This window comes from Nerophis ophidion, unplaced genomic scaffold (assembly GCF_033978795.1).
Source record: "Nerophis ophidion isolate RoL-2023_Sa unplaced genomic scaffold, RoL_Noph_v1.0 HiC_scaffold_117, whole genome shotgun sequence".
Classification (NCBI taxonomy): domain Eukaryota; kingdom Metazoa; phylum Chordata; class Actinopteri; order Syngnathiformes; family Syngnathidae; genus Nerophis; species Nerophis ophidion.
In genome coordinates, this window is record NW_026907039.1 from 169274 (window position 1) to 241362 (window position 72089).

The following is a 72089-nucleotide window of genomic DNA, read 5'->3' on the forward strand; positions in this document are numbered from 1 at the left end:
AATATTCATACACTAAACATGTATTTAATATTAATACACTAAACATGTATTTAATATTTATACACTAAACATGTATTTAATATTAATACAAAACATGTATTTAATTTTAATAAACTAAATATATATTTAATATTAATACACTAAACATGTATTTAATATTAATACTCTAAACATGTATTTGATATTTATACACTAAACATGTATTTAATATTCACAAACTAAACATGTAGTTATCATTTATACACTAAACATGTATTTAATATTAATACACTAAACATGTAGTTATTATTCATACACTAAACATGTATTTAATATTAATACACTAAACATGTATTTAATATTAATACAAAAACATGTATTTAATTTTAATAAAGTAAACACATATTTAATATTAATACACTAAACATGTATTTAATATTTATACACTAAACATGTATTTAATATTTATACACTAAACATGTATTTAATATTAATACACTAAATATTTATTTATTATTTATCCACTAAACATGTATTTAATATTCATAAACTAAACATGTATTTAATATTCATACACTAAACGTGTATTTAATATTCATACACTAAACATGTATTTAATATTAATACAAAAACATATATTTAAGTTTAATAAACTAAACATATATTTAATATTAATGCACTAAACATGTATTTAATATTTATACACTAAACATGTTTTTAATATTAATACAATAAACATGTATTTAATATTAATACAAAAACATGTATTTAATTTTAATAAACTAAACATATTTTTAATATTAATACACTAAACACGTATTTAATATTCATACACTAAACATGTATTTAATATTAATACACTTAACATGTATTTAATATTTATACAATAAACATGTATTTAATATTCATACACTAAACATGTATTTAATATTCATACACTAAACATGTATTTAATATTCATACATTAAACATGTATTTAATATTCATACACTAAACATGTATTTAATATTTATACACTAAACATGTATTTAATATTCATACACTAAACATGTATTTAATATTCATACACTAATCTTGTATTTAATATTAATACACTAAAAATGTATTTAATATTCATAAACTTAACATGTATTTAATATTTATACAATAAACATGTATTTAATATTCATACACGAAACATGTATTTAATATTAATACACTAAACATGTATTTAATGTTTATACACTAAACATGTAGTTATTATTGATACACTAAACATGTATTTAATATTAATACAGTAAACATGTATTAAATATTCATACACTAAACATGTATTTAATAATCATATATTAAATGTATATTTAATTATATACTAATCATGTATTTAATATTCATACACTAAACATATATTTAATATTTATACAAAAACATGTATTTAATATTTATACAAAAACATGTATTTAATATTAATAAAAAAACATGTATTTAATTTTAATAAACCAAACACATATTTAATATTAATACACTAAACATATATTTAATATTTATACACTAAACATATGTTTAATATTTACACAAAAACATGTATTTAATATTAATACACTAAACATGTATTTATTATTTATACACTAAACATGTATTTAATATTAATACAAAAAACATGTATTTAATTTTAATAAACCAAACACATATTTAATATTAATACACTAAACATGTATTTAATATTTATACACTAAACATGTCTTTAATATTTATACAGTAAACATTTATTTAATATTAATTCACTAAACATGTATTTAATATTCCTACACTGAACATGTATTTAATAATCATATATTAAACGTATATTTAATTATATACTAATCATATATTTAATATTCATACAGTAAACATGTATTTAATAATCATATACTAAACACATTTAATATTCATATAATAATCATGTATTTAATATTCTCTAAATAAGGCACACTCGGAAATAATTAATTTATTTGTGTGCAGTTGCGGCAGAAGTCCACAGGAGGGCGCACGTTCCCGCTTCATAAGTCTGGTCATTCATACACTAAACATAGTTTTTAATATTAATACACTAAACATATTTTTACTATTTGTACACTAAACATATATTATATATTTATACACTAAACATATGTTTAATATTTATACAAAAAACATGTATTTAATATTAATACACTAAACATGTATTTAATATTAATACAAAAACATGTATTTAATATTAATACAAAAAACATGTATTTAATATTAATACAAAAACACGTATTTAATTTTAATACACTAAACATATATTTAATATTAATACACTAAACATGTCTTTAATATTTATACAGTAAACATTTATTTAATATTAATACACTAAACATGTATTTATTATTAATACACTAAACATGTATTTAATATTCATACACTAAACATGCATTTAATATTCATACACTAAATATGTATTTATTATTCATACACTAAACTTGTATTTATTATTATACACTAAACATGTATTTAATATTCATACACTAAACTTGTATTTAATATTTATACACTAAACATGTATTTAATATTTATACACTAAACATGTATTTAATATTCATACACTAAACATGTATTTAATATTCATACACTAAACTTGTATTTAATATTTATACACTAAACATGTATTTAATATTAATACACTAAACATGTATTTAATATTAATACACTAAACATGTATTTAATATTTACACACTAAACATGTATTTAATATTTATACAGTAAACATTTATTTAATATTAATACACTAAACATGTATGTAACTGTTGCGACTAATAATTATAATTTGTTTTATTTCTCTAAAAACAGAATAAGTTAAGTTCACAAAAGGGAATTTAAATCAAAATGTATAAAAGCTCATAAGAAGGCTTTATTTAAGTTACTATGGTTAAACATGTAATTTCATTTCTTTTTGTTGGGTTTGTGGGCATGTGTTTGTTTTGAAGTGTCTCGATCGGTCTGTGAACGGATATAAGGAAGCTACTTCCGGGTATGAGGAACATCTGTTTGATGCAATGAGAAGGAAGAAAGAGAGCGACTGATGGTAACAAGGACTAAAAAGTGTCACAAGGACTTTCAGCGTTTGGGCCACGACAGCCAGAAGATCACAATTTCCTCCTAAAAGAAGCATGCAGGCCAACGAGGTATTTGTCATTTCTGTTTGTATTTTACTTCGGTAAATGTTTGAGCCACATGCTGTGCATGTTATTTTTACATTTGTAACGTGCTTTATTTTATTAACAGTTTTCACGGTGAATTGAAGGGAAAGAAAGCCTTCAATAAATCAGTTCAAGAAAGCCATTGTGTCAGTGCTATGTGGAGGGAGTTACAATGTATTTAATATTCATACACTAAACATGCATTTAATATTCGTACACTAAATATGTATTTATTATTTATACACTAAACTTGTATTTATTATTTATACACTAAACATGTATTTAATATTCATACACTAAACATGTATTTAATATTCATACACTAAACTTGTATTTAATATTTATACACTAAACATGTTTTTAATATTAATACACTAAACATGTATTTAATATTCATACACTAAACATGTATTTAATATTCATACACTAAACTTGTATTTAATATTTATACACTAAACATGTATTTAATATTTACACACTGAAATATTCGTACACTAAACATGTATTTAATATTCATACACTGAACATGTATTTAATAATCATATACTAAACACATTTAATATTCATATAATAATCATATATTTAATATTCATACAGTAAACATGTATTTATTATTCTCTAAATAAGGCACACTCGGAAATAATTAATTTATTTGTGTGCAGTTGCGGCAAAAGTCCACTGGATGGCGCACATTCCCTCTTAATAAGTCTGGTCATTCATACACTAAACATAGTTTTTAATATTAATACACTAAACATATTTTTACTATTTGTACACTAAACATGTGTATATTAAATACATTAAAAAACATGTATTTAATTTTAATAAACCAAACACATATTTAATATATTTAATATTAATACACCAAACATGTATTTAATATTTATACAGCAAACATGTATTTAATATTAATACAAAAACATTTATTTAATTTTAATAAACTAAACATGTATTTAATATTCATACACTAAACATGTATTTAATATTCATACACTAAACATGTATTTAATATTTATACACTAAACATGTCTTTAATATTTATACAGTAAACATTTATTTAATATTAATACACTAAACTTGTATTTAATATTTATACACTAAACATGTATTTAATAATCATATACTAAACACATTTAATATTCATATAATAATCATGTATTTAATATTCTCTAAATAAGGCACACTCGGAAATAATTTATTTATTTGTGTGCAGTTGCGGCAGAAGTCCACTGGAGGGCGCACATTCCCGCTTCATAAGTCTGGTCATTCATACGCTAAACATAGTTTTTAATATTAATACACTAAACATATTTTTACTATTTGTACACTAAACATATATTTAATATTCATACACTAAACATCTATTTAATATTCATACACTAAACATATATTTAATATTCATACACTAAACATGTATTTAATATTTATACACTAAACATGTATTTAATATTTATACACTAAACATGTATTTAATATTAATACAAAAAACATGTATTTAATTTTAATAAACTAAACATATATTTACTATAAATACACTAAACATGAATGAATGAATGAATGAATGAATGAATGGGTTTATTTTGAGCCATGCAAACAAAACAAGAGAATGACATAAAATACAAAAGAAATATATAGATACATTATTTGTACACCTACATTGAAAACATTACATGTGACTAATCTTTTGTAGATGTCAAGATTGGCTCAAAAGGGAGTGGGAAGAAGTAAACTTATTAGGTCCCACCCCTATACATATACAATATATATATATATATATACAATATATAATACAATAATATATATAATATAATTCAATTCAGTGGTTGCTGCTATATATTGTCTATATAAAATACATTTAAATTCACACACACTTACATAGATACACACACATATACACACACACATATATACAATTTATATATATATATACATATATATATACATATATATATATCTATATATATCTATATCTATATATATATATATATATATATATATATATACAATCTATATATATACATATACACATACACACACAATCACATACATACACACATGCATATACCCAAAATACATACATATCCATCACACACACACACACACACACACACACACACACACACACACACACACACACACACACACACACACACACACACACACACACACACACACACACACACACACACACACACACACACATACACACACACACACACACACACACACACACAATTCAATGTATTCCTCTCGTTGATACTAATTCATATAGTTTAACTAGTTGGGTGATGTCATAGAAGTAATAATAATAATGGTAATATCAACAATGACTAAACAATAATAATATCGATAATGATAACAATAATAATAACAATATGAACAATAGCAATAGCAATGACAATAAATGATGACAATAATACATATAAAATAATGAAGATGATGATGATGATGATGATAATAACAACAATAATAATAATAAGAACAATAATCCTTATTAGCCAGTGATGGAGTTGAACACTTAGGCCTCCATGTTCACATTCATATACATTGCACATACCATTTTTTTGTATCTTGTTTTGAACTGATGGACATTTGAACATTGCTTGAGCTCCACATCCAATCCCTTCCAAAGTTTCACTCCACACACGGACACACACAAACTTTCCCTGGTAGTTCTTACTGTTGGAATAATAAAGATACTACACCCCCTTAGATTATCAACTCCTTCTCTGTGTTTGAAATGTATTTGAATATTGGCAAGTAGAACCTTTTTGTTGGCTTTAAATAGTAATTGAGCTGTATTAAAATCAACTAGATCAGGCAGTTTTAATCATTTAGATTGTAAAAATAAAATATTTGTGTGGTCACAATATCCCACCTTGTGTAGAATTCTTATTGCAGGTTTTTGGAGTGTAACCAGGGGATGTAGTGAAGTTTTGTAGTTGTTTTGGAGTGTAACCAGGGGATGTAGTGAAGTTTTGTAGTTGTTTTGGAGTGTAACCAGGGGATGTAGTGAAGTTTTGTAGTTGTTTTGGAGTGTAACCAGGGGATGTAGTGAAGTTTTGGAGTGTAACCAGGAGATGTAGTAAAGTTTTGTAGTTGTTTTGGAGTGTAACCAGGGGATGTAGTGAATCAATCAATCAATCAATGTTTATTTATATAGCCCCAAATCACAAATGTCTCAAAGGACTGCACAAATCATTACGACTACAACATCCTCGGAAGAAGTTTTGTAGTTGTTTTGGACTGTAACCAGGGGATGTGGTGAAGTTTTGTAGTTTTTTTGGAGTGTAACCAGGGGATGTAGTGAAGTTTTGTAGTTGTTTTGGAGTGTAACCAGGGGATGTAGTGAAGTTTTGTAGTTGTTTTGGAGTGTAACCAGGGGATGTAGTGAAGTTTTGTAGTTGTTTTGGAGTGTAACCAGGGGATGTAGTGAAGTTTTGTAGTTGTTTTGGAGTGTAACCAGGGGATGTAGTGAAGTTTTGTAGTTGTTTTGGAGTGTAACCAGGGGATGTAGTGAAGTTTTGTAGTTGTTTTGGAGTGTAACCAGGGGATGTAGTGAAGTTTTGTAGTTGTTTTGGAGTGTAACCAGGGGATGTAGTGAAGTTTTGTAGTTGTTTTGGAGTGTAACCAGGGGATGTAGTGAAGTTTTGTAGTTGTTTTGGAGTGTAACCAGGGGATGTAGTGAAGTTTTGTAGTTGTTTTGGAGTGTAACCAGGGGATGTAGTGAAGTTTTGTAGTTGTTTTGGAGTGTAACCAGGGGATGTAGTGAAGTTTTGTAGTTGTTGCCCTAGATTTCTATGCAGTAATTTAGATATGGCAAGACCAATGAACAATATAATAAATGCAGAGCTGTGTCATTTAAGAAGAATTTGGATTTATTGATAATAGAGATGGTTTTGGAGATTTTGCTTTGTATATGTCTTCTTATGTGTGGTTTCCAGCTTCCTTTATTATCAATAGTGACTCCTAAGAATTTAATTTCTGACACCGTTTCTAGAATCACGCCATCTATATTTATTGCTGGTCCTGGATTGGAATAGCCGAATAACATAACTTTTGTTTTCTTTAAATTAAGGGATCATTTGTTTATATCTAACCATGTTTTTAATTTTGCAAGTTCATTATTTAGGGTGGGTACAAAATTTGTATAATTATCGTTAGATTAGAAAATATTAGTGTCGTCTGCGAATATGACTAATTTTAATACATTTGATACTGTAAATATGTCATTAATATATAAGTTAAATAACTTGGGACCAAGAACGGCTCCCTGTGGAACCCCACAAGCAATGTCCAAATGCCCAGATGTAAATATGTCATTAATATATAAGTTAAATAACAAGAACGGCTCCCTGTGGAACCCCACAAGCAATGTCCAAATGCCCAGATGTAAATATGTCATGAATATATAAGTTAAATAACTTGGGACCAAGAACGGCTCCCTGTGGAACCCCACAAGCAATGTCCAAATGCCCAGATGTAAATATGTCATTGATATATAAGTTAAATAACTTGGGACCAAGAACGGCTCCCTGTGGAACCCCACAAGCAATGTCCAAATGCCCAGATGTAAATATGTCATTGATATATAAGTTAAATAACTTGGGACCAAGAACGGCTCCCTGTGGAACCCCACAAGCAATGTCCAAATGCCCAGATGTAAATATGTCATTGATATATAAGTTAAATAACTTGGGACCAAGAACGGCTCCCTGTGGAACCCCACAAGCAATGTCCAAATGCCCAGATGTAAATATGTCATTGATATATAAGTTAAATAACTTGGGACCAAGAACGGCTCCCTGTGGAACCCCACAAGCAATGTCCAAATGCCCAGATGTAAATATGTCATTGATATATAAGTTAAATAACTTGGGACCAGGAACGGCTCCCTGTGGAACACCACAAGCAATGTCCAAATGCCCAGATGTAAATATGTCATTAATATATAATTTAAATAACAAGAACGGCTCCCTGTGGAACCCCACAAGCAATGTCCAATTGCCCAGATGTAAATATGTCATTAATATATAAGTTAAATAACTTGGGACCAAGAACGGCTCCCTGTGGAACCCCACAAGCAATGTCCAAATGCCCAGATGTATATATGTCATTAATATATAAGTTAAATAACTTGGGACCAAGAACGGCTCCCTGTGGAACCCCATAAACAATGTCCAAATGCCCAGATGTAAATATGTCATTAATATATAAGTTAAATAACTTGGGACCAAGAACGGCTCCCTGTGGAACCCCACAAGCAATGTCCAAATGCCCAGATGTAAATATGTCATTAATATATAAGTTAAATAACTTGGGACCAAGAACGGCTCCCTGTGGAACCCCACAAGCAATGTCCAAATGCCCAGATGTAAATATGTCATTAATATATAAGTTAAATAACTTGGGACCAAGAACGGCTCCCTGTGGAACCCCACAAGCAAGGTCCAAATGCCCAGATGTAAATATGTCATTGATATATAAGTTAAATAACTTGGGACCAAGAACGGCTCCCTGTGGAACCCCACAAGCAATGTCCAAATGCCCAGATGTAAATATGTCATGAATATATAAGTTAAATAACTTGGGACCAAGAACGGCTCCCTGTGGAACCCCACAAGCAATGTCCAAATGCCCAGATGTAAATATGTCATTGATATATAAGTTAAATAACTTGGGACCAAGAACGGCTCCCTGTGGAACCCCACAAGCAATGTCCAAATGCCCAGATGTAAATATGTCATTGATATATAAGTTAAATAACTTGGGACCAAGAACGGCTCCCTGTGGAACCCCACAAGCAATGTCCAAATGCCCAGATGTAAATATGTCATTGATATATAATTTAAATAACAAGAACGGCTCCCTGTGGAACCCCACAAGCAATGTCCAATTGCCCAGATGTAAATATGTCATTAATATATAAGTTAAATAACTTGGGACCAAGAACGGCTCCCTGTGGAACCCCACAAGCAATGTCCAAATGCCCAGATGTAAATATGTCATTAATATATAAGTTAAATAACTTGGGACCAAGAACGGCTCCCTGTGGAACCCCACAAGCAATGTCCAAATGCCCAGATGTAAATATGTCATTAATATATAAGTTAAATAACTTGGGACCAAGAACGGCTCCCTGTGGAACCCCACAAGCAAGGTCCAAATGCCCAGATGTAAATATGTCATTGATATATAAGTTAAATAACTTGGGACCAAGAACGGCTCCCTGTGGAACCCCACAAGCAATGTCCAAATGCCCAGATGTAAATATGTCATTAATATATAAGTTAAATAACTTGGGACCAAGAACGGCTCCCTGTGGAACCCCACAAGCAATGTCCAAATGCCCAGATGTAAATATGTCATTAATATATAAGTTAAATAACTTGGGACCAAGAACGGCTCCCTGTGGAACCCCACAAGCAAGGTCCAAATGCCCAGATGTAAATATGTCATTGATATATAAGTTAAATAACTTGGGACCAAGAACGGCTCCCTGTGGAACCCCACAAGCAATGTCCAAATGCCCAGATGTAAATATGTCATGAATATATAAGTTAAATAACTTGGGACCAAGAACGGCTCCCTGTGGAACCCCACAAGCAATGTCCAAATGCCCAGATGTAAATATGTCATTGATATATAAGTTAAATAACTTGGGACCAAGAACGGCTCCCTGTGGAACCCCACAAGCAATGTCCAAATGCCCAGATGTAAATATGTCATTGATATATAAGTTAAATAACTTGGGACCAAGAACGGCTCCCTGTGGAACCCCACAAGCAATGTCCAAATGCCCAGATGTAAATATGTCATTGATATATAATTTAAATAACAAGAACGGCTCCCTGTGGAACCCCACAAGCAATGTCCAATTGCCCAGATGTAAATATGTCATTAATATATAAGTTAAATAACTTGGGACCAAGAACGGCTCCCTGTGGAACCCCACAAGCAATGTCCAAATGCCCAGATGTAAATATGTCATTAATATATAAGTTAAATAACTTGGGACCAAGAACGGCTCCCTGTGGAACCCCACAAGCAATGTCCAAATGCCCAGATGTAAATATGTCATTAATATATAAGTTAAATAACTTGGGACCAAGAACGGCTCCCTGTGGAACCCCACAAGCAAGGTCCAAATGCCCAGATGTAAATATGTCATTGATATATAAGTTAAATAACTTGGGACCAAGAACGGCTCCCTGTGGAACCCCACAAGCAATGTCCAAATGCCCAGATGTAAATATGTCATTAATATATACTTTAAATAACAAGAACGGCTCCCTGTGGAACCCCACAAGCAATGTCCAATTGCCCAGATGTAAATATGTCATTAATATATAAGTTAAATAACTTGGGACCAAGAACGGCTCCCTGTGGAACCCCACAAGCAATGTCCAAATGCCCAGATGTATATATGTCATTAATATATAAGTTAAATAACTTGGGACCAAGAACGGCTCCCTGTGGAACCCCATAAACAATGTCCAAATGCCCAGATGTAAATATGTCATTAATATATAAGTTAAATAACTTGGGACCAAGAACGGCTCCCTGTGGAACCCCACAAGCAATGTCCAAATGCCCAGATGTAAATATGTCATTAATATATAAGTTAAATAACTTGGGACCAAGAACGGCTCCCTGTGGAACCCCACAAGCAATGTCCAAATGCCCAGATGTAAATATGTCATTAATATATAAGTTAAATAACTTGGGACCAAGAACGGCTCCCTGTGGAACTCCACAAGCAATGTCCAAATGCCCAGATGTAAATATGTCATTAATATATAAGTTAAATAACTTGGGACCAAGAACGGCTCCCTGTGGAACCCCACAAGCAATGTCCAAATGCCCAGATGTATATATGTCATTAATATATAAGTTAAATAACTTGGGACCAAGAACGGCTCCCTGTGGAACCCCATAAACAATGTCCAAATGCCCAGATGTAAATATGTCATTAATATATAAGTTAAATAACTTGGGACCAAGAACGGCTCCCTGTGGAACCCCACAAGCAATGTCCAAATGCCCAGATGTAAATATGTCATTGATATATAAGTTAAATAACTTGGGACCAAGAACGGCTCCCTGTGGAACCCCACAAGCAATGTCCAAATGCCCAGATGTAAATATGTCATTAATATATAAGTTAAATAACGAGAACGGCTCCCTGTGGAACCCCACAAGCAATGTCCAAATGCCCAGATGTAAATATGTCATTGATATATAAGTTAAAAAACTTGGGACCAAGAACGGCTCCCTGTGGAACCCCACAAGCAATGTCCGAATGCCCAGATGTAAATATGTCATTAATATATAAGTTAAATAACAAGAACGGCTCCCTGTGGAACCCCACAAGCAATGTCCAAATGCCCAGATGTAAATATGTCATTAATATATAAGTTAAATAACTTGGGACCAAGAAGGGATCCCTGTGGAACCCCACAAGCAATGTCCAAATGCCCAGATGTAAATATGTCATTGATATATAAGTTAAATAACTTGGGACCAAGAACGGCTCCCTGTGGAACCCCACAAGCAATGTCCAAATGCCCAGATGTAAATATGTCATTAATATATAAGTTAAATAACAAGAACGGCTCCCTGTGGAACCCCACAAGCAATGTCCAAATGCCCAGATGTAAATATGTCATTAATATATAAGTTAAATAACAAGAACGGCTCCCTGTGGAACCCCACAAGCAATGTCCAAATGCCCAGATGTAAATATGTCATTAATATATAAGTTAAATAACTTGGGACCAAGAAGGGATCCCTGTGGAACCCCACAAGCAATGTCCAAATGCCCAGATGTAAATATGTCATTGATATATAAGTTAAATAACTTGGGACCAAGAACGGCTCCCTGTGGAACCCCACAAGCAATGTCCAAATGCCCAGATGTAAATATGTCATTAATATATAAGTTAAATAACAAGAAAGGCTCCCTGTGGATCCCCACAAGCAATGTCCAAATGCCCAGATGTAAATATGTCATTAATATATAAGTTAAATAACTTGGGACCAAGAACGGCTCCCTGTGGAACCCCACAAGCAATGTCCAAATGCCCAGATGTAAATATGTCATTAATATATAAGTTAAATAACTTGGGACCAAGAACGGCTCCCTGTGGAACCCCACAAGCAATGTCCAAATGCCCAGATGTAAATATGTCATTAATATATAATTTAAATAACAAGAACGGCTCCCTGTGGAACCCCACAAGCAATGTCCAATTGCCCAGATGTAAATATGTCATTAATATATAAGTTAAATAACAAGAACAGCTCCCTGTGGAACCCCACAAGCAATGTCCAAATGCCCAGATGTAAATATGTCATTAATATATAAGTTAAATAACTTGGGACCAAGAACGGCTCCCTGTGGAACCCCACAAGCAATGTCCAAATGCCCAGATGTATATATGTCATTAATATATAAGTTAAATAACTTGGGACCAAGAACGGCTCCCTGTGGAACCCCATAAACAATGTCCAAATGCCCAGATGTAAATATGTCATTAATATATAAGTTAAATAACTTGGGACCAAGAACGGCTCCCTGTGGAACCCCACAAGCAATGTCCAAATGCCCAGATGTAAATATGTCATTAATATATAAGTTAAATAACTTGGGACCAAGAACGGCTCCCTGTGGAACCCCACAAGCAATGTCCAAATGCCCAGATGTAAATATGTCATTAATATATAAGTTAAATAACTTGGGACCAAGAACGGCTCCCTGTGGAACCCCACAAGCAATGTCCAAATGCCCAGATGTAAATATGTCATTAATATATAAGTTAAATAACTTGGGACCAAGAACGGCTCCCTGTGGAACCCCACAAGCAATGTCCAAATGCCCAGATGTAAATATGTCATTAATATATAAGTTAAATAACTTGGGACCAAGAACGGCTCCCTGTGGAACCCCACAAGCAATGTCCAAATGCCCAGATGTATATATGTCATTAATATATAAGTTAAATAACTTGGGACCAAGAACGGCTCCCTGTGGAACCCCATAAACAATGTCCAAATGCCCAGATGTAAATATGTCATTAATATATAAGTTAAATAACTTGGGACCAAGAACGGCTCCCTGTGGAACCCCACAAGCAATGTCCAAATGCCCAGATGTAAATATGTCATTAATATATAAGTTAAATAACTTGGGACCAAGAACGGCTCCCTGTGGAACCCCACAAGCAATGTCCAAATGCCCAGATGTAAATATGTCATTAATATATAAGTTAAATAACAAGAACGGCTCCCTGTGGAACCCCACAAGCAATGTCCAAATGCCCAGATGTAAATATGTCATTGATATATAAGTTAAATAACTTGGGACCAAGAACGGCTCCCTGTGGAACCCCACAAGCAATGTCCAAATGCCCAGATGTAAATATGTCATTAATATATAAGTTAAATAACAAGAACAGCTCCCTGTGGAACCCCACAAGCAATGTCCAAATGCCCAGATGTAAATATGTCATTAATATATAAGTTAAATAACTTGGGACCAAGAACGGCTTCCTGTGGAACCCCACAAGCAATGTCCAAATGCCCAGATGTAAATATGTCATTAATATATAAGTTAAATAACAAGAACGGCTCCCTGTGGAACCCCACAAGCAATGTCCAAATGCCCAGATGTAAATATGTCATTAATATATAAGTTGAATAACTTGGGACCAAGAACGGCTCCCTGTGGAACCCCACAAGCAATGTCCAAATGCCCAGATGTAAATATGTCATTAATATATAAGTTAAATAACTTGGGACCAAGAACGGCTCCCTGTGGAACCCCACAAGCAATGTCCAAATGCCCAGATGTAAATATGTCATTAATATATAAGTTATATAACTTGGGACCAAGAAGGGATCCCTGTGGAACCCCACAAGCAATGTCCAAATGCCCAGATGTAAATATGTCATTGATATATAAGTTAAATAACTTGGGACCAAGAACGGCTCCCTGTGGTACCCCACAAGCAATGTCCAAATGCCCAGATGTAAATATGTCATTAATATATAAGTTGAATAACTTGGGACCAAGAACGGCTCCCTGTGGAACCCCACAAGCAATGTCCAAATGCCCAGATGTAAATATGTCATTAATATATAAGTTAAATAACTTGGGACCAAGAACGGCTCCCTGTGGAACCCCACAAGCAATGTCCAAATGCCCAGATGGAAATATGTCATTAATATATAAGTTAAATAACAAGAACGGCTCCCTGTGGAACCCCACAAGCAATGTCCAAATGCCCAGATGTAAATATGTCATTAATATATAAGTTATATAACTTGGGACCAAGAAGGGATCCCTGTGGAACCCCACAAGCAATGTCCAAATGCCCAGATGTAAATATGTCATTAATATATAAGTTAAATAACAAGAACGGCTCCCTGTGGATCCCCACAAGCAATGTCCAAATGCCCAGATGTAAATATGTCATTAATATATAAGTTAAATAACTTGGGACCAAGAACGGCTCCCTGTGGAACCCCACAAGCAATGTCCAAATGCCCAGATGTAAATATGTCATTAATATATAAGTTAAATAACTTGGGACCAAGAACGGCTCCCTGTGGAACCCCACAAGCAATGTCCAAATGCCCAGATGTAAATATGTCATTAATATATAAGTTAAATAACTTGGGACCAAGAACGGCTCCCTGTGGAACCCCACAAGCAATGTCCAAATGCCCAGATGTAAATATGTCATTAATATATAAGTTAAATAACTTGGGACCAAGAACGGCTCCCTGTGGAACCCCACAAGCAATGTCCAAATGCCCAGATGTAAATATGTCATTAATATATAAGTTAAATAACTTGGGACCAAGAACGGCTCCCTGTGGAACCCCACAAGCAATGTCCAAATGCCCAGATGTAAATATGTCATGAATATATAAGTTAAATAACTTGGGACCAAGAACGGCTCCCCGTGGAACCCCACAAGCAATGTCCAAATGCCCAGATGTAAATATGTCATTAATATATAAGTTAAATAACTTGGGACCAAGAACGGCTCCCTGTGGAACCCCACAAGCAATGTCCAAATGCCCAGATGTAAATATGTCATTAATATATAAGTTAAATAACAAGAACGGCTCCCTGTGGAACCCCACAAGCAATGTCCAAATGCCCAGATGTAAATATGTAATTAATATATAAGTTAAATAACTTGGGACCAAGAAGGGATCCCTGTGGAACCCCACAAGCAATGTCCAAATGCCCAGATGTAAATATGTCATTGATATATAAGTTAAATAACTTGGGACCAAGAACGGCTCCCTGTGGAACCCCACAAGCAATGTCCAAATGCCCAGATGTAAATATGTCATTAATATATAAGTTAAATAACAAGAACGGCTCCCTGTGGAACCCCACAAGCAATGTCCAAATGCCCAGATGTAAATATGTCATTAATATATAAGTTAAATAACTTGGGACCAAGAAGGGATCCCTGTGGAACCCCACAAGCAATGTCCAAATGCCCAGATGTAAATATGTCATTAATATATAAGTTAAATAACTTGGGACCAAGAACGGCTCCCTGTGGAACCCCACAAGCAATGTCCAAATGCCCAGATGTAAATATGTCATTAATATATAAGTTAAATAACTTGGGACCAAGAACGGCTCCCTGTGGAACCCCACAAGCAATGTCCAAATGCCCAGATGTAAATATGTCATTAATATATAAGTTAAATAACTTGGGACCAAGAACGGCTCCCTGTGGAACCCCACAAGCAATGTCCAAATGCCCAGATGTAAATATGTCATTAATATATAAGTTAAATAACTTGGGACCAAGAACGGCTCCCTGTGGAACCCCACAAGCAATGTCCAAATGCCCAGATGTATATATGTCATTAATATATAAGTTAAATAACTTGGGACCAAGAACGGCTCCCTGTGGAACCCCACAAGCAATGTCCAAATGCCCAGATGTAAATATGTCATTAATATATAAGTTAAATAACTTGGGACCAAGAACGGCTCCCTGTGGAACCCCACAAGCAATGTCCAAATGCCCAGATGTAAATATGTCATTGATATATAAGTTAAATAACAAGAACGGCTCCCTGTGGAACCCCACAAGCAATGTCCAAATGCCCAGATGTAAATATGTCATTAATATATAAGTTAAATAACTTGGGACCAAGAACGGCTCCCTGTGGAACCCCACAAGCAATGTCCAAATGCCCAGATGTATATATGTCATTAATATATAAGTTAAATAACTTGGGACCAAGAACAGCTCCCTGTGGAACCCCACAAGCAATGTCCAAATGCCCAGATGTAAATATGTCATTAATATATAAGTTAAATAACTTGGGACCAAGAACGGCTCCCTGTGGAACCCCACAAGCAATGTCCAAATGCCCAGATGTATATATGTCATTAATATATAAGTTAAATAACTTGGGACCAAGAACGGCTCCCTGTGGAACCCCACAAGCAATGTCCAAATGCCCAGATGTAAATATGTCATTAATATATAAGTTAAATAACTTGGGACCAAGAACGGCTCCCTGTGGAACCCCACAAGCAATGTCCAAATGCCCAGATGTAAATATGTCATTGATATATAAGTTAAATAACAAGAACGGCTCCCTGTGGAACCCCACAAGCAATGTCCAAATGCCCAGATGTAAATATGTCATTAATATATAAGTTAAATAACTTGGGACCAAGAACGGCTCCCTGTGGAACCCCACAAGCAATGTCCAAATGCCCAGATGTAAATATGTCATTAATATATAAGTTAAATAACTTGGGACCAAGAACGGCTCCCTGTGGAACCCCACAAGCAATGTCCAAATGCCCAGATGTAAATATGTCATTGATATATAAGTTAAATAACAAGAACGGCTCCCTGTGGAACCCCACAAGCAATGTCCAAATGCCCAGATGTAAATATGTCATTAATATATAAGTTAAATAACTTGGGACCAAGAACGGCTCCCTGTGGAACCCCACAAGCAATGTCCAAATGCCCAGATGTAAATATGTCATTAATATATAAGTTAAATAACAAGAACGGCTCCCTGTGGAACCCCACAAGCAATGTCCAAATGCCCAGATGTAAATATGTCATTAATATATAAGTTAAATAACTTGGGACCAAGAAGGGATCCCTGTGGAACCCCACAAGCAATGTCCAAATGCCCAGATGTAAATATGTCATTGATATATAAGTTAAATAACTTGGGACCAAGAACGGCTCCCTGTGGAACCCCACAAGCAATGTCCAAATGCCCAGATGTAAATATGTCATTAATATATAAGTTAAATAACTTGGGACCAAGAACGGCTCCCTGTGGAACCCCACAAGCAATGTCCAAATGCCCAGATGTAAATATGTCATTGATATATAAGTTAAATAACTTGGGACCAAGAACGGCTCCCTGTGGAACCCCACAAGCAATGTCCAAATGCCCAGATGTAAATATGTCATTAATATATAAGTTAAATAACTTGGGACCAAGAACGGCTCCCTGTGGAACCCCACAAGCAATGTCCAAATGCCCAGATGTAAATATGTCATTAATATATAAGTTAAATAACTTGGGACCAAGAACGGCTCCCTGTGGAACCCCACAAGCAATGTCCAAATGCCCAGATGTAAATATGTCATTAATATATAAGTTAAATAACAAGAACGGCTCCCTGTGGAACCCCACAAGCAATGTCCAAATGCCCAGATGTAAATATGTCATTAATATATAAGTTAAATAACAAGAACGGCTCCCTGTGGAACCCCACAAGCAATGTCCAAATGCCCAGATGTAAATATGTCATTAATATATAAGTTAAATAACTTGGGACCAAGAACGGCTCCCTGTGGAACCCCACAAGCAATGTCCAAATGCCCAGATGTAAATATGTCATTAATATATAAGTTAAATAACAAGAACGGCTCCCTGTGGAACCCCACAAGCAATGTCCAAATGCCCAGATGTAAATATGTCATTAATATATAAGTTAAATAACTTGGGACCAAGAAGGGATCCCTGTGGAACCCCACAAGCAATGTCCAAATGCCCAGATGTAAATATGTCATTGATATATAAGTTAAATAACTTGGGACCAAGAACGGCTCCCTGTGGAACCCCACAAGCAATGTCCAAATGCCCAGATGTAAATATGTCATTAATATATAAGTTAAATAACTTGGGACCAAGAACGGCTCCCTGTGGAACCCCACAAGCAATGTCCAAATGCCCAGATGTAAATATGTCATTGATATATAAGTTAAATAACTTGGGACCAAGAACGGCTCCCTGTGGAACCCCACAAGCAATGTCCAAATGCCCAGATGTAAATATGTCATTAATATATAAGTTAAATAACTTGGGACCAAGAACGGCTCCCTGTGGAACCCCACAAGCAATGTCCAAATGCCCAGATGTAAATATGTCATTAATATATAAGTTAAATAACTTGGGACCAAGAACGGCTCCCTGTGGAACCCCACAAGCAATGTCCAAATGCCCAGATGTAAATATGTCATTAATATATAAGTTAAATAACAAGAACGGCTCCCTGTGGAACCCCACAAGCAATGTCCAAATGCCCAGATGTAAATATGTCATTAATATATAAGTTAAATAACAAGAACGGCTCCCTGTGGAACCCCACAAGCAATGTCCAAATGCCCAGATGTAAATATGTCATTAATATATAAGTTAAATAACTTGGGACCAAGAACGGCTCCCTGTGGAACCCCACAAGCAATGTCCAAATGCCCAGATGTAAATATGTCATTAATATATAAGTTAAATAACAAGAACGGCTCCCTGTGGAACCCCACAAGCAATGTCCAAATGCCCAGATGTAAATATGTCATTAATATATAAGTTAAATAACAAGAACGGCTCCCTGTGGAACCCCACAAGCAATGTCCAAATGCCCAGATGTAAACTCGCCCATCTTCACAAACTGCTGTCTTTGTGTTAAATAGTTCCTTATCCAAGTCAAAGTTACTCCCCTTATTCCATATCTGTATCATTGTTTCAGTAATATTTGATGATTAATGGTGTCAAATGCTTTCCTCAGATCCATGTCCATTCCAGCTGCATATTTCTTACTATCTAAGCTCTTGGTTATCTCTTCTACTGCATCAATTATTGCCAGAGATGTTGACCTTGCTGTCCTAAAACCGTATTGACTTTCATTAATCATCTTATGTTTATCTATAAATTTCTGTAATCTAGTGTTATATAATTTCTCTAAGATTTTGGAAAACTGCGGGAGCAAAGAGACAGGTCGGTAGTTTGTGAAGATGTGTTAGTTCCCATTTTTATATATTGGTATTACCTTTGCCATTTTCATTTTATTAGGAAATTGTCCTGTTTGGAAGGACAGGTTAAATATGTCAGTTAGTGGTTTGGTGATGGAATGTATGTTTTTTTCCACAAGTGTCATATCTATGTCGAAACAATCAGTAGATGTTTTATTTTTGCAATTATGAACAACATCTATTATTTCCTCTTCAGTTACTCCCAACAGAAACATACTCATTGGATTCATTTCAATCAGTGACTCCATTTCATTGCTGCTATAATCAGGGATTTTGGCTGCCAATTCTGATCCGACATTTACTAAGAAACTGTTAAAACTCTCCACAACATTATTCATATTATAATTATCTTGGTTGTTAGCAGTGAAATAGCTAGGACACAAGTTATTTTTTGATTTGCCTTTAATTATAGTGTTAAGTATTCCCCACACCTCCTTAGTGTTGTTCTTATTCCTATGTAATAGATTGCTGTAATATCATTTCTTACTAGTCCTTATTATATCAGTCAATTTATTTTTATATGTTTTATATCTATGTTCAGAGTCTTCAATCAGTTTCTTTGTACATTCATTTTTGGAGCCAGGTTTTACATGACTTAATTTGATGAATTGTCTATATAAAGTGTTTTTCTTTTTACAAGCATTTTGTAAACCCTTGGTTAACCATGGGCACTTTAAAGTTTTGTTGTTGTTTCTCTTTTTTTTTATTGGACATTTTTGGTTATATATTGAATGAAATATATCTATAAATGATTCAAAGGCACTATCCACCTCCTTTTTGTTGTACACGCAATCCCAGTTTTGCATTGTTAGGTCCTGATTTAATAGATTGAAAGAGTCTTCTCTTCTAACTGGTTAGTAAGTATATTTTTGCTGTGGATTCAGGTGTGTACTGGTCTCATCATTATAGACTGTGAATACAGGCAGATGATGGGTTATGTAAGTATATTTTTGCTGTGGATTCAGGTGTGTACTGGTCTCATCATTATAGACTGTGAATACAGGCAGATGATGGGTTATGTAAGTATATTTTTGCTGTGGATTCAGGTGTGTACTGGTCTCATCATTATAGACTGTGAATACAGGCAGATGATGGGTTATGTAAGTATATTTTTGCTGTGGATTCAGGTGTGTACTGGTCTCATCATTATAGACTGTGAATACAGGCAGATGATGGGTTATGTAAGTATATTTTTGCTGTGAATTCAGGTGTGTACTGGTCTCATCATTATAGACTGTGAATACAGGCAGATGATGGGTTATGTAAGTATATTTTTGCTGTGGATTCAGGTGTGTACTGGTCTCATCATTATAGACTGTGAATACAGGCAGATGATGGGTTATGTAAGTATATTTTTGCTGTGAATTCAGGTGTGTACTGGTCTCATCATTATAGACTGTGAATACAGGCAGATGATGGGTTATGTAAGTATATTTTTGCTGTGGATTCAGGTGTGTACTGGTCTCATCATTATAGACTGTGAATACAGGCAGATGATGGGTTATGTAAGTATATTTTTGCTGTGGATTCAGGTGTGTACTGGTCTCATCATTATAGACTGTGAATACAGGCAGATGATGGGTTATGTAAGTATATTTTTGCTGTGAATTCAGGTGTGTACTGGTCTCATCATTATAGACTGTGAATACAGGCAGATGATGGGTTATGTAAGTATATTTTTGCTGTGGATTCAGGTGTGTACTGGTCTCATCATTATAGACTGTGAATACAGGCAGATGATGGGTTATGTAAGTATATTTTTGCTGTGGATTCAGGTGTGTACTGGTCTCATCATTATAGACTGTGAATACAGGCAGATGATGGGTTATGTAAGTATATTTTTGCTGTGGATTCAGGTGTGTACTGGTCTCATCATTATAGACTGTGAATACAGGCAGATGATGGGTTATGTAAGTATATTTTTGCTGTGAATTCAGGTGTGTACTGGTCTCATCATTATAGACTGTGAATACAGGCAGATGATGGGTTATGTAAGTATATTTTTGCTGTGAATTCAGGTGTGTACTGGTCTCATCATTATAGACTGTGAATACAGGCAGATGATGGGTTATGTAAGTATATTTTTGCTGTGGATTCAGGTGTGTACTGGTCTCATCATTATAGACTGTGAATACAGGCAGATGATGGGTTATGTAAGTATATTTTTGCTGTGGATTCAGGTGTGTACTGGTCTCATCATTATAGACTGTGAATACAGGCAGATGATGGGTTATGTAAGTATATTTTTGCTGTGGATTCAGGTGTGTACTGGTCTCATCATTATAGACTGTGAATACAGGCAGATGATGGGTTATGTAAGTATATTTTTGCTGTGGATTCAGGTGTGTACTGGTCTCATCATTATAGACTGTGAATACAGGCAGATGATGGGTTATGTAAGTATATTTTTGCTGTGGATTCAGGTGTGTACTGGTCTCATCATTATAGACTGTGAATACAGGCAGATGATGGGTTATGTAAGTATATTTTTGCTGTGGATTCAGGTGTGTACTGGTCTCATCATTATAGACTGTGAATACAGGCAGATGATGGGTTATGTAAGTATATTTTTGCTGTGGATTCAGGTGTGTACTGGTCTCATCATTATAGACTGTGAATACAGGCAGATGATGGGTTATGTCACAGATCATTACTCCACTGATGTTTGAAGACTGCATATTATTAGTGAAGATGTTATCGATGAATACTGTGCGATGTTATTCTAGTCGGTCTTGTAATGGTTGGGTATAAACTCATACTGTGCATCCTGTTAATATAGTTTTATGTTGCTATGTGGTTATTTGGATTCATGAGATTAATATTATAATCCCCACAAATAAATATTGTTTTATTAACTATTTCTGAGAAAGTTTTTTCAGCCCACTCAGTAAATAGTTCCACATTTGAACCTGCTGACCTGCATGTACAGCTAATTATGATGTTTTTCTTCCTTTCATTAATGATTTCTATTGATAAGCATTCAACTATATCATTTACTGATACAGTCATGTCTTTTAATATTTTGTATTTATATTTCTTATGAACGTACATAGCGACTCCTCCACCCATTTTATTTGTTCTGTTAACATAGTTTCAATTATAATCCTTTATCTCAAAATCAATGCCTTTTGCTTCATTAAACCATGTTTCGGATATAGCAAAATGTTGTAAGTAGTCTTGAATTGCACTGGAATTTGCATACATGCTTCTACTGTTAAAATGGATGACTGAAAATGTGCCTTTTGATTTTATTGAGTTATTATATTCCCTTTCTGAATAGTATTTGCAGTTAATGGAGTCAGATGATGGAAACATATTATCTGGATCGAGATGATATTCCAAGTCTAATGAATTGTGATCAGTATACTCAGATGATTTTAGTTCAAAAAGCTCGGAATCTAGAATCCTTTGTTGTATTGTTAAATTGTTGTCTGTAATATCAGAGGACTGATTGTATGCCATTGAATGAACTTGTAAATATACTTTTTAACTCTCCTTGTCCCACTAATTCACATATTTATTCATATCTCTTCAGTTCCTGTATGTCTCTAACAACCAGCACTTTTGCTTGTTCAGGTGATCCGTTCAGTTTTATGACTATTTTACAGTTTGTGACCCAAGTATTCTGTATTTTGTTTTGTTTCCTTAAGTGCCAGGCTTTTTTTGCAATATCTGCATTCCTTTTGATCAGGTGATCATTCAAATATACGTTGGTGCCTTTTAGCTTTCTCCCTTGTTTCATGAGTTCAGTCTTTCTTTTCCTGTTGACGAACCTCAGGATGACAGCAGGCATGACGTTCCTCTTCGCAGGCAGAGGATGACACGCTTCCATTGAGTTCTTGTCCAGATGAATGTCTCTGGAAGCCAGAAAGGCCACAACCTGCTCCTCCACCGAGCCAGCCTCCGGGTCCCTAGATGCACTCTCGCTCCCCACAGCTTGTGCATATGAGCGGGGTTTCACTTTTAGCCCCGTCACGATCACATCATTCAGTCTAGAATACTGCTCCAGATCTTCCACTTTCCTCTCCAACTCGCCAATCTTCTTATCCCTCTCCTGGATGCACATACGGAGCTCCATGACTTCGTTTAAGAATTATATCCTGTTTAATCCGTATGTCATTTACGTCTTGTGAAAGACATTGAAGTGACTTTTTAATGTCCTCGTTTTCCTCCGCCGCTGGGGTTCTCTTCGGTCCCGTGACGACGAGCCCTTAAGACCCCACAGTCTGGTCAGAGATGATATTTAGCTGCTCAGCGATGTGTTGACAACTTCTGCGTCTTTGTTAGCAGCTAACAAGCTAAGCTAACTAGCGAGCTAAGCTAAGTCAGCACGAAACGCGGCGAAATGCTTCTCGCGCACCAAGACAATCTTATCCCTAAATAAAGACTCAAAGATGTATTTTATACGACGTGAATATTTAAAAACTGGAGAAAAAGTAATGAGACTGACTTATTAGCGTTCGGCTCCCTTCTCTGTCGACGTGCGAATGATGCCAAAAAACATGAAACAAGATGGGAAATCCTTAAAGGCTTATTGTGAAAATGTAATAATGTTTATAGACATGCAACAACAGCAACATATATGCTATCTGTTGTTATGTTCCCGATTTTTGAGTGTACAAAATGAAAGTGTGTGTTGAGTCTGACTTGGACATAATATAGACTATACACAAATGCTTTTTTATGAAAATGTCATTTTGTTTATAAATCATATGCAATCTGTTGTTTCCCTAATTGTTGTTGTTGTTGTACATGGATGAGGGTGTGTGTTGCTGAGCCCCACTTGGACATTACCATGAATTGATGAAGGTGGACCCCGACTTAAACAAGTTGAAAAACTTATTGGGGTGTTACCATTTAGTGGTCAATTGTAGGGAATATGTACTGTACTGTGCAATCTACTAATAAAAGTATCAATCAATCTGGACTGGACCTGGTTTTAAAAACCTTTAGAAAAGTCTAATTTCAATAATAACCTGGTCTTGTGAAGGTAAGGTCATTTTTTATTTTATAAATAAAATCAAATAAGATAGATAAAAAATTGAAATATAAAACATTTTCTTGGATAAAAAAAGAAAGTAAAATAATATAAAACAATTACATACAAAATAGTAATTAATGATAATGTTCGGCACACACAATCATGTGTTTTTCAGGGACTGTGTCCCTTGCCGCCTGTGCTAGATATGTTGTGGGAACCACAATTTTGGTAGCAGAAAGAAACAACCCTTTTTTGTGTGAGTGGGTATGGATGAGTGTGAATGGGGGAAGGGGGGGGTTGATGCACTAATTGAAAGTGTATCCTGTATATTTTTATGTTGATTTAATAAAAAAAACAATGTATTGAAACGACAGTAGCATAAGGAAAGAAAAACAATAAATACATATTACACTCATGATATTATTATTGTCTTTGATGCTAATCATTTTTATAATGTATTTTAGAATGTGGGAGGTTTTCATGTTCTTTTTAAATTTACTCTGGCATCATATAAATTATATCTATATATGCGAATATATATACATATATTTATTTATTTATTGTTTTTCTTTGATTAGCTATCCATCCATCCATTTTCTACTGCCTGTCTTTTTTGAGGTCTCGTAGGAAAAGAGGCCCCAATTGGGACTTCGGGATGCAAAACAATTGACAACCATATCCTTGAAAGGAGACTACCTGTCTAGCTCAAACGCCAACCTTTAAGTTCTGACTGAAAGCAGTTGTTTTCCAGATATTTACACACCAACATCTCCTTCTGTGGTCAGGTGGTGTTGTTTAGCTTTAGCGCACACCCAGACAGTGAAAGAAGGAACATAGAAAACGATGCTTTGGCTTCTCCAGGAGAGGAGTCCTCCATATTTGACCTGACCTCCTCCCAGGAACTGCAGTCCTGTGTAAATGACGCTCTCTGGTAATTAAGCGACTTTTGCTTCAGTAAAGCGTCTCCGACGTCTGTTTGGATCCAGTCGCTCTGCCGTGTCGCCCTTCTGTCCGGACAAGGATGACAAGACCAGAAATACACTTCAAAAGCTCCAGAGTTTTACCTCAAAAATAGAGAGATAAGACAAAGTCAGAGTCAGTTGCACAAAACACCAAAAGGGATTGGCGCGGTTGGGAACTTGAGGGTTCCTGGTTTGATCCCCACCTTCTACCAACCTCGTCACGTCCGTTGTGTCCTTGGGCAAGACACTTCACCCTTGCTCCTGATGAGTCGTGGTTATTGCCTTGCATGGCAGCTCCCGCCATCAGTGTGTGAATGTGTGTGTGAATGTGTGTGTGAATGTGGAAATAGTGTCAAAGCCCTTTGAGTACCTTGAAGGTATAGCAGTATGAACCTTTCAAGTCATGGCTGCAAACTGCCAGTAAGAAGAAGAAGTAATAGAGCTGGTTGCTTGTTTCTCTCGTGAGATCTGACAACATTAATAGTTTAAATTGAACAATTGACAGGTTGACAACATCCAAACAAACCAAGTCATCTCCAATACATCTCAACATTACACACATCCTCCAGGCTGAGTTAGTCTACATGATGAAGTAAGCTGGAAACTACATGTAAGTCATATAAAGAAAACATTTAAAAATTGACTGCGATAACAAATAGAATAAAAAACATCCCCACAAATATTAACTACATTTATTGTACCCAATTGTATTTGAATCATACATTGTTTATTGCATAAAGGTCCAGGGACATACAAACCCCGTTTCCATATGAGTTGGGAAATTGTGTTAGAGGTAAATAAAAACAGAATACAATGATTTGCAAATCCTTTTCAACCCATATTCAATTGAATGCACTACAAAGACAAGATATTTGATGTTCAAACTCATAATTTTTATTATTTTTTTTAAGATAATTAACTTAAAATTTCATGGCTGCAACACGTGCCAAAGTAGTTGGGAAAGGGCATGTTCACCACTGTGTTACATCACCTTTTCTTTTAACAACACTCAATAAACGTTAAGGAACTGAGGAAACTAATTGTTGAAGCTTTGAAAGTGGAATTCTTTCCCATTCTTGTTTTATGTAGAGTTTGAGTCGTTCAACAGTCCAGGGTCTCCGCTGTTGTATTTTACGCTTCATAATGCGCCACACATTTTCCATGGGAGACAGGTCTGGACTGCAGGCAGGCCAGGAAAGTACCCGCACTCTTTGTTTTACCAAGCCACGCTGTTGTAACATATGTTGAATGTGGCTTGGCATTGTCTTGCTGAAATAAACAGGGGTGTCCATGAAAAAGATGGCGCTTAAATGGCAGCATATGTTGTTCCAAATTATTATGTCACACATGTTACTTGTGCTGATGTTACTTAAACTTAAAGTCTGGACAGTTTATTTCAAATCCTGCAGTTTCATTTGCTGCTGCTGTTCTCACCAGCACACTTGTGTTTCTTACACTGCTACTTAGAAGACAATCTTTCACCACACACACTGCAACTCAACACTTTCTCACCTGTGTGTGTTCTCATGTGTACTTTTAAACTTCGATTTATGACATAACTTTTACCACATTCTGAGCAGGAAAAAGGTTTCTCTCCCGTGTGTATTCTCATGTGCGCTTTGAATTGGTACCTTAGAGTAAAATCTTTACCGCAGATTGAACATGTAAAAGGTTTTTCTCCAGTGTGTGTTCTCATGTGTGCTTTAAAATTGTGCTTTTGAGTAAAATCTTTACCGCAAATTGAACATGAAAAAGGTTTTTCTCCAGTGTGTGTTGTCATGTGTAGTTTTAAACTTTGATTTAATACAAATCTTTTACCACATACTGAGCAGGAAAAAGGTTGTTCTCCAGTATGTATTCTCATGTGTACTTTGAAATTGTGCTTTAAAGTAAAACATTTACGACAGATTGAACATGAAAAAGTTTTTTCTCCAGTGTGTGTTCTCATGTGTGATTTCAGACGACTGGTATTTAAAAGTTTTGTGACAGTGAGAAGATGTGAAGTGAGTGTTGTCAGTGTGACATGTCTTATCATCTTTAGAGTCTTCATCATCAGTGTCAGGAGAGTGTGACGTTGTGTCCTCACTATCTGATAGTGGAGCTAAGAGCTTGTCTGCTTGTGATCCTCCACAGTGGTCTCCATCAGCTTCTGTTGTCATGTGTTGTGTTGAGCTGCTGCTTGGAGGCTCCCCCCCTCCCCTCTCCTCACTTTCACCTTTCACCTCATCATCTTCACTCTTCACAATCAAATGGAACTTCTCCAACCATTCTTGACTGATGCTGTGTTCCTCCTCTTCCTCTTTAAAATGGGAGGTCAGTGGGTTATTTTCTTCCCTTTGCATTTGCAATATATGTGGCGCCTTCTCTTCCTCCTTAATGTGGAAGGGCTGTGGCTCCTCCTTGCCCATCCTGAAGCTCCACTTCTGTTGCTCAGAGAGAAGATGTTCTTCACAGACGTCTGCAGGACACAGGAAGACAAACATGGTCGAGAGGAGTCCATCTTTTTTTCAGTCACATGTCAGGAGCGATATTGATAAGATTTTACCAATTCAGATTTCATTTTCAATTCTGCTTTACGATTCGGTTATTTGTGGACTCTTTTGCTTTCAAATTCGGTAAAAAGGTGAAGAAACAGGTCGATTAGCACCTACAGTGAGGTCTTAAGAGGCCCAGACCTTACGGGTCCCCTATGGGGTGCCAGAGGACCCTAAGGAAATGTTTCTGCTTTGAAAATATCTATAAAATAAAAACATTTTTGGCTATAAGTTAACAAGACACTACAAGTTATTTTGGGGTATTTCACAGAACTTTCCTCCAGAAGAAATTAGCTCCGTCCATGTCAGATGAATATCAAATGGAGCTGTTTGGCCACAATACCCAGGAATATGTTTGGAGGAGAAAAGGTGAGGCCTTTAATCCCAGGACCACCATTCCCACCATCAAGCATGGTGGTGGTAGTATTATGCTCTGGGTCCGTTTTGCTGCCAATGGAACTGCTGCTTTAAATGGGACAATGTAAAAGGAGGATTATCTCCAAATTCTTCAGGACAAGCTAAAATCATCAGCCCGGAGGTTGGGTCTTGGACGCTGTTGGGCGTTCCAACAGGACAATGACCCCAAACACGTCAAAAGTGGTCAAGGAATGTCTAAATCAGGCTAGAATGAAGGTTTTAGAATGGCCTTCCCAAAGTCCTGACTTAAACGTGTGGACAATGCTGAAGAAACAAGTCTATGTCAGAAAACCAACACATTTAGCTGAACTGCACCAATTTTGTCAAGAGGGGTGGTCAACAACCAAAAGCGCCTTATTGCAGTGAAACTTGCCAATGGACATGTAAGCAAATATTAACATTGCTGTATGTACACTTTTGACCCAGCACATTTGCTCACATGTACAGTAGACCCATAATCAATTCATAAAAAAAGCAAACTTCATGAATGTTTTTAGTGAGCAACAAGTATGTGCTCCAATCACTACATCACAAAAAAATAAGAATTGTAGAAATGATTGGAAACTCAAGACAGCCATGACATTATGTTCTTTACAGGTGTATGTAAACTTTTGATTGCGACTGTATGTGTGTGTGTATATGTATATAAAACAGATGTAAGTGTACCACTAGTAGTACGACAAATGTTCTTTAATTGTTTAAGTACAGTGTTTTAGTTTCCTATATTGAATGAACCTGAAAGTTCATTGAGGTGGTACTTGGACAGCCAAGTATTTTTGGTGAAAAAAGTTTGACAACTACTGACGTAGTAAACTACATTGGCAGACACCATTTTGTTTTACCTAAAACGACGTCCGCGCATAACTATCGCTTCCAATGAGATCCCGTTTTTATCTTGAGTTAACAGTAAAAGGAGAAAGCAATATCTGCGTCGTTTCATTTTTCTCCAACTACTTTCCACTGTGTTTGTTAGAAAGTTCCACAACTGTTGACATTATCCCACGCTTGTGCTACAGCACTCATCTCATTGTGCAACATGTCAATGTTTCAAGTGGATCTCTGAAAGAGGCACACATTATTTCCAAAGCAGGGCCCCCATCCACATATACAATACTAGAACATATCTGATGAAAGCAAACATTATTTTGTTATTTGAATTATAAGTGGGCCATACCACCTATTAGGGTTGTACAGTATACTGGTATTGGTATAGTACCGCTAATGAATCATTTTCAGTACTATACCGTTCTCTAAACGTACCCCCCTTCTCCCGTGTCAAAGTCACGTCGTGACATTGCTGGTTTACGAGCAGACGAGCATGTTCAGCGGCACACAATCACTGAGTACTTACAAGCAGACACAGCGTGGAGACAGAAAAGGAACAACGGATTCATTTTGGCTTAAAAACTAACAATAAAGGTGAAGTTATAACACTGAAACACCCTCAGGAAGAGGGGCTTTAAGACATAGCAAGCTAGCTAGCGGCTAACATCCATCCGCCGTCGGTAGTGTTTTAGCTACTTCTAAATCACTAATCCTCGCCTCCATGGCGACAAATAAAGTAAGTTTCTCACAAGTAACATTATCACTGGAGGACGAGGAACAGCTAAACATGCTTCACTACACACCGTAGCTCACCGGCTTCAAAATGTAAACAAACGCCACATATCTAGCCGATACTACTATGATTACGTCAATATTTTTTGGTATCACAACATTTTATTTCACTTTTTTTTAAATGTATACAGTATTATGTTTATAAACACAGGAAATATGTCTCTGGACACATGAAGACTTTAAAGATGACCAATGTATGATCCTGTAACTACTTGGTATCGGATTGATACCCAAACTTGTGGTATCATCCAAAAACTAATGTAAAGTATCAAAGAAGAGAAGAATAAGTGATTATTACATTTTAACAGAAGTGTAGATAGAACATGTTAAAAGAGAAAATAAACAGATACTAACAGTAAATGAACAAGTAGATTAACTATCCATTTTTACAGTTTGTCCTTAATAATGTTGACAAAATAATAGGTGTATAAATGAGACAACATGTTAGTGCATATGTCAGCAGACTAATTAGGAGTCTTTGTTTGTTTACTTACTAGTAAAAGACAAGTTGTCTAGCATGTTCACTATTTTATTTAAGGACTTAACTGCAATAAGAAACATATGTTTAATATACCCTAAGTTTTTTTTGTTAAAATAAAGCCAATAATGCCATTTTTGTGGTCCCCTTTATTGAGAAAAGTACCAAAATAAATATTGGTATGGTTCCAACACTCCCAGCTATATTTGAATATTGTCTAATGGAAATGACTGCTGTCTGATAATCACATGAATAACCAGTGTTGGCGTTAACACACTTTTTATGTCTTTTTGCATTTCCTTAAATCCGGGCGTCCCTGGATTGCAGAGTGTTTTTTTTTTTAACCGAACTGCCTTCTCTGGGTCAAAACTCCAGTTTGCTTGTTTTTTTTTTTTAACAAATATCACTTTCCACCAGTGTTTTGTTTTGTTTATTGTGACGGTGCGTTCTTATCACGCCGTCACTTGAAGACCGGCATGTCAGCGGGAGTGAGCGCCCTGTCGGTTGGAAGTGTGGCCGTGCCAGCAACTTGAGGGTTCCAGGTTCGATCCCCGCTTCTGCCATCCTAGTCACTGCCATTGTGTCCTTGGGCAAGACTCTTTACCCACCTGCTCCTAGTGCCACCCACACTGGTTGAAAAGTAACTGTCCGGCTTGCCCCTGACAGTTTGGTTGTGTTTTAGTTTTTCCTCTGTGTGTAGTATTTCCTGTCAGCGCCATTATTTATCTGTTTCCTGGTTGTTTCCCTGAGTGCTTTGTCTCCCCAGCTGTGGCTGATTGGCACCTGGCCACACCTGGTGTCAATCAGCCAGGTACTATTTAAAGCTGCCTTCCCCACCAGTCAGTGCTGGATTATTGTCGTGTCGTGTGGATGTCACCACTACCTGTCAATGTCATTTATACTAATCGTTGTAGCTGTGTCTACTTCTGTTCACTCTGCTCACGTCATAGTTCCTTCGTGTCACAGTAAGTGTTTTTGTTTTTAGTCCAAAGTTAGCCTTTGTGCTAGTTTTGTTCATAGCCAAGTTTGTTCTCCGCCTTGTGCGCGCCTTTTGTTTGTACCCTTTTGTTTGTTCAGTTTTAGTGTTAAATTAAATCATGTTTTCCTGCACAATGCCTGCCGCCATCTCTGCATCTTGGGGTTCAGCAACAACACCCCCTGACAGTAATTCAGATATTAGGTTTCACTATGTAAAAACGCTTTGAGTCACTAGAGAAAAGCGCTATATAAACATAATTCACATGATTGATAAGCATTCGTTTTTAAATGGTGGTGTTAAAGACCTACTGAAAGCCACTACTAGCCACCACGCAGTCTGATAGTTTATATATCAATGATGAAATATTAACATTGCAACACATGCCAATACGGCCGCTTTAGTTTACTAAATTGCAATTTTAAATTTCCCGGGGGTTTCGTCTTGAAAACGTCGTGTATTGATGACGTGTACGCAAGACGTCACGGGTTTATAGGAAGTATGAGCGCTGCACACACACACAGCTAAAAGTCGTCTGCTTTAACGGCATAATTACACAGTATTTTGGACATCTGTGTTGCTGAATCTTTTGCAATCAAGTACTGTTTAACTCACTAAAACACTAGCAACACAATAGAAATATAAGGGATTTCCCAGAATTGTCCTGGTAAATGTCTCTAAAAACATCGGAATTTTTTTTTTATGACCTACTTTTTTAAATTATTATTATTTTTCTAGTCCGTCGCCATTAATATCCTCAAACACTAATCATTCATCCTCGCTCAAATTAATGTGGAAATTGTCGTTTTCTCGGTCCAAATCGCTCTTTTTGTTGGAGGCTCCCATTAAAATCAATGTGAATATGTGAGGAGCCCCCACACGTGTGACGTCATTGTCTGCACTGAAAGTTGCAAACTTTATCGTGGATGTTCTCTACTAAATCCTTTCAGCAAAAATATGGCAACATCGCAAAATGATCAAGTATGACACATAGAATGGACCTGCTATCCCCCTTTAAATAAGAACATCTCATTTCAGTAGGCCTTTAAAAAGCAAATATATCTCCATCTTTAGTGATAAATGTGTCCCCCGGATGAACATGTGTCACAAACATTGTATTAGATGATATGTGGATGTTGTGCTTACTTGGACTGTGATGAAGCTGTGAGGACTCAGGTGGTTTGTCTTCATGCTCTTCAGTCTTCACAGAGACAACAGTCGGTGGAAACTTGCTGACATCAGCCTCCTCCTGCCCTACAGGACACTCTCCCTCCTGACTGATCCACACTTCCTCCTCTTCCTCTTTAATGTGGGGGGGCTGTGGATCCTCCTGCTGCTGAAGGGGACGTTCTTCTTGACGAGCGTTCATCTGTTGGACGTCCGCAAGACAACACAAACAAACTTCAGCTATGATGTGTCAAATGTTGTTTAGTCTATCAAATATAATATTTTCCAAGTGAACTGACACCACTCTGTGGTGATGTTCTTCTACACATGGAATAATCATCAGTTATTGATTATTATGAATTGTGTCATTGATCTTGTTTTCTGCATTTACATTAATTATTGATAAAAAGTAACAACTTATAGAAAACCTCCTGCTGGGATTTTAATACCGTCATGACTGCATGAAGTCAGTCTGCACGTATAAAAGTGTCATTGTGCTGCAGCATCAAGTGACGCCAACTGGCTCCTCCCACTACCAACCTACCAGCCAACCTTGACGTGCACCTCCAAAATAGTCCCACCTCACGTCAACGGTGACCAGGACTACAGAGCTGTGGTCGGTTGGCTTTACTTTTACACACAATATCCTCTCCTTGTTCTCCATTACCTCCCTGCTTGGCACTCAGCATCAAGGGTTGGAATTGGGGGTTAAATCACCATAAATGATTCCCGGGCGCAGCACCGCTGCTGCCCACTGCTCCCCTCACCTCTCAGGGGGTGATCAAGGGGATGGGTCAAATGCAGAGGACACATTTCACCACACCTAGTGTGTGTGTGACAATCATTGCTACTTTAACTTTCTTCTGCGAAAGCAACATTTTTAACCCAACAGAAAACAAACAGAAGTGCAGTGAAGCACGTGGAACAAGTGCCAGCGAGTATATATATAAATATATACATATATGTATATATATATATATGTATATATAAATATATACATATATATATATATATATATATATATATATATACAAATTCATAAATGTAAACAAATATTTAGAATATTTGGGTACCTCATGTTTCGACTACATACAAAATATTGATGCAAATTCATTTTGTGTGCAGTATATTAAAGCTATTTTTAATATTTAACATTTATTTAATTAAATATTTATTTTAGTCCGACTGAATAAGCATTAATCACTTACAATTGTGCAAATAGTGTATTCGTAATAACAAACATCAGTTGATTTAATTTCCATGATATGTCTGCCCGAATGCAGCTGAGATAGGCTCCAACACCCCCTGCCCTCCCCGCAACACCAAATAGGGACAAGTGGTAGAAAATGGATGGATGGATGTTATCAAGGTAATAGAAGTGCGTGCAAACATCATTTGTATTTATTGCTAATAAAGTTGACACCAACATAAAGCAGACCACTGCAATAATACATTATATTACACTGTCATTACAATAACAATAATATTTTTTTTCATCCTGTAAAGCATCTTTGAGTACACTGAAAAGCGCTATACCAAATAAAATGTATTATTATTATTATTATATCATGCTACTTATTCCAGACTTAAATTTCGAGACGTTCGTTTCTTTCTAGTAACAAATATTTAATGATGTTAAGCGTGACTGTAATATACAACAAAAAACAGTTAAAGTATTAAATAAGTCAATATAATTCTCATAGAGAACATATAAAATACACTCCTCCAAAAAAACGCTCGCATTTGCTACAAAGGCCTGCTAGCGGGCTAAAGCTAGCACGTTAGCTTCGAACAACATATGAGGTAAATAAGATAAATAATATGAAAATATATCATGTATATTACCTCATAAGCCGCGTGTACAAGAGAGGAGTGGAATATATTCTTCCTATTGTTACACCAGCAACTCTTTTTTGTCTTCTGTGGCCGGGCGAAGGAAGTGTGCACCACTCACTATTGTCCCAGTGAAACACGTGTTTGAAGGAAGTGTGCACCACTCACTATTGTCCCAGTGAAACACGTGTTTGAAGGAAGTGTGCACCACTCACTATTGTCCCAGTGAAACACGTGTTTGAAGGAAGTGTGCACCACTCACTATTGTCCCAGTGAAACACGTGTTTGAAGGAAGTGTGCACCACTCACTATTGTCCCAGTGAAACACGTGTTTGAAGGAAGTGTGCACCACTCACTATTGTCCCAGTGAAACACGTGTTTGAAGGAAGTGTGGACCCCTCACTATTGTCCCAGTGAAACACGTGTTTGAAGGAAGTGTGCAACACTCACTATTGTCCCAGTGAAACACGTGTTTGAAGGAAGTGTGCACCACTCACTATTGTCCCGGTGAAACACGTGTTTGAAGGAAGTGTGCACCACTCACTATTGTCCCAGTGAAACACGTGTTTGAAGGAAGTGTGCACCACTCACTATTGTCCCAGTGAAACACGTGTTTGAAGGAAGTGTGCACCACTCACTATTGTCCCAGTGAAACACGTGTTTGAAGGAAGTGTGCACCCCTCACTATTGTCCCAGTGAAACACGTGTTTGAAGGAAGTGTGCACCACTCACTATTGTCCCAGTGAAACACGTGTTTGAAGGAAGTGTGCACCACTCACTATTGTCCCAGTGAAACACGTGTTTGAAGGAAGTGTGCACCACTCACTATTGTCCCGGTGAAACACGTGTTTGAAGGAAGTGTGCACCACTCACTATTGTCCCGGTGAAACACGTGTTTGAAGGAAGTGTGCACCACTCACTATTGTCCCAGTGAAACACGTGTTTGAAGGAAGTGTGCACCACTCACTATTGTCCCAGTGAAACACGTGTTTGAAGGAAGTGTGCACCACTCACTATTGTCCCGGTGAAACACGTGTTTGAAGGAAGTGTGCACCACTCACTATTGTCCCAGTGAAACACGTGTTTGAAGGAAGTGTGCACCACTCACTATTGTCCCAGTGAAACACGTGTTTGAAGGAAGTGTGCACCACTCACCTTTGTCCCAGTGAAACACGTGTTTGAAGGAAGTGTGGACCCCTCACTATTGTCCCAGTGAAACACGTGTTTGAAGGAAGTGTGCACCACTCACTATTGTCCCGGTGAAACACGTGTTTGAAAGAAGTGTGCACCACTCACTATTGTCCCGGTGAAACACGTGTTTGAAGGAAGTGTGCACCACTCACTATTGTCCCGGTGAAACACGTGTTTGAAGGAAGTGTGCACCACTCACTATTGTCCCAGTGAAACACGTGTTTGAAGGAAGTGTGGACCCCTCACTATTGTCCCAGTGAAACACGTGTTTGAAGGAAGTGTGCACCACTCACTATTGTCCCGGTGAAACACGTGTTTGAAGGAAGTGTGCACCACTCACTATTGTCCCGGTGAAACACGTGTTTGAAGGAAGTGTGCACCACTCACTATTGTCCCAGTGAAACACGTGTTTGAAGGAAGTGTGCACCACTCACTATTGTCCCAGTGAAACACGTGTTTGAAGGAAGTGTGCACCACTCACCTTTGTCCCAGTGAAACACGTGTTTGAAGGAAGTGTGCACCACTCACTATTGTCCCAGTGAAACACGTGTTTGAAGGAAGTGTGCACCACTCACTATTGTCCCAGTGAAACACGTGTTTGAAGGAAGTGTGGACCCCTCACTATTGTCCCAGTGAAACACGTGTTTGAAGGAAGTGTGCACCACTCACTATTGTCCCGGTGAAACACGTGTTTGAAGGAAGTGTGCACCACTCACTATTGTCCCGGTGAAACACGTGTTTGAAGGAAGTGTGCACCACTCACTATTGTCCCGGTGAAACACGTGTTTGAAGGAAGTGTGCACCACTCACTATTGTCCCAGTGAAACACGTGTTTGAAGGAAGTGTGGACCCCTCACTATTGTCCCAGTGAAACACGTGTTTGAAGGAAGTGTGCACCACTCACTATTGTCCCGGTGAAACACGTGTTTGAAGGAAGTGTGCACCACTCAGTATTGTCCCGGTGAAACACGTGTTTGAAGGAAGTGTGCACCACTCACTATTGTCCCAGTGAAACACGTGTTTGAAGGAAGTGTGCACCACTCACTATTGTCCCAGTGAAACACGTGTTTGAAGGAAGTGTGCACCACTCACTATTGTCCCAGTGAAACACGTGTTTGAAGGAAGTGTGCACCCCTCACTATTGTCCCAGTGAAACACGTGTTTGAAGGAAGTGTGCACCACTCACTATTGTCCCAGTGAAACACGTGTTTGAAGGAAGTGTGGACCCCTCACTATTGTCCCAGTGAAACACGTGTTTGAAGGAAGTGTGCACCACTCACTATTGTCCCGGTGAAACACGTGTTTGAAGGAAGTGTGCACCACTCACTATTGTCCCAGTGAAACACGTGTTTGAAGGAAGTGTGCACCACTCACTATTGTCCCGGTGAAACACGTGTTTGAAGGAAGTGTGCACCACTCACTATTGTCCCGGTGAAACACGTGTTTGAAGGAAGTGTGCACCACTCACTATTGTCCCAGTGACACACGTGTTTGAAGGAAGTGTGCACCACTCACTATTGTCCCAGTGAAACACGTGTTTGAAGGAAGTGTGCACCACTCACTATTGTCCCGGTGAAACACGTGTTTGAAGGAAGTGTGCACCACTCACTATTGTCCCAGTGAAACACGTGTTTGAAGGAAGTGTGCACCACTCACTATTGTCCCGGTGAAACACGTGTTTGAAGGAAGTGTGCACCACTCACTATTGTCCCGGTGAAACACGTGTTTGAAGGAAGTGTGCACCACTCACTATTGTCCCAGTGACACACGTGTTTGAAGGAAGTGTGCACCACTCACTATTGTCCCAGTGAAACACGTGTTTGAAGGAAGTGTGCACCACTCACTATTGTCCCGGTGAAACACGTGTTTGAAGGAAGTGTGCACCACTCACTATTGTCCCAATGAAACACGTGTTTGGCCAACATTTGTTCCGCGGTTGAGAACACCTCGATGATGTCACACAGGAGGAAGCACAAAACAAGATGGCGTCTGGCGGAGAATACGTTGTTTTGGTTATTATGGTTACAGGTCTTAATTACAACGTACATGTGCACATGTGTGTCGTTTAACAGAGTAAACGTCGTTATTAATTGTTTGTATGCGGATACATTAGTCTGAGTGCACTTTGACGTGCTAGCCTAGCCTGCTGGTTAGCTTAGCTTGTTAGCTGCTAACAAAGAGAGGCGGAAGTGATCGACACATCAAAGCAGAGATCCAATGTAAGTGTAAAGTGTTTTTATTGTGTGAACATGTCTACATTACAAATGATGTGAGTGTTGCTGAATCAGCGACTAACTGCTGCTGTTGAAGAAAAATGTGTGATGTTAGAAAAAAAAAATGATAGCAGAGTACAAGGAGGAACTTTGTCCAACAAGAGAGGAGAAGGAGCGACAACATCAACTACTGGACGCTGTTTTCAAGAAACATCAAGTTGTGTTACACATCCAGCCTTCCATCCATCTTCTTCTGCTTATCTGAGGTCGGGTCGCGGGGGCAGCAGCCTAAGCAGGGAAGCCCAGACTTTCCTCTCCCCAGTCGCTTCGTCCAGCTCTTCCCGGGGGATCCCAAGGCGTTCCCAGGCCAGCTGGGAGACATAGTCTACCCAACGTTTCCTGGGTCTTCCCCGGGGCCTCCTACCGGTCGGATGTGCCCTAAACACCTCCCTAGGGAGACGTTCGGGTGGCATCCTGACCAGATGCCTGGACCACCTTATCTGGCTGTTCTCGATGTGGAGGAGCAGCGGCTTTACTTTGAGTTCTTCCCGGATGACAGAGCTTCTCAGCCTATCTCTAAGGGAGAGCCCCGCCACACGGCAGAGGAAACTCATTTAAAATAGAATAGAATAGACTTGATTGTCATTATATTTGCGTATAACTAGATCAAAGACTAAAGGTGCGGTAGGGGGGAACAAATATAGGGTCAAATAAATAACACAAGAGCTAATAAAGGAAAACTAACACTTGAAATAAACAGACCGCTTCGGCCACTTGTACTAGTGATCTTATCCTTTCGGTCATGACCCAAAGCTCATGACCATAGGTGAGGATGGGAACTTAGATCGACCGGTAAACTGAGAGCTTTGCCTTCCGGCTCAGCTCCTTCTTCACCACAACGGATCGATACAGCGTCCACATTACTGAAGACGCCGCACCGATCCGCCTGTCGATCTCACCATCCACTCTTCCCTCGCTTGTGAATAAGACTCTGAGGTACTTGAACTCCTCCACTTGGAGGCAGGGTCTCCTCCCCAACCCGGAGATAGCACTCCAACCTTTTCTGTACGAGAACCTTAGACTCGGACTTGGAGGTGCTGATTCTCATTCCAGTCGCTTCACACTCGGCTGCAAACCGATCCAGTTAGAGCTAAAGTTGCTAGCCAGATGAAGAACCTTAATCCTGCAGCCACCAAACCGGATCCCCTCAACTCCTTGACTCCGTCTAGAAATTCTGTCTATAAAAGTTTTGAACAGAATCGGCGCTTTGGCGGAGTCCAACCCTCACTGGAAAAGTGGACCAAGTTCTGGCACTGATCATACAGGGAGCGGACCGCCATAATCAGACAGTCCGATACCCCATACTCTTTGAGCACTCCCCACAGGACTTGCCGAGGGACACGGTTGAATGCCTTCTCCAAGTCCACAAAACACATGTAGACTGGTTGGGCAAACTCCCATGCACCCTCAAGAACCCTGCCCAGAGTATAGACCTGGTCCACAGTTCCACGACCAGGATGAAAACCACACTGTTCCTCCTGAATCCCAGGTTCAACTATGCGGCATAAACTCCTCTCCAGTACACCTGAATAGACCTTCCCGGGAAGGCTGAGGATGCTTCTACATATTGACACAAATATATAAAAAACACTAACCTTATGACGGATGTTTTTGCAATTGTTTTATTTGATCTTTCACAACACCTGGTGGCCACAATAATTCATGAAGTCAAGCTCATGGCTCACAATGTTGAATGATGCGGACTTGTTTGTTACTGGATACTTGCTATCAGACTTCTGTTTTGGAGACTTTGTGTACGTATTAAGCAACTATAATTATTTGATATGCTTAAAAGTGCTGTTTTAGCTTAGCTGTTGTGTAGCTGCTAGCTCCTTGTAGCTTACAGCAGGTGTGTCCAAAGTGCAGCCCATAACTATGTTTTTAATTGACAACGGGGAGTTTTGAAAATGTGCTATTTGCGTGTCGGTCCAATCAGCAGCAGTTACGCCCTGTTTCATCATTGGACCTAAGTCTTTGGCTTGGTAGGCGGGTACGAGGCTACCAAGCCAGGTGGTACGAGCACGAGCACAGAGGTGCCTTTGTAGTGGTGTCGCAGCTCAGTGGTCGTGCCGTCAGGTAACACCAGGAAGGTTCCTTCTGTGCGATATTGACTGGTGCTTTTTTCTCCCTGGACTCTGACTTCATATCTGGTGTTGTCCTTCAGACCTCGGCCAAGAAACCACGTAAACAGTGTGAAGAATGTGGGCGATAAGAGTGTGTGTGCGTGGGCATGAACTTGCACCCACTTTCAACTGGAACTCAGGACATATGATTAGTTGCACGGCCTATTCTTATCTATATTAAACATTTCTTAATCACTTCATCCTTCATTATCTTAATTATATCCCAACTTTAGCTACCTGTAAAAATTAGTGACTTATTGTTGTCCATTTGTAAATATTTTTTTTTTCTAAATTATAGTCTCCTCACTTGAACCAGACAGTCATTAGGACAAAAGATCCTGAGAGGACTTTGCCCTTTAAAAGGTAAAGCCTCAAAAAGGACAGTATTAAGATGAATTCATTACATTTGCTATGAGGCATTTTGTTATTGATATATTCTGTTCTTGTTACTTGGGGCGGTATAGCTCGGTTGGTAGAGTGGCCATGCCAGCAACTTGAGGGTTCCTGGTTCGATCCCAGCTTCTGCCATCCTAGTCACTGCCATTGTGTCCTTGGGCAAGACACTTTACCCACCTGCTCCCAGTGCCACCCACATTGGTTTAAATGTAACTTAGATATTGGGTTTCACTATATAAAGCGCTTTGAATCACTAGAGAAAAGCGCTACATAAATATAATTCCCTTCACTTCACATGATATCTTGTTTTTCTAATTTCAAGGGGAACTGCACTTTTTGGAATCATTCACAGTCCCTATGTAAGTTAAAGTTAAGTTCCCAACGGTAGTCACACACTAGGTGTGGTGAAATGATCCTCTGCATTTGACCCATCCCCAAGTTCACCCCCTGGGAGGTGAGGGCAGCGGAGGCCGCACTCGGGAATCTTTTGGTGATTTAACCCCCAACCTTTGATGCTGAGTGCCAAGCAAGGAGGCAATGGGTCTGTTTTAAAATGGTTCTATAAGTAACTCTATATGAAGTAATACATCGCAAAATCCTTTTTAAACCATATTGTCCATCCATAGTAAAAACTCCTGTCGTCCTGGTTTTTGTTTCTTTTCCTGTGACAAATATTGTAAAGAGCAGCGTGTTTGTGCGTCACTGAGATTTCAAGACAGTTCATACGATAACTTGTTTTTCCTAAGTGCATGTCAAAGTAGTGAATGCATTGTGTGACTGAGCAGAGATGCTGTGTTTGTCTTGCAGACGTCTGTGAAGAACATCTTCACCCTTAGCAACAGAAGTGGAGCTTCAGGATGCAGACGGAGGAGACACAGCCCTCCCACATTAAGATGGAAGAGGAATACACACTGATCCCCCATTTTAAAAAGGAAGAGGAGGACCCACTGACACCCCTTTTTAAAGAGAAATCAGTGGACCCACTGAGTCCTCACATTAAAGAGGAAGAGGAGGAACACCGCATCAGTCAAGAATGGTTGGAGGAGTTCCATGTGATTGTGAAGAGTGAAGATGATGAGGTGAAAGGTGAAAGTGAGGAGAGGGGAGGGGGGGAGCCTCCAAGCAGCAGCTCAACACAACACATGACAACAGAAGCTGATGGAGACCACTGTGGAGGATCACAAGCAGACAAGCTCTTAGCTCCACTATCAGATAGTGAGGACACAACGTCACACTCTCCTGACACTGATGATGAAGACTCTAAAGATGATAAGACATGTCACACTGACAACACTCACTTCACATCTTCTCTCTGTCACAAAACTTTTAAATATCCTAGTTATTTGAAAAGACACATGAGAACACACACTGGAGAAAAAGCCTTTTCATGCTCAATCTGTGGTAAAGGTTTTACTCGAAGGCACTCTTTGAAAAGACACATGAGAACACACACTGGAGAAAAACCTTTTTCCTGCTCAGAATGTGGTAAATTACTCTAAGGATCAATTTGAAAGTACACATGAGAACACACACTGGAGAAAAACCTTTTTCCTGCTCAGAATGTGGTAGAAGTTTCATAACAAATCATACCTTAAAAGAACACATGGGGACACACAATGGAGAAAGACCTTTTTCCTGTTCAATCTGTGGTAAATATTTTACTTGAAGGCACTATTTAAAAACACACATGCGTACACACACTGGAGAAAAACCTTACACATGTTCAGTATGTTGTAAAAGTTTTATACAAACTACGTATTTGAAAAGACACATGAGAAGACACCCGGGAGAGAAAGTGTTGAGTTGCAGTGTGTGTGGTGAAAGATTGTCTTCTAAGTACCAGTGTAAGAAACACAAGTGTGCTGGTGAGAACAGCAGCAGCAAATGAAACTGCAGGATTTGAAATAAACTGTCAAAACTTTAACTTTGACCTTCTAACAACACCAGCACATAGATGCTAACATTAATAGATTTGATATATCAGTTAATTGCTATTTTCAGTCAAGTACATGTTTAATATACAACATGGTGTACTTTTATTTAAAAATGAACACAACACTTTGACTGCAAAGGTGAGAATAAACAGGACAAATCCTGTTAGAAATACTTGTGTATAGATATATTCAGAAATAATTTTTAATTATTAATGATGTTATAGATGAACTCCTTTATATGATGTACATATTTGTTTTACATGTGTTCATACCTTTGCTTTTGAGTACACATAAATCCCTCTTAGTTCATATTTACTGATTCACATCTGAAACATCTTCTGGACCACTTCTGGAAGCATATTATTATTTACTTTATACATCATTTCAGCAGTTGTCTTTTATACGAGATCATTTACTTTTAAAATGTGTGACTTTATGAATCATTTGTTGGGTCTCAATAATCATTTTTTTTAATTAATTTGTATTACTCTCTTTTGTAATATGAATATTGTTTTATATGTATGTTCCCTTTATGCAATATGTAGATTAGAGAAAATGGCAACAAATGTTGAAGGTTATGAAGGATAATTTAGTTTTTGATAATGTAGATTTCTTATTAAAAAAACTACACATGACCATTGTTTTTTAAAGTATTTTTCCCCCCTTTTTTAAAATCTGTTAACCATGATCAATTTTAGAAAGCATGGGAAAGTTAGGAATGTTAGGTAAAAGTCAATAATGTACATCATCACACAGAGCTCTATTGTACATCCATCCATTTTTCCTACCACTTGTCCCTTTCATTTCGTATGTATAGCCTTTAATCACAAACTTGTACGCCAAAGGGTGTTGCATTTTGGAGAAACTCCTTCTGTCAGAGTGCTGTTCAACACAGTAAAGAGGAACCCAAGGATGCGCAGGACGCTGAGTAAAACACTTCTTTTTCTGCGGAAATCTACTCACAAAAACAATCCAAACAGTAGGAAACAAAAAACGATGGTGCGAAAAAGAGAAGACAAAATGTGCATCGTGGAAAAAAGAACAAAAGCTACTTCTATACACAAATAAAGTCAACTTGGTTTGGAGTTACAAGACGTGCACACTACAAAACAACACCAAGATGGATGGCACCGGGAATGGCCAAGGTGGCAAAATACTCAAAGCATAGAATCAACTGGCGTGGAGTAGAATCGCAGAGTGCCATCCAGCTGTCAAGGTGCTGCTTAAGTAGCACCAGGGTCAATTGGAAGCAGCTGTGCACGTCCCACAACTCCGCCCACAAAGGCAACACAGGAACTCTAGGAGGAAGGAGAAACGTTAGAACAAGGTCAACTGCACCAAAAGAGGGAAACTGACAATACAAACCACTAGGTGGCAGCAGGCGTGAAAACTTCCCTCAAATTAATTTGGAAAAAAATGGACTGAGCAGAGGGATGAATCATCACAAATAAAGTGAAATCATTCAAAAAGTTGACCTTTGTAACTCACTTCGATCCAAAATTATCCAGGATGTTTCTCCAGAATGTTCCACTGGAGAATGCTGTCAAACTGTTTTGTTTACTAGGAAAATGTAAACCAAATATTTTTTTTTAAATTCTGTCATTACACACACGCAGATATATATCTATATATATCTATATCTATATATATATATATATATATATATATATATATATATATATATATATATATATATATATATATATATATATATATATATATATATATATATATATATATATATCTATGTATATATATATATATATATATATATATATCTATGTGGGAATAAGCGGTGGAAATGGGATGGATGGATGTATTTATGTCTGTATATATATATATATATATATATATATATATATATATATACATACATATATATGTACATACATATGTATATATATACATATATATATATATATACGTATATATATTATACATATATATATAAGTAAAGGAAATTTAAAAAGAACATGAAAACCTCCCACATTCTAAAATACATTATAAAAACGATTAACATCAAAGACAAAAATAATATGAGTGTAATATTTCTTTTTTTTTCTTTCCTTATGCTACTGTTGTTTCAATACATTGTTAAATATTTGAATATTTTTACAGAAATAAGTTTTATGTCTTTGTTTTGAAAATTTGAAATGGAAAAGTTTACTTTTATTTTCACAATAAGTAAATAGTATATAACAAAATAGTTTTACCGGGGTTGGAAAGCTGGTTGTACTTATTCCTCTCGCGAGATTTGGAAAAGAGCTGCTTACTTGTTTCTCTTGCGAGATCTGGAAGAGGGAGCTGCCTAGATGGTTCTCTCGCGAGATCTGACAACACTGCGCGCGAACCAAACACGGCGAGGATAAAGCAAGATGGCGTCTGACGGTGAAGACGTTATTGCAGTCGTCACAGTTCAGTGTTCTTAATCTGTGCCTCCATGTACACATATATGTCCTTTATTACACTCTAGTAAATAGAGTAAACATCGTTAATAACTGTTTGCATCCGGTTATATTAGTCTGAGCGCACTTTGATGCTTCTCGAGCTAGCTTAGCCTGCTAGTTAGCTTAGCTTGTTAGCTGCTAACAAAGAGAGGCGGAAGTGATCAAAACACATCACTAAGTAGAGATCAAGTGTGAGTGTAAAGTGTTGTGATTGTGTGAAAATGTGCCAAAGAACCACAGCAGAGTACGAGGAGGAACTTTGTCCAACAAAAGAGGAGAAGGAGCGACAACATGAACAACATCAAGTTGTGTTACACAGAACAGGTTTGTTTACTTCTTACTCTCACATCTTTAATAACTTTATATTTCATTATTCACACTATTCTTAAATAGATTGTCTACAGGAAGATTAATTGTCATGTGAGGATGATGCACTGATTGTTTTACATTGTTCATAAGAAGGAGACAGTTTCAGACACACAATATTTATGAGAGGTTGATGTTTGTAACAATGTGTATCAACATGTTCACACAAAACTCACACAGTCACCGGGGGAATATTCCAGAGAGCTGGTTAAGTGCAAAGTCCTGAGTATGTAAAGCTCGAGAGTTTTACCTCCAAAAATAAGAGAGGTAAGACAAAGTCAGAGTCAGTTACCATGGTTACTGATGCTGTAAACCTAGCCTGCTAGCTGGCAGGTTTGGCAAGTTATATATTTGTGTAAAAGCTATTCTGACCTGCTATTTCCTTCATGTCGGTGTTCGTTGATGCAGCCATTAATGTTCCAGTGATTGTCGAAAAAACAAAGCCTGATCTAAAGATGACATCTTGATCTCCTTCCATCTCAAACCAATTGACCGTTCATTATTAAGTGAAGTGTCTTATAGTCGCTTAAATTTGTCTTTAAACAAGCAACACTATGTTTCATCCAGTTACTCAATTAATCGGAAACTTTTCCCGTAGAACACTTGATTAATAAAATGTTCAATAGCTACAGCCCATTACTTCATCTAGGATTTAATATTTAGCATCTAGGAGTTAAAATGTGTTTTGTTTGTGTCCTGTAGACATCCATCAGCTGATTGGAGACCAAGAAGAATGTCTCCCTCATCTGCAGGGGGACAGTTTCACTTTAGAGTATCCACAGCCCTCACATTTTAAAGGGAACTAGGAGGATCCACAGCCCTCTTATTTTAATGCGGAAGGGGAGGGAGAGTGTCCTGTAGGGCAGGAGGAGGCTGATGTCAGCAAGTTTCCACTGACTGTTGTCTCTGTGAAGACTGAAGAGCATGAAGACAAACCACCTGAGTCCTCACAGCTTCATCACAGTCCAAGTAAGCACAACATCCACATATCATCTAATACAATGTTTGTGACACATGTTCATCCGGGGGCCACATTTATCACTAAAGATGGAGATATATTTGCTTTTTAACACCACCATTTAAATATGATTGCTCATCAATCATCAACAGTGTAATTGCTGGGGTGTAACCATGTGACCTAGAGGCCGTCCTCCTTACCTCACGTGGTCAAATGAAGGCAAACATTCAATATGGCTACTGTTTATTTACCTTTAACAGCACATATGTCAGCACATTTCAAAGGTTTAGTGGTGCAGATTAGGGATGTACACCAAGTACCATTTTTTTATTGATACTGGTTCCTAATTATGTCGTCCATGAGGACCGTGACGATTCTGGACTAAAGACACAACTATTTGTATTTTTAATTCCAGCTGACTGAGGTAACTATGACACGTTGTCACATTGAGTTCAGCTGCCGCTGCTACACATTACAATCAGCTTTGAATAATGACAAATAAGGAAGCAACCAAAGTTTGATGTGTGTGTTATTGACAAGAAGATGACATAAGTGCATTTCACCTTGCACTGCACACATAGTTGACTTCTTTAAGACTTCAAATAAACAGTTGCTGATAAAAGACTTCCCTGCTGTTACAGAACATCATGTTGGAGGTGTTCTGTAATAGGAATGCTATATAAAAAGCCTTTTTTTCCCACTTTTTTAGTTCCACAAATTACATGCAGTACCGATAAATACTGGTATCAATAAGGAATATCAATTAGGGTATCATATCGATACATTTTCAGTGATTAACATCTCTACTGAAGATACAAGCCAGGTATCTTTAAAATATATATTCAACGTTTATTTGGATTTAGTTACTTCTCTGCTGTCCAGCAATGTCTTAATCAATCTAGTTTATTAGTACTAATTAGCAAAGTTTTCTTGTCTTTCTAAAGTCTTTAATTTGACAGCCCCCTCGCGGTAAAGTTGTCCAAGTGCAAACTATTTGTGACTGATAAAAGTTTTGGTGAATCAAAATTTAATAAATTGTACCGGACAGTTCATTACTCTGAAGATGGCCGATAAAAATACAATCAGAATCAGAAATACTTTTATAATCCCAGGGAGGAAATTAAGATTTTCAGCACAATCCCATTCAAGAGCAGACAAACATTACAGGGAGACAGAACAGGATCGCTGACGGGTCTGCCAACTTCCGGCGCCCCTTTCAAAAAAGGTGAGAAACAGGTAAACTCTGGGAGGGGGTGGGTGGTGAGAAAAAAAAATAGTCTAAGCCTGGGCCCCTGGAGAGGGGATCCAGACTGAGGCCAAAGAGAAAACAAAAACCTCATATCCATAGCACACAGAAACGTGTGTAAGAGCGAAACATCAAACAACACAAAGGACATTAAAGGGGAACATTATCAGCAGACCTATGTAAGCGTCAATATATACCTTGATGTTGCAGAAAAAAGACCATATATTTTTTTTACCGATTTCCGAACTCTAAATGGGTGAATTTTGGCGAATTAAATGCCTTTCTGTTTATCCCTCTCGGAGCGATGACGTCAGAACATGACGTTACATCGGTACTCAACGCCATTTTTCCCTACCACATTACACGCATCGAGTCAAATCAGCTCTGTTATTTTCCATTTTTTCGACTGTTTTCCGATACCTTGGAGACATCATGCCTCGTCGGTGTGTTGTCGGAGGGTGTAACAACACAATCAGGGACGGATTCAAGTTGATTTACATAGAATGTGCATCGATTAGCACGGTATGCTAATCGATGCTAGCATGCTATTTAGGTCACTTACCAATCGACGGATTGGTAAGTTGCTCCAGTATCAAGAGATGCGGAAGTCCCTTGTTTGGTTTTTACCGGCGATGCTACGACAGAGATGACAAGAATGTGTGGATATCATGCGACACTCAAAGCAGATGCATTCCCAACGATAAAGTCAACGAAATCACAAAGGTGAGTTTTGTTGATGTTATTGACTTATGTGCTAATCAGAGATATTTGGTCGCGGCATGACTGCCAGCTAATCGATGCTAACATGCTATTTAGGCTACCTGTATGTACATTTAAACTATATTTACATCCAGCGTTTCCTTCAACCCACATTTAATGCTAAACAAACACTTACCAATCGACGGATTTAAGTTGATCCAGTGTCAATGCGAAAGTCCTGATCGGTTGGTCTGCACATTTTACCGGCGATGCTAACATAGTATGCATGGCCGAATAGCGTCAATAGCTATCCAATAGCTATCCAATAGCTTCGGTTTCTTCTTCAATATCGTTTTCGCTATCTGCCTCCATACTCCAACCATCTGTTTCAATACATGCGTAATCAGTTGAATCACTTAAGCCGCTGAAATCCGAGTCTGAATCCGAGCTAATGTCGCTACATCTTGCTGTGGTAACCGCCACGTTGTTTGTATTGGAATCACTATGTGACGTCACAGGGAAATGGACAGTGGCTTAAGCAAATAGGGAAAATCAAGCACTTTAAAGGGGAACATTATCACAATTTCAAAAGGGTTAAAAACAATAAAAATCAGTTCCCAGTGGCTTGTTGTATTTTTTGAAGTTTTTTTCTAAATTTTACCGGTCCCGGAATATCCCTAAATAAAGCTTTAAATTGCCTTATTCTCGCTATCTTAGAAACCACTATCCATTTCCCTGTGACGTCATACAGTGCTGCCAATACAAACAACATGGCGGTTACCACAGCAAGATATAGCTACATTAGCTCGGATTCAGACTCGGATTTCAGCGGCTTAAGCGATTCAACAGATTACGCATGTATTGAAACAGATAGTCGGAGTATGGAGGCAGATAGCGAAAACGAAATTGAAGAAGAAATTGAAGCTATTGAGCGAATAGCTATTGACGCTATTCGGCCATAGTATGGGTGTACCTAATGAAGTGGCCCATATCATGGCTGCCTTATTAGTATCGCCGGTAAAATGTGCGGACCAAACGATCAGGACTTTCGCATCTTGTGACACTGGAGCAACTTAAATCCGTCGATTGGTAAGTGTTTGTTTCACATTAAATGTGGGTATCTATTTTCAAATGTACATACAGCTAGCGTAAATAGCATGTTAGCATCGATTAGCGTAGCATGTTAGCATCGATTAGCTGGCAGTCATGCCTTGACCAAATATGTCTGATTAGCACATAGGTCAATGACATCAACAAAACTCACCTTTGTGACTTCGTCAACTATCGTTGCAAATTCATCTGCAGTTTGTCCATACATCTCTGTGCCATGTCTGTCTTAGCATCGCCGGTCAAATGTGCAGACACTCTGGTACATTCAATAGGGGTCTGGCGGCAGATTTCTTGCCAGTGGTGCAACTTGAATCCCTCCCTGTTAGTGTTGTTACACCCTCCGACAACACACTGATGAGGCATGATGTCTCCAAGGTTCCAAAAAATAGTTGAAAAAACGGAAAATAACAGAGCTGAGACCCGGTGTTTGTAATGTGAAAATTAATATGGCGGGTGTGTTACCTCGATGACGTCACATTCTGACGTCATCGCTAAAAGAGCGATAAAAAGAAAGGCGTTTAATTTGCCAAAATTCACCCATTTAGAGTTCGGAAATCGGTTGAAAAAATACATGGTCTTTTTTCTGCAACTGCAAGGTATATATTGACGCTTGCATAGGTTTGGTGATAATGTTCCCCTTTAAAGCTTTTTTAGGGATATTCCAGGACGGGTAAAATTTTGAAAAAAACTTCGAAAAATAAAATAAGCTACTGGGAACTGATTTTTTTTTGTTTCAACCCTTCTGAAATTTTGATAATGTTCCCCTTTAAAGACATTAAAAGAGCGGAGCTGATGCAACCAGTTACTTCTGCACACAGCCACAAAAGTAAATCATCAAAAATACAAAACAAAACATATAGACTGTGGTGACCTCTGCAGTGTTCCACGCCATCGTCTGCTGGGTTGGGGGGAACATGGCCATAGACAGGAGCAGACCCAACAAAGCAACCAAGAGAGCCAACTCCACCGTCGGCCGCCCACCAACTCCTGGCCAGTGTCCAGTCTGCATGGATGAGCGTGGATACGTCCAAGGAGACCGAGGTGTCCGATACCTGCTCATTCAGCCAAGACACTGTGAAGCTTGTCCGTCCCGGCTCTCAGTGCCAGCTCCGCAGTCCTGTCTCTTCATCCGCATCTCCTCCAGTCTCTCCAAACAGACTCTGGTGTGGCAGAGACCCAGCAGCTGGTCTCCATGGCCAAAACGCTCCAAGGAGGCAGATCCAGAAGTTCACAAAAAAGCTTCGCAGAAGTCACCAAAGAGTCACCCCTTGTCACACAGTCCCAAAGGGTCCCCAACCAAAAGGCATGAAAACAAGAAGGAAACATCCAGAACCCAAAAGGATGACACAAGAGCACAGAGCTCCTGCCACCAGCAGCCAAAATGAACATGTCATGTCATGGAGTAGTGGGTAGAGAGGCCGTGCCAAAGACCTGAGGGTTGCAGGTTCGCTCCCGGCCTCTTGACAGCCAAATCGCTGTCGTTGTTTCCTTTGGCATGACACTTCACCCTTGTCTCTGGTGCCGCTCACACTGGTGAATGAATGAATGATGAATGATAGGTGGTGGTGGGAGGGGCCTTAGGCGCAAACTGGCAGCCTCGCTTCCGTCAGTCTACCCCAGGGCAGCAAATGTAGCTTACCACCACCATGCGGTGTAAATGAATGATGGGTTCTCACTTCTCTGTGAGCGCTTTGAGTATCTAATAGTAGAAAAGTGCTATATAAAATCTAATCCATTATTATTATTGTTATTACTAACGTTGGTCCGTCAAACATTCTTCTAGTTACACTTTCTTAAGTGTTGCCTATAGTGTCTTGTTACTGCAGTGATTTTCAACCTTTTTTTGAGCCAAGGCACATTTTTTGCATTGAAAAAATCTGGAGGCACACCACCAACAGAAATCATTAAAAAAACTAAACTCATTTGACAGTAAAAAGTCGTTGTCGCAATTGTTGGATATGACTTTAAAGCATAAGCAACCATGCATGACTATAGCTCTTGTCTCAAAGTAGGTGTACTGTCACCACCTGTCACATCACACCCTGACTTATTTGGAGTTGTTTGCGGTTTTCCTGTCTGTAGTGTTTTAGTTCTGGTCTGGCGCTCCTATTTTGGTGTCCTTTTCTCTTTTTATTCTTAGCAGTTTCATGTCTTCCTTTGAGCGATATTTCCCGCATCTACTTTGTTTTAGCAATCAGGACTATTTCAGTTGTTTTTATCCTTCTGTTTGGGGACATTGTTGTTTGTCATGTCATGTTGGGATGTACATTGTGGACGCCGTCTTTGCTCCACAGTAAGTCTTTGCTGTCGTCCAGCATTCTGTTTTTGTTTACTTTGTTGCCTGTTAATTTTTAGTTTGGTTCTGCATAGCCTTCCCAAAGCTTCAATGCCTTTTCTTAGGGATACTCACCTTTTGTTTATTTTTGGTTTAAGCATTAGACACAATTTTACCTTCACGCTGCCTCCCGCTGTTTCTGACATCTACAAAGCAATTAGCTACCGGCTGCCACCTACTGATATGGAAGAGTATTTTACGGTTACTCTGCCGAGCTCTAGACAGCACAGACACTCAACAACAACACATCATTTGCAGACTATAATTATTGCTTTGCAAAAAAACATTTTTACCCCAAATAGGTGAAATTAGACTATTTCCGGCTGTATCTCACGGTACACTAGTGTGCCGCGGCACAGTGGTTGAAAACCACTGTTACTGGACGCTATCGGTGAAAGCGACACGTACTGTAGCAGAGCTACTTTATTTACTTTTAAACTTAGTGTTAAAATCAAATCCTAGCAGAAACACTGCAACTTGTTTAGTTTTTACAGGACTAACATTAGAGTGTGTGTGTCAGTCAGATGATTATAATAATAATCATCTTCTAATAAATATAACATAATCCGTATTTACAGAGTGGGAGTGCAGAGGGCAAGTTGGATGCCACACTTACAGTACATCATCATCTACCAACATCACACATACAATACCTGATGTCTTCCAGAAGCAGCTGCTTATGCAAAAGAGCTCACTGCAGTGCTGTCATATTTCATTGGCAAACTTTCAAAGAGTTGAGAGGTGTTCTCTGATATGTGTAAGACTAGACCTCTCATGTATCAACACTATTGTTCTACACCAGGACAAAAAGTGCACTTACATCTTATGGCCATTGTTGGGTTTCTTCTTTCTTCACTCATCTTCAATGAATACTCAAGTTGAATATAAAAGAAAGATGATGGTTTATTTTAAGGATGGTTCAGTACAATGCCTCACAGCACCGGGAAACAAAACATCGGTAACTGTGGAAATAGAACACAACTTCATCGCGCTTCTTTCTGTGAGTCTCTCATATTCTCTCGCGCGAAGTGAACCGGAAGAGATCACGTGATGATAACACAGGCGAGCATGCACTACCTTATATAACCTGTTGGAGGCGCAAAACAACAACAGCAAGCCTCTCTCTTGATACACAGAAACAGCATTAATTACAATGAGATCACATTTACTCAACACCCCCCCTTGATCTCATGACCATGAAACAGTGAAACACATTAGTTTCCAAAAAAAATAATAATTTGAATTTGTCAATCTTGACTCTTGTAGTAGGTTTGGTTAAGATGTCTGCAACCATGTCTTCTGTAGGACAATAGACCAATGACATTTTCCCTTCAGTGAGTGCCTCACGAATGAAATGATATTTGACATCAATATGTCTGACCTCTGTCTATTAACTGGATTTTTGTTCAGTTCTACTTTCTGTTCAGGAGTGCTTCTAGGTTTGCATTCTGACATGCCAAACCTTTCAAGCATCTTTTGTATGTACATCTTTTGATCCATCTTGATTTCATTCTGTTTCTGTTCAAAATGAATACCCAGGAAATACGATACCTTGCCCAGATCTTTCATGTTGAATTTGGCTTTCATTATGTTTTTGAATTGCTCAAGTGCTTCTTTGCTACTTGCAGCAATGATCAGGTCCTCCACCCAGATGATGACAATGACTGTTTCATTTTCTGTTTGTTTTCGGTAGACACAATGATCAGATAGGTTTCTTTTGAAATTGTTTTGCTCTAAATGGTCATTTAGAAGTTTGTACCAATTTCTTCCTGATTGTTTTAGGCCATAGATTGATTTCTTCAACCTAAATACCAGTTTTTCACCTGTGTCCGATGTTTTCTGAAAACCTTCTGGTTGATCTAGGTATATCTCTTCATCAATGGGGGCATGTAAATATGCCGTTTTCACATCCATCTGGTGGACGGTGAGGTCATTTTGAACAGCTATTTGCATCAATGCACGCACAGAAGTAATGTCTGCAGTTGGTGCAAATGTTTCTTGATAATCTATACCTTCAGTTTGACTGTATCCTTTGGCAACATATCTAGCTTTGAAAAGCTGTCCTTTCTCTGTGTTTTCTTTGAGGGCATAAACCCACTTTCCGCCTATTGCATTTTTCCCTTTTGGTAATGTTGTTAGTTCAAATGTGTCATTTTCTTTGAGAGATGCCAATTCGTCTTTCATGGCTTTTTCCCAGCTGGCTGCCTCTGATGACATCAGGGTGTCTTTATACGTCTGTGGGACTCCACACACTGCCCTGCAACAGTGATCAATAATGTCATGGCTTTCATTGGTATCATCAATATTTGTTACATATTCCTCTAAGTATTTTGGAGGAACAATTCTCCCTCTCTTTGGGTAACGACCTCTTTGTTCTATCCTAGTCTCTATGTTAGTTGTGGCATCATCTAACACCACCTCTTCCTCTACTTCCAGAGTTTGTGTTTGGTTATCAACATCGTTTTGAGCTACAGTTTGATTTTCGATGCTCACTGATTTTTCTGACACAGTGTCAGGTAGTTTGGTTTCATTGCTTTCGCAATCTGGGATGTCCAAGTCATATGCATTTGTTTGTGTGTCTTTTTCTGCAGTGTTCTTTTTGGTGAATTTTACCAGTCTGTGTTTTGACACTTTTCTTGACTGTGGATCATAGACCAAGTATGCTGGACTAATTTTACTATAGCCCACAAATACTCCTTTCTCACACCTTGGTTCAGGTTTCTTGTGAGTGTGAGTGTATGCGTAACACTCCGAGCCAAACACCCACATTTTTGAAATGTTGGGCTTCTTTCCAGTTAGCATGAAATATGGTGTGTTCTTTGTTCTGTCATTGTAACATCTGTTCCGAATATGGGCGGCACTTTGAACAGCATAAGGCCATAATGTTTTTGGTAACTCTTTTTCTAGTAGCATACACTTTGCCATTTCAAACAGTGTTCGCCACTGTCTTTCAGCTGTACCGTTTTGATGAGGAGAATAAGGTGACGAAGTTTCATGTCTGATACTTTTCTCTCTCAAAAGTGTTTGAAAATTGTTTCCAGTGAACTCAGTTCCATTATCTGAGCGTATACATTTTACGTTGCCATATGGGGAAACGTCTGCAATGAACTTCTCTGTCGCAAGGGTAGTTTCACTCTTATTCTTCAAGAAGTAAACAAATACTGCCCCTGAATAATCATCAGTAAATGAGACTGAATATTTATGCCCATCTAATCCAATGGGGTCAATGGGGCCGGCCAGGTCAGTGTGCACCAGCTCTAGGGGTGCACTAGCTTTGACATCAGGTAATTTGTTCCTAGTGTTAGTGAATTTTCCTTGTGTACAAATGTCACATTCTATCTTTGTATCTCCTGTAACTGTCATGCCTGTCACAACATTTTGAAGCTTCAACACATCATTCACATTGCAGTGCCCCAAGATCTCGTGCCATGTTTTCACATCACAACATAGATTCACTTTGTCTTTTGACATCATGTCATGCACAGAGTCATCGTATGGTTTTTGATGGTTTACCGTTTTGAGGTAGTACAGTCTCTCGTGTACTTCTAACTTGAAGGTGTTTCCTTCTTTCGTGATGAGCCGGTTTTGTCCTTCTTCGAAGATCACTTGAGCTCCATCAGTCGTGGCTGCTTTCACCGACATGAAGTCTTGTGGGTAGATTGGGATGAACAAGGCATTCTTCAGTGTGACGGGGACACTTTTCCCTTCCGTGTTGCGTAGAAGAACCACTGCATCGCCTCTCTTCAGAGCCACGTTGTTCTTCCTTGTTCCATCGGCCAACTCCATGTAGTGTTTGTTTGGGTTAAAAGTCTCATCAAATCGTGTAAATTTGCTCTTCTCAGTGATTATATGTGACGTCGCCCCACAGTCCACCATCAGTCCATTTTGTTTGATGCCGTCTGGAAGCACCAAATGACTGGCTTGGAACACAAAGGAGGTTCCACTTTCCTTTGAATCTTCTTCTTTCTCCATAGTTTGTTTAGCAGAGTCAGGCTTGGTTTTTCTTCTGCACGTCTCGTCTGTATGTGTTGTGCTTCTGTGGTAGTTGCACCACTTTAGTGTTGTTTTGTGGGGACAATTTCTCGCAAAATGTCCACGATTCCCACATCCATAACAGGTTGCTGACGCTATGTCCACTTTCATTACGTTGTCTGAATTTGGTTTGTGTTCAAATTTCTCTGTCTCTTCGTAGCTTCGTAGTTTGCTCTTAAACTCCACAAAAGTCACTTCATCGTTGCTCTGTGTCATGTGAATGACGAATGGTTTGTATGGTTCCGGTAGGCCCCGCAGAACCATAGCAATACTCAACTCATCGCTTATTACTTGCTTTGTATTTCTTAAAGAAGTCACAATCTTTTCGGCTCTAATGATGTAGTCTGTAATAGTTTCTTCGGAGTTTTTCTTCAGGGAACACAATTCGTTGTACAGGGAAATAATTCTTGGCTTACCATCACTGGCATAATGTCGCCGTAAAATTTGTAGTGCTTTGCGACCATCGTCAGCAGCGTCTCTCATCACCAACGACAGACTTTTGTCGTCGAGGAACTGGATTAGCTCTGCAAAACATTCTGCATTCTTCTCTGGGTCCACTTCACCAGAGGAAAGTATTGTGTCCTTTAAACCTTCAAGTCTCATGCGACCAAGAAATTTTACTTCCCAAAGTTTGTAGTTGTCCTCGTCTCCATCGAAGACCAGGCGCTGCCATCTTCCTCCCGTTGCATGTCTGGGCCCATAACCTGTTGGGTTTCTTCTTTCTTCACTCATCTTCAATGAATACTCAAGTTGAATATAAAAGAAAGATGATGGTTTATTTTAAGGATGGTTCAGTACAATGCCTCACAGCACCGGGAAACAAAACATCGGTAACTGTGGAAAATAGAACACAACTTCATCGCGCTTCTTTCTGTGAGTCTCTCATATTCTCTCGCGCGAAGTGAACCGGAAGAGATCACGTGATGATAACACACGCGAGCCTGCACTACCGTATTTAACCTGTTGGAGGCGCAAAACAACAACAGCAAGCCTCTCTCTTGATACAAAGAAACAGCATTAATTACAATGAGATCACATTTACTCAACAGCCATCATGTGCCATCTTGCACAATTATTTGTATTTATTTATGTTTTTAGTTTCTGCCATATTACTTTGTGCTTTCATATGCACATTTAAATTCCACTGGAGTTAAATGTGACGTTATCTACAATAATGTTTCTTCTACTAAGTACATACTTTTCAATGTGTTATTTAAAAAAAAAAAACGTGTTAAAAAAAAAGTACTTTAAGAACATTTGCAGCAAATTTGAAAAATACCACGATAAAAATGATAACCGGGAAAATAATTGTTCATTCCGCGACATCCCTAGTGTCTATGTTTGTGTGGGTTTATATGTATGTATGTATGTATGTACAGTCGTGATCAAAAGTTTGCATACACTTGTAAAGAACATAATGTCATGGCTGTCTTTAGTTTCCAATAATTTCTACAACTCTTATTTTTTTTGTGATAGAGTGACTGGAGCACATACTTGTTGGTTCCAAAAAACATTCATGAAGTTTGCTTCTTTTATGAATTTATTATGGGTCTACTGTACATGTGAGCAAATGTGCTGGGTCAAAAGTGTACATACAGCAATGTTAATATTTGCTTACATGTCCTTTGGCAAGTTTCACTGCAATAAGGCGCTTTTGGTAGCCACCCACAAGCTTCTGCTTGAATTTTTGACCACTCCTCTTGACAAAATTGGTGCAGTTCAGCTAAATTTGTTGTTTTTTTGACATGGACTTGTTTCTTCAGCATTGTCCACACGTTTAATTCAGGACTGTCACACCACTGCCTCTACACCTGGCTGTTATCTACCGCCCCCCAGGGCCATATTCGGACTTTATCAATGAATTCTCAGAGTTCGTTGCTGATCTAGTGACACACGCCGATAATATAATCATAATGGGGGACTTTAATATCCATATGAATACCCCGCAACGGTAATACGATAAACCTAGTGCTTGTCAGGGGCATCACCGTTTCCAAAGTTACGATACTCCCGTATACTAAAGTATTGTCCGATCATTACCTTATAAAATTCGAGGTTCAGACGCATGTTCGTCAAACTAATAATAATAATAACTGCTATAGCAGCCGCAACATTAATACAGCCACAACGACAACTCTTGCTGACCTACTGCCCTCGGTAATGGGACCATTCCCAAAGTATGTGGGCTCTATTGATAAGCTCACTAACAACTTTAACGACGCCCTGCGCGAAACCATTGATAACATAGCACCGCTAAAGTTAAAAAAGGCTCCAAAAAAGCGCACCCCGTGGTTTACAGAAGAAACTAGAGCTCAGAAATTATTATGTAGAAAGCTGGAACGCAAATGGCGCACGACTAAACTTGAGGTGCACCATCAAGCATGGAGTGATGGTTTAATAACTTATAAACGCATGCTTACCTTAGCTAAAGCTCAAATCTCATCCACCGTAATAAAAACGATCCTAAATTTTTGTTTAGTACGGTAGCATCGCTAACCCAACAAGGGACTCCTTCCAGTAGCTCCACCCACTCAGCTGATGACTTTATGCAATTCTTTAGTAAGAAAATTGAAGTCATTAGAAAGGAGATTAAAGACAATGCGTCCCAGCTACAACGGGGTTCTATTAACACTGACACGATTGTATATACGGCGGATACTGCCCTCCAAAATAGTTTCTCTCGTTTTGAGGAAATAACATTAGAGGAATTGTTGCAACGTGTAAATGGAATAAAACAGACAACATGTTTACTTGACCCTCTTCCTGGGAAACTGATCAAGGAGCTCTTTGTATTATTAGGTCCATCAGTGCTAAATATTATAAACTTATCACTCTCCTCGGGCACTGTTCCCCTAGCATTCAAAAAAGCGGTTATTCATCCTCTTCTTAAAAGACCTAATCTCGATCCTGACCTCATGGTAAATTACCGACCGGTGTCTCACCTTCCCTTTATTTCAAAAATCCTTGAAAAAATTGTTGCGGAGCAGTTAAATGAACACTTAGCGTCTAACAATCTATGTGAAACCTTTCAATCCGGTTTCAGGGCAAATCACTCCACGGAGACAGCCCTCGCAAAAATGACTAATGATCTATTGCTAACGATGGATTCTGATGCGTCATCTATGTTGCTGCTCCTCGATCTTAGCGCTGCTTTCGATACCGTCGATCATAATATTTTATTAGAACGTATCAAAACACGAATTGGTATGTCCGACTTAGCCCTGTCTTGGTTTAACTCTTATCTTACTGATAGGATGCAGTGTGTCTCCCATAACAATGTGACCTCGGACTACGTTAAGGTAACGTGTGGAGTTCCCCAGGGTTCGGTCCTTGGCCCTGCACTCTTCAGCATCTACATGCTGCCGCTAGGTGACATCATACGCAAATACGGTGTTAGCTTTCACTGTTATGCTGATGACACCCAACTCTACATGCCCCTAAAGCTGACCAACACGCCGGATTGTAGTCAGCTGGAGGCATGTCTTAATGAAATTAAACAATGGATGTCCGCTAACTTTTTGCAACTCAACGCCAAAAAAACGGAAATGCTGATTATCGGTCCTGCTAGACACCGAACTCTATTTAATAATACAACTCTAACATTTGACAACCAAACAATTATACAAGGCGACATGGTAAAGAATCTGGGTATTATCTTCGACCCAACTCTCTCCTTTGAGGCACACATTAAAAGCGTTACTAAAACGGCCTTCTTTCATCTCCGTAATATCGCTAAAATTCGCTCCATTCTGTCCACTAAAGACGCTGAGATCATTATCCATGCGTTTGTTACGTCTCGCCTCGACTACTGTAACGTATTATTTTCGGGTCTCCCCATGTCTAGCATTAAAAGATTACAGTTGGTACAAAATGCGGCTGCTAGACTTTTTACAAGAACAAGAAAGTTTGATCTCATTACGCCTGTACTGTATATACCTTTATATACATATATACATACATATATACCTATACTGTATATACCTTTATATACATATATACATACATATATACCTATACTGTATATACCTTTATATACATATATACATACATATATACCTATACTGGCTCACCTGCACTGGCTTCCTGTGCACTTAAGATGTGACTTTAAGGTTTTACTACTTACGTATAAAATACTACACGGTCTAGCTCCATCTTATCTTGCCGATTGTATTGTACCATATGTCCCGGCAAGAAATCTGCGTTCAAAGGACTCCGGCTTATTAGTGATTCCCAAAGCCCAAAAAAAGTCTGCGGGCTGTAGAGCTTTTTCATTTCGGGCTCCAGTACTCTGGAATGCCCTCCCGGTAACAGTTGGAGATGCCACCTCAGTAGAAGCATTTAAGTCTCACCTTAAAACTCATTTGTATACTCTAGCCTTTAAATAGACTCCCTTTTTAGACCAGTTGATCTGCCGTTTCTTTTCTTTTTCTTCTATGTCCCACTCTCCCTTGTGGAGGGGGTCCGGTCCGATCCGGTGGCCATGTACTGCTCGCCTGTGTATCGGCTGGGGACATCTCTGCGCTGCTGGTCCGCCTACGCTTGGGATGGTTTCCTGCTGGCTCCGCTGTGAACGGGACTCTCGCTGTTGTGTTGGATCCTCTTTGGACTGGACTCTCGCGACTGTGTTGTATCCATTGTGGATTGAATTTTCACAGTATCATGTTAGACCCGCTCGACATCCATTGCTTTCCTCCTCTCTAAGGTTCTCATAGTCATCATTGTCACCGACGTCCCACTGGGTCATTATTGTCACCGACGTCCCACTGGGTGTGAGTTTTCCTTGCCCTTATGTGGGCCTACCGAGGATGTCGTGGTGGTCTGTGCAGCCCTTTGAGACACTAGTGATTTAGGGCTATATAAGTAAACATTGATTGATTGATTGATTGACTTTGGGAAGGCCATTCTAAAACCTTAATTAAGCCATTCCTTCACCACTTTTGACTTTTGTTTGGGGTCATTGTCCTGTTGGAACACCCAACCGTGCCCAAGACCCAACCTCCGGGCTGATGATTTTAAGTTGTCCTGAAGAATTTGGAGGTAATCCTTCTTTTCATTGTCCAATTTAAAGCACTAGTTCCATTGGCAGCAAAACAGGCCCAGAGTATAATACTACCACCACCATGCTTGACGGTGGGAATGGTGTTCGCCTTTTCTCCTCCAAACTTATTGCAGGGTATTGTGACCAAAAAGCTCCATTTTAGTTTCATCTGACATGGATGAAGTTAAGACCTTCTAGAGGAAAGTTCTGTGAAATACCACAAAATAACTTGTAGTGTCTTGTTAATTTATAGCCAAAAATATTTTTTATTTTATAGATATTCTCAAAGCAGAATAATGTCCTTAGGGCCCTCTGACACCCCATAGGGGACCTGTAAGGTCTGGGCCTCTTAAGACATCACTGTTGCTGCTAATCGACCTGTTTCTTCTCCTTTCTATCAAATTTGAAAGCAAAAGTAAGTCCACAAATAACTGAATCGTAAAGCAGAATTGAAAATTAAATCTGAATTGGTAAAATCTTATCAATATGGCTCCTAACATGTGACTGATCAAAGATGGACTCCTCTCGATCATGTTTGTCTTCTTGTGTCCTGCAGACGTCTGTGAAGAACATCTTCTCTCTGAGCAACAGAAGTGGAGCTTCAGGATGGGCAAGGAGGAGCCACAGCCCTTCCACATTAAGGAGGAAGAAGAGGCGCCACATACATTGCAAATGCAAAGGAAAGAAAATAACCCACTGACCTCCCATTTTAAAGAGGAAGAGGAGGAACACAGCATCAGTCAAGAATGGTTGGAGAAGTTCCACGTGGTTGTGAAGAGTGAAGATGAGGTGAGAGGGGAGGGGGGGAGCCTCCAAGCAGCAGCTCAACACAACACATGACAACAGAAGCTGATGGAGACCACTGTGGAGGATCACAAGCAGACAAGCTCTTAGCTCCACTATCAGATAGTGAGGACACAACGTCACACTCTCCTGACACTGATGATGAAGACTCTAAAGATGATAAGACATGTCACACTGACAACACTCACTTCACATCTTCTCTCTGTCACAAAACTTTTAAATACTGTCGTAATATGAAAAGACACATAAGAATACACACTGGAGAAAAACCTTTTTCCTGCTCAGAATGTGGTACAAGTTTTGCAAGAAATCAAAGTTTAAAAGCACACATGAGAACACACACTGGAGAAAAACCATTTTTGTGCTCAATTTGTAGTAAAAGATTCACCCAGAAGGCACATTTGATAAACCACACAAAAATACACACTGGTGTAAAACCTTATTCATGCTCAGTATGTGGTAAAAAATTTACACAAAGTAATGATTTGAAAAGACACATGAGAATACACACTGAAGAAAAACCTTTTTCCTGCTCAGAATGTGGTAAAGGTTTTACACAAAGTAATGATTTGAAAAGACACATGAGAATACACACTGGAGAAAACCGTTTTCCTGCTCAGAATGTGGTAAAGGTTTTACACAAAGTAATAATTTGAAAGAGCACATGAAAATACACACTAGAAAAAAAACGTTTTCTTGCGCAATCTGTTGCAAAGAATTTGCATTACCTATCTCTTTCAAAGTTCACATGAGAATGCACACTGTTCAATCTGTTGTGAAGGTTTTGGATTAGGTCTCTATTTAAATAAAACACGAGAAAACACAGATGAGAGAGTGTTGTGTTGCAGTGTTGAACTGTCAAAACTTGAATAAGGACTTTCTAACATCAGCACATATAACATGTGTGACATCATTGTTGTGTGTGTGCCATAATCGTGTTAATATTATCCTAACATTCATAGATTAGATAATTTAGATTAGTGTTTTTTTTTACAGGTAAATACATGTGTTATTATGTAATTTTTGGTACTTTGATTTAAAAATGAAGAGAACTATTTGGCTGAAAAGGTGAAAGTAAAAAACACGTGTTCTTCTGGACCACTTTTGGAAAAAAAAATACTTTTTACATCATTTGTGTTTTATTCAAGATCATTTACTTTTAAAATGTGTGACTTTATGAATCATTTGTTGGGTCTCTGTAATCCATTCTGTTAATTGTCTTTATTACTCTCTTTTGTAATTTTTTTTTTTGGATTGTTTTGTATGTATGTCCCCAGACTTTTATGCAATTAAACAATTTATGCTTCAATAAAAGTTGGGTCCAGTAAATGTAGTTATTATTTGTTGAGTATGTGTTTTGTTATTAAATATTGAATTTATATTTAGAGTCAGAGTCCTGAAAACATATGTACGGTCTGTCCTACTTTACGGCTGTGAATGCTGTACATTAAACAATCAACAATCTAGAAAATTAGAGGCACCCGAAATGTGGTTATTCAGAAAAATACTCTGCAACTCATAGACTGAAAAGAAAAGGAATGAAGAAGTATTGGCAAAGGCTAAAATAAGAAGATCTCTAATTGCAACGATTCGAAATAGGCAGCCGAAATTCCTCAGTCATATCATTAAAAGACAGCTTAGATAAACTGGTGTTAGCAGGAAAACTAGTAGGAAAGAAAGCTCCAGGTCAACAACGAACAACATATGTCAGCAGCCTAAGAAATGTTATGGGAAATATCAATAATATGGAACTCATACATTGAGCGGACGACGGAGAAGACTGGAGAGCCCAGATTATCGATGCCTGCAAACAGGCCTGATACCCCATGATGATTTAATTTTGATATTTTCTTCTTTATATGTTTTACAAACACAGGATATGATGTTAATACTCAAAATGCCATGGACTGAATGGCAGGGGCGTCCTTCTCCCTGAGCCAAGCCATACCTGAGCGGGGTGAGATGTTCCAATCCTTTTTCCCTTGAGAAACGTGGGTGGGGATGATAGTCATCACAAAATTGTCGTGTCAAGCCGGGCGTGGTTACACAGACGGATGTTCATGGCAGCTTTGGGCACCGCAAAGATTGCTCCAAGTTGGTTTCACAGACACATGGTATGATGTTATGGGGGAGGAAAGGTGGCATTGGGGTCATCAGGCGGGCTCACTCCTTCACCGGTGTTTCACTGACAAGGCCCACTGCACCTCCAGAGAGCTCAGTAGCAACTCCTAGCATCCAAAGTATGCTCCCCTCTCCCTTTCCCCCTTAAAATCTCATGGTCTTGGTCATTTTGGAGCCCAGCTGTTGTCTCTCCTTCTGATCCAGTGCCACTGGCTTGCTCGTTCCACAGCACTGGACAGCGCTCTGATGGCTTGACGTTGGGCCTGGCCCACATTCCAATGTTCTTAAAGGGACTGGTAGCAAGACCCTTCACCCTTGCTCCTGATGAGTCGTGGTTATTGCCTTGCATGGCAGCTCCCGCCATCAGTGTGTGAATGTGGAAATAGTGTCAAAGCCCTTTGAGTTACCTTGAAGGTAGAAAAGTGTTATCCAAGTATAACCCATTTCCCAATGTTCCTATAACCCCTTTGTTCAAATGTTTGTTCCACTTGGGGCGCGGGCATCTTGTCTGACTCGCACCATGCACAGCCTTCCTTGTCACATATTTTTCCTTTTCCCGCTATCCATCTAGTAATTCAAACTGATCAAGCAGCGCGATTGAAGATTATTTGTCTTTACAAAAATCAAGGAACCAGGATACTCTGGAAACAAAATAAAAGGTAGTCTATATAAAAGGACATATATGTGCACATGTATGCACTGATTACAAATACAGAACTATAATGCCCACATTTAGACTTTCTCCATCAAACGCCATTTTGCTTTCCCCTCCTTCTTCTTCTTCTTTCTATTTCCAGCAGACTAGTAGAACATCTTAGGTTTACTGCTGCCCTCCACAGGTTCTTAATAGGATTTCCTCCTTCTGTCCTATGGCCCACACTATACTCTACAGTCCGGTAGGTGACAGTATGAACCTTTCAAGTCGTGGCTGCAAACTGCCAGTAAGAAGAAGAAGTAATAGAGCTGGTTGCTTGTTTCTCTCGCGAGATCTGACAACATTAATAGTTTAAATAGAACAATTGACAGGTTGACAACATCCAAACAAACCAAGTCATCTCCAAAACATCTCAACATTACACACATCCTCCAGGCTGAGTTAGTCTACATGATGAAGTAAGTGGGAAACTACATGTAAATCATATGAGGAAAACATTTTAAAAATTGACCGCGATAATAAATAGAATAAAATACAAACCCACAAATATTAACTACATTTATTGTACACAACTTTAGTTGAAACATACATTGTTTATTACATAAAAGTCTGGGGACATACATATAAAACAATCACACAACAATATTCATATTACACAAGAGAGTAATAAAGACAATTCATAGAATGAATTATAGAGACCCAACAAATGATTCATAAAGTCACACATTTTAAAATTGTATAAAAGACAACTGTTCAAATGATGTATAAAGTAAATAATAATATGCTTCCAGAAGTGGTCCAGAAGATGTTTCAGATGTGAAGCAGTAAATATGAACTAAGAGGGATTTATGTGTACTCAAAAGCAAAGGTATGAACACATGTAAAACAAATATGTACATCATATAAAGGAGTTCATCTATGGAATCATCTACAATTAGAAAATAAAAAACATGTCACACTTCATTATTTCAAAAAACATAGATAGATAGACAGATAGATAGATAGATAGATAGATAGATAGATAGATAGATAGATAGATAGATAAATAGACAGATAGATAGATAGATAGATAGATAGATAGATAGATAGATAGATAGATAGATAAATAGACAGATAGATAGATAGATAGATAGATAGTACTTTATTGATTCCTTAAGGAGAGTTCCCTCAGGAAAATTAAAACACTATTACGAATAATTATAAAAGTGAATTATGACTGTCTACATATCAAATGTTTATTTTATCTAACATTTTATGTACTGTTTATTCTCACCTTTTCAGTTAAATTGTTGTGTTCATTTTAAAGTACACAAATATGTATATTAACTCATGTACTTGACTGAAATAAAAGTACTAATCTGAAGTGTCTAATCTATAAATGTAGAAGCATATTAACAACATTGTTAGACAAACAACAATGTCACACATGTTATATGTGCTGATGTTGTTAGAAAGTCAAAATGAAAGTCTGGACAGTTTATTTCAAATCCTGCAGTTTCATTTGCTGCTGCTGTTCTCACCAGCACACTTGTGTTTCTTACACTGGTACTTAGAAGACAATCTTTCACCACACACACTGCAACACTTTCTCTCCTGGGTGTCTTCTTATGTGTGCTGTAAAAGATTGTCGGTGACAAAGCTTTTGTTGCAGCTCGAACAGGAGTATGGTTTTTCACCAGAGTGTGTTCTCATGTGTGATTTTAATTGCTATTTGTCTATATAACTTTTAGAACTTATTGAACAAATAAAAGGTTTTTCACCAGTGTGTTTTCTCATGTGTGCTTTTAAATTTTAATTTATTACAAAACTTTTATCACATTCTGAGCAGGTAAATGGTTTTTCTCCAGTGTGTAACCTCATATGTGTTTTGAAATGGTCCCTTCGAGTAAAATCTTTACCGCAGATTGAAAATGAAAAAGGTTTTTCTCCGGTGTGTGTTTTAATGTGTGCTTTGAGATTGTGCTTATGAGTAAAATCTTTACCGCGGATTGAACATGAAAAAGGTTTTTCTCCAGTTTGTGTTCTTATGTGTAATTTTAAATTTTGGTTTATTACAAAACTTTTACCACATTTTGAGCAGGAAAAAGGTTTTTCTCCAGTGTGTGTTCTCATGTGTCTTTTCAGACTACGACGGTATTCAAGGGTTTTGTGAGAGTGAGAACATTTGAAGTGAGTGTTGTCAGTGTGACATGTCTTATCATCTTTAGAGTCTTCATCATCAGTGTCAGGAGAGTGTGACGTTGTGTCCTCACTATCTGATAGTGGAGCTAAGAGCTTGTCTGCTTGTGATCCTCCACAGTGGTCTCCATCAGCTTCTGTTGTCATGTGTTGTGTTGAGCTGCTGCTTGGAGGCTCCCCCCCTCCCCTCTCCTCACTTTCACCTTCCACCTCATCATCTTCACTCTTCACAGGGACACCAGTCACTGGCAGCTTGGTGACATCAACCTCCTCCAGTCCTTCTAGATGCTCTCCCTGCTGACTGATGCTGTGTTCCTCCTCTTCCTCTTTAATGTGAGGGGTCAGTGGGTCCTCCTCTTCCTCCTTAATGTGAAGGCTCAGTGAATCCACCGCTTCCTCTTTAAAATGGTGTGCCAGTGAAACAGGGCGTAGCTGCCGCTGATTGGACCGACACGCAAATACCACATTTTCAACACTCCCCGTTGTCGGTAAAAAACATAGCTATGGGCTGCAATTTGGACACGCCAGGAGTTAGCAGCTACACAACAGCTAAGCTAAAACAGCACTTTTAAGCATATCAAATAATTATAGTTGCTTAATACGTACACAGTAACAAACATGTCCGCATTAGCCAACATTCTGCGCCATGAGCTTGACTTCATGAATTATTGTGGCCACCAGGTGTTGGGAAAGATCAAATAAAACAATTGCAAAAACATCCGTCATAAGATTAGTGTTTTTTTTTATATTTGTGTCAATATGAAGAAGCATCCTCAGCCTTCCCGGGAAGGTCTATTCAGGTGTACTGGAGAGGAGTTTACGCCGCATAGTCGAACCTCAGATTTAGGAGGAACAGTGTGGTTTTCATCCTGGTCGTGGAACTGTGGACCAGGTCTATACTCTGGGCAGGGTTGTTGAGGGTGCATGGGAGTTTGCCCAACCAGTCTACATGTGTTTTGTGGACTTGGAGAAGGCATTCAACCGTGTCCCTCGGGAAGTCCTGTGGGGAGTGCTCAAAGAGTATGGGGTATCGGACTGTCTGATTGTGGCGGTCCGCTCCCTGTACGATCAGTGTCAGAACTTGGTCCGCATTGCCGGCAGTAAGTCGGACACTTTTCCAGTGAGGGTTGGACTCCGCCAAAGCGCCGATTCTGTTCTAAACTTTTATGGACAGAATTTGTAGGCGCAGTCAAGGCGTTGAGGGGATCCGGTTTGGTGGCTGCAGGATTAGGTCTCTTCATCTGGCCAGGAACTTTAGCTCTAACTGGATCGGTTTGCAGCCGAGTGTGAAGCGACTGGGATGAGAATCAGCACCTCCAAGTCCGAGTTCAAGGTTCTCGTACAGAAAAGGGTGGGGTGCCATCTCCAGGTTGGGGAGGAGACCCTGCCTCCAAGTGGAGGAGTTCAAGTACCTCAGAGTCTTGTTCACAAGCGAGGGAAGAGTGGATCGTGAGATCGACAGGCAGATCGGTGCGGCGTCTTCAGTAATGTGGACGCTGAATCGATCCGTTGTGGTGAAGAAGGAGCTGAGCTGGAAGGCAAAGCTCTCAGTTTACCGGTCGATCTACGTTCCCATCCTCACCTATGGTCATGAGATTTGGGTCATGACCGAAAGGATAAGATCACGGGTGCAAGTGGCCGAAGCGGTCTGTTTATTTCAATCGTTAGTTTTCCCTTATTACCTCTTGTGTTATTTATTTGACCCCATATTTGTTCCCCCCTACCGCACCTTAAACTGGAGTCTTTAATATTGTTATATGCAAATATAATGACAATTAAGTCTATTGTATTTTATTCTAAATGAGTTTCCTCCGTCGGGTGGCGGGGCTCTCCCTTAGAGATAGGCTGAGAAGCTCTGTCATCCGGGGGGAGCTCAAGGTAAAGCCGCTGCTCCTCCACATCGAGAAGAGCCAGATAAGGGGGTTCAGGCATCTGGTCAGGATGCCACCCGAACGCCTCCCCAGGGAGGTGTTTAGGGCACGTCCAACCGGTAGTATGCCCCGGGGAAGACCCAGGACACGTTGGGTAGACTATGTCTCCCGGCTGGCCTGGAAACGCCTTGGGATCCCCCGGGAAGAGCTGGATGAAGCGAATGGGGAGAGGAAAGTCTGGGCTTCCCTGCTTAGGCTGCTGCCCCCGCGACCCGACCTCAGATAAGCAGAAGAAGATGGATAGAAGAATGGATGTGTAACACAACTTGATGTTCCTTGAAAACAGCGTCCAGTAGTTGATGTTGTTGCTCCTTCTCCTCTCTTGTTGGACAAAGTTCCTCCTTGTACTCTGCTATCATTTTTTTTTTCTAACATCACACATTTTTCTTCAACAGCAGCAGTTAGTCGCTGATTCAGCAACACTCACATCATTTGTAATGTAGACATGTTCACACAATAAAAACACTTTACACTTACATTGGATCTCTGCTTTGATGTGTCGATCACTTCCGCCTCTCTTTGTTAGCAGCTAACAAGCTAAGCTAACCAGCAGGCTAGGCTAGCACGTCAAAGTGCACTCAGACTAATGTATCCGCATACAAACAATTAATAACGACGTTTACTCTGTTAAACGACACACATGTGCACATGTACGCTGTAATTAAGACCTAGAAACCAACGTAATCTCCGCCAGACGCCATCTTGTTTTGTGCTTCCTCCTGTGTGACGTCATCGAGGTGTTCTCAACCGCGGAACAAATGTTGGCCAAACACGTGTTTCATTGGGACAATAGTGAGTGGTGCACACTTCCTTCAAACACGTGTTTCACTGGGACAATAGTGAGTGGTGCACACTTCCTTCAAACACGTGTTTCACTGGGACAATAGTGAGTGGTGCACACTTCCTTCAAACACGTGTTTCACTGGGACAATAGTGAGTGGTGCACACTTCCTTCAAACACGTGTTTCACTGGGACAATAGTGAGTGGTGCACACTTCCTTCAAACGCGTGTTTCACTGGGACAATAGTGAGTGGTGCACACCTCCTTCAAACACGTGTTTCACTGGGACAATAGTGAGTGGTGCACACTTCCTTCAAACACGTGTTTCACTGGGACAATAGTGAGTGGTGCACACTTCCTTAAAACACGTGTTTCACTGGGACAATAGTGAGTGGTGCACACTTCCTTCAAACACGTGTTTCACTGGGACAATAGTGAGTGGTGCACACTTCCTTCAAACACGTGTTTCACTGGGACAATAGTGAGTGGTGCACACTTCCTTCAAACACGTGTTTCACTGGGACAATAGTGAGTGGTGCACACTTCCTTCAAACACGTGTTTCACTGGGACAATAGTGAGTGGTGCACACTTCCTTCAAACACGTGTTTCACTGGGACAATAGTGAGTGGTGCACACTTCCTTCAAACACGTGTTTCACTGGGACAATAGTGAGTGGTGCACACCTCCTTCAAACACGTGTTTCACTGGGACAATAGTGAGTGGTACACACTTCCTTCAAACACGTGTTTCACTGGGACAATAGTGAGTGGTGCACACTTCCTTAAAACACGTGTTTCACTGGGACAATAGTAAGTGGTGCACACTTCCTTCAAACACGTGTTTCACTGGGACAATAGTGAGTGGTGCACACTTCCTTCAAACACGTGTTTCACTGGGACAATAGTGAGTGGTGCACACTTCCTTCAAACACGTGTTTCACTGGGACAATAGTGAGTGGTGCACACTTCCTTCAAACACGTGTTTCACTGGGACAATAGTGAGTGGTGCACACTTCCTTCAAATACGTGTTTCACTGGGACAATAGTGAGTGTTGCACACTTCCTCAAACACGTGTTTCACTGGGACAATAGTGAGTGGTGCACACTTCCTTCAAACACGTGTTTCACTGGGACAATAGTGAGTGGTGCACACTTCCTTCAAACACGTGTTTCACTGGGACAATAGTGAGTGGTGCACACTTCCTTCAAACACGTGTTTCACTGGGACAATAGTGAGTGGTGCACACTTCCTTCAAACACGTGTTTCACTGGGACAATAGTGAGTGTTGCACACTTCCTTCAAACACGTGTTTCACTGGGACAATAGTGAGTGGTGCACACTTCCTTCAAACACGTGTTTCACTGGGACAATAGTGAGTGGTGCACACTTCCTTCAAACACGTGTTTCACTGGGACAATAGTGAGTGGTGCACACTTCCTTCAAACACGTGTTTCACCGGGACAATAGTGAGTGGTGCACACTTCCTTCAAACACGTGTTTCACTGGGACAATAGTGAGTGGTGCACACTTCCTTCAAACGCGTGTTTCACTGGGACAATAGTGAGTGGTGCACACTTCCTTCAAGCACGTGTTTCACTGGGACAATAGTGAGTGGTGCACACTTCCTTCAAACACGTGTTTCACTGGGACAATAGTGAGTGGTGCACACTTCCTTCAAACACGTGTTTCACTGGGACAATAGTGAGTGGTGCACACTTCCTTCAAACACGTGTTTCACTGGGACAATAGTGAGTGGTGCACACTTCCTTCAAACACGTGTTTCACTGGGACAATAGTGAGTGGTGCACACTTCCTTCAAACACGTGTTTCACTGGGACAATAGTGAGTGGTGCACACTTCCTTCAAACGCGTGTTTCACTGGGACAATAGTGAGTGGTGCACACCTCCTTCAAACACGTGTTTCACTGGGACAATAGTGAGTGGTACACACTTCCTTCAAACACGTGTTTCACTGGGACAATAGTGAGTGGTGCACACTTCCTTAAAACACGTGTTTCACTGGGACAATAGTGAGTGGTGCACACTTCCTTCAAACACGTGTTTCACTGGGACAATAGTGAGTGGTGCACACTTCCTTCAAACACGTGTTTCACTGGGACAATAGTGAGTGGTGCACACTTCCTTCAAACACGTGTTTCACTGGGACAATAGTGAGTGGTGCACACTTCCTTCAAACACGTGTTTCACTGGGACAATAGTGAGTGGTGCACACTTCCTTCAAACACGTGTTTCACTGGGACAATAGTGAGTGGTGCACACTTCCTTCAAACACGTGTTTCACTGGGACAATAGTGAGTGTTGCACACTTCCTTCAAACACGTGTTTCACTGGGACAATAGTGAGTGGTGCACACTTCCTTCAAACACGTGTTTCACCGGGACAATAGTGAGTGGTGCACACTTCCTTCAAACACGTGTTTCACTGGGACAATAGTGAGTGGTGCACACTTCCTTCAAACACGTGTTTCACCGGGACAATAGTGAGTGGTGCACACTTCCTTCAAACACGTGTTTCACTGGGACAATAGTGAGTGGTGCACACTTCCTTCAAACACGTGTTTCACTGGGACACTAGTGAGTGGTGCACACTTCCTTCAAACACGTGTTTCACTGGGACAATAGTGAGTGGTGCACACTTCCTTCGCCCGGCCACAGAAGACAAAAAAGAGTTGCTGGTGTAACAATAGGAAGAATATATTCCACTCCTCTCTTGTACACGCGGCTTATGAGGTAATATACATGATATATTTTCATATTATTTATCTTATTTACCTCATATGTTGTTCGAAGCTAACTTGCTAGCTTTAGCCCGCTAGCAGGCCTTTGTAGCAAATGCGAGCGTTTTTTTTTTGAGGAGTGTATTTTATATGTTCTCTATGAGAATTATATTGACTTATTTAATACTTTAACTGTTTTTTTTTTGTTTTTTTTAGGAGTGTATTTTATATGTTCTCTATGAGAATTATATTGACTTATTTAATACTTTAACTGTT

The 72089-nt window shown here is 38.8% G+C and overlaps 3 protein-coding genes across 4 annotated transcripts; 1 reads left to right on the forward strand and 2 right to left on the reverse strand.

Moving 5' to 3' along the window:
* Positions 1–26306: 26306 nt before the first annotated feature.
* Positions 26307–53088, reverse strand: LOC133547477 (nuclear speckle splicing regulatory protein 1-like). 2 transcript variants are annotated; one of them, XM_061893163.1, is made up of 3 exons: positions 52356–53088; positions 32604–32826; positions 26307–27893 (listed from the first exon to the last, which is right to left on the reverse strand). In XM_061893163.1, exons 2-3 carry the CDS (start codon positions 32824–32826, stop codon positions 27334–27336), a joined length of 783 nt encoding a protein of 260 aa, XP_061749147.1. In that variant the 5' UTR covers positions 52356–53088; the 3' UTR covers positions 26307–27333. The 2 variants fall into 2 exon arrangements, with proteins under 2 accessions (XP_061749147.1, XP_061749146.1); XM_061893162.1 differs by lacking the exon at positions 52356–53088 and adding an exon at positions 34470–34582.
* Positions 37634–43367, forward strand: LOC133547478 (oocyte zinc finger protein XlCOF7.1-like). The gene is made up of 2 exons (XM_061893164.1): positions 37634–37867; positions 41248–43367. Exon 2 carries the CDS (start codon positions 41298–41300, stop codon positions 41937–41939), a length of 642 nt encoding a protein of 213 aa, XP_061749148.1. The 5' UTR covers positions 37634–37867; positions 41248–41297; the 3' UTR covers positions 41940–43367.
* A 17-nt stretch (positions 53089–53105) lies between the features above and the next one.
* Positions 53106–56513, reverse strand: LOC133547476 (uncharacterized). The gene is made up of 2 exons (XM_061893161.1): positions 55049–56513; positions 53106–53792 (listed from the first exon to the last, which is right to left on the reverse strand). Exons 1-2 carry the CDS (start codon positions 56297–56299, stop codon positions 53763–53765), a joined length of 1281 nt encoding a protein of 426 aa, XP_061749145.1. The 5' UTR covers positions 56300–56513; the 3' UTR covers positions 53106–53762.
* Positions 56514–72089: the final 15576 nt, after the last annotated feature.

Bases quoted from the DNA above. Each gene is read 5' to 3' on its own strand.
- LOC133547477 (XM_061893163.1), bottom strand. From the start codon at position 32,826: ATGAACGCTCGTCAAGAAGAACGTCCCCTTCAGCAGCAGGAGGATCCA. The intron at 27,894-32,603 runs GTAAGCACAACA...TGTGTCCTGCAG, and splicing joins ACAGCTTCATCACAGTCCAA to ACGTCTGTGAAGAACATCTT.
- LOC133547478 (XM_061893164.1), top strand. From the start codon at position 41,298: ATGCAGACGGAGGAGACACAGCCCTCCCACATTAAGATGGAAGAGGAA.
- LOC133547476 (XM_061893161.1), bottom strand. From the start codon at position 56,299: ATGAGTGAAGAAAGAAGAAACCCAACAGGTTATGGGCCCAGACATGCA. The intron at 53,793-55,048 runs GTAAACCATCAA...TCACTGTTGCAG, and splicing joins GACTGTACTACCTCAAAACG to GGCAGTGTGTGGAGTCCCAC.